This window comes from Diadema antillarum, unplaced genomic scaffold (assembly GCF_040938485.1).
Source record: "Diadema antillarum isolate AM-2024a unplaced genomic scaffold, OU_Dant_1.0 seq00001569_RagTag, whole genome shotgun sequence".
Taxonomy (NCBI): domain Eukaryota; kingdom Metazoa; phylum Echinodermata; class Echinoidea; order Diadematoida; family Diadematidae; genus Diadema; species Diadema antillarum.
Genome location: NW_027272290.1, coordinates 1 through 50,677, shown reverse-complemented (window position 1 = coordinate 50,677; position 50,677 = coordinate 1). Strand labels below are relative to the sequence as shown.

The 50,677-nt window shown below is 39.8% G+C and overlaps 1 protein-coding gene across 1 annotated transcript; it reads left to right on the top strand.

The window, feature by feature from the left end:
• Positions 1–289: 289 nt before the first annotated feature.
• On the top strand, positions 290–42,710 carry LOC139710799 (uncharacterized). Its single transcript, XM_071622707.1, has 14 exons — positions 290–388; positions 3,712–3,806; positions 4,397–4,538; positions 5,908–6,034; positions 6,830–6,939; positions 8,671–8,855; positions 34,815–34,953; positions 36,662–36,714; positions 37,550–37,695; positions 38,342–38,648; positions 40,420–40,502; positions 41,294–41,371; positions 42,001–42,039; positions 42,654–42,710. The coding sequence occupies exons 1-14, from the start codon at positions 321–323 to the stop codon at positions 42,708–42,710; spliced, it is 1,629 nt and encodes a 542-aa protein (XP_071478808.1). The 5' UTR covers positions 290–320.
• Positions 42,711–50,677: the final 7,967 nt, after the last annotated feature.

The following is a 50,677-nucleotide window of genomic DNA, read 5'->3' as shown; positions in this document are numbered from 1 at the left end:
CTCGGAAAAACTGAACATTTTTCCATCTCCCGGCGAGACGTTTTAACATTCCCCGTTGATGTAATTTTTCGAGATTTTTACATTTCCCGGCCATACGTTTTGCACGTATCCAGCGTTCTGCCATTTACTAGTACAGTATCTTACTGCCAGATGAATATTCATGATGAAGCGGGACGGGTGCCCAAATAGTGCTTACCCTTTGGTAAAGGCATATCATGGGGATATAAAATGTGTACGAAAACAACGCGACGAACGACCGAACTTGATATGCCGCGGTGCATGTGCACATACTGAGAGGAGCGAGGGTCGGATCAAGAAGAATGGACTCCTCTAAACGAGCGCTGTACAAGCCAGCACCAATAGAAAATGTCGGAGCCAAGCAAAACAGGTTTGGAACCACCCTTTCGTTTGTTCATCAGTCACCCATGCCAAATATCTTCCCCAATCTTGTAGCAATGCAAGCTTTGTATGTTCCAGGTTCGTCTACTCTGTCGTGCAGTCCCATTCATGTAATTTCATGTTGTGGTGAAATGAACATGAATTACTGAAATCGTAGTCTAAATAGTAAATGTGATTGTGTAGGCACTTCACGTCAAGAATCGAGGTGGCTTCCTTCGATTTCTTGAAGTTCCTTTTCTATCATCACTGTAATTCAGTTCGGGAAACCCACTCACAAGGGGGGCCCCTCCTTATAAGTACCGGTAACCCGTCCCCCTAGCCCCTTAATAGCCTATAACCCCGTCCCCCTTATAAGTAACCCCCGGGGCACCCCTTATAAGGAGTCTCCACGCTTTTTTTGCAATGCAACGCGAAAATGAAAGGACTGCGGCAATTCGCTTGATTATATCCATAAAGCTTCACAAGTTTCCTAGTTACTCACGAAATTTGAGCAAAATCGGTTCGAGGCATCATATCTAAAATCATGGATTTAAATGCGATATCAAACGACCCATGCGAATGCTGAAATGCGAGCGATTACTGGCGTGAGTGTCGCCAGGCGCGGCGGCGCGGCAATGCTTGAGTGCAGACGTGGCGACTGAGTACGGAGACTTTCGTTCATTCAGGTGGCTTTAAATGAAGGAAAAATAACAAAAGTAACGAAATAGTCAACCACCTACCTTTGCAATTGGTATGCATATATACAAAAGGATACGTTCCCATAGGGTTGTTCAGCGAACAACTTGCTGAATGCGGGAGCTGTTGGAAATTTCAAGCTTCATCGGCGAAACTTGCAAGTTTCAACTTAAAATTTTTGTTTAGGGACAACTTCAACTGGACAACCCTATGGGAACGTATCCTTTTGTATAATATGCATACCAATTGCAAAGGTAGGTGGTTGACTATTTCGTTACTTTTGTTATTTTTCCTTCATTTAAAGCCACCTGAACGAACGAAAGTCTCCGTACTCAGTCGCCACGTCTGCACTCAAGCATTGCCGCGCCGCCGCGCCTGGCGACACTCACGCCAGTAATCGCTCGCATTTCAGCATTCGCATGGGTCGTTTGACATCGCATTTAAATCCATGATTTTAGATATGATGCCTCGAACCGATTTTGCTCAAATTTCGTGAGTAACTAGGAAACTTGTGAAGCTTTATGGACATAATCAAGCGAATTGCCGCAGTCCTTTCATTTTCGCATTGCATTGCAAAAAAGCGTGGAGACTCCTTATAAGGGGTGCCCCGGGGGTTACTTATAAGGGGGACGGGGTTACTTATAAGGGGGACGGGTTACTTATAAGGAGGGGCCCCCCTTGTGAGTGGGTTTCCCGAACTGAATTACTGTACTGTACTGTAGATCTAGTTAATAGTTAACGCAGAGATATAAATTTAGTCCTGCTGTACACGATCACATTTACCATTGGAACAACAATCATACTACTGTATACGCTATATATTTCGCGTGGGTTTTATTTTCACGAATTTCGCGAGTCGGGAGCTATTCGCGAAATTAACAACACGCGAAAATATTACCTTCAAAAATGAATCCCTTACCTTGACGATACGAACATTTTTACGGCTTACCGAACAGACCATACTGGCTAAGCTTGTTTACGTACAAAGCTTGTTTACGTACATATAGCATGTCCACGTCTAACTACTAGTATACACAGCCCAGTAGCTGTGGTAGCATTCGTTGCTAGTAAGTTGAAAATTCACACTTTCTTTGCCGCTTCATATTTTCTCTGGTCCCTCAATCGCGAATTTAACCACTCGCGAAAATGTGTGACATCAGCAATTCGCGAAAAATTATGTACGCGAAAATTATAGCGTATACAGTAGCTCATAGCTATAAAGTAGAATAGAGTCTAGACCAAAATTCTAATTTGACACTTTGTACTGGATAAATGCTGGAGAAGATGATAGATCACAGAGAGCTTTTCCCCAATAGTAACTGCTATCTAGAGAGTGTGGAGTACTAGACAGTATGCATACACCCTGTAAATTTACTATTGTTTTGTGAGCACTTTGAAGACGACGAAGCGTTAGGCTCAGCTCACCCCTCATGCTAACACTTGTAACAGTGTTAACATGCTAGCAAACGAGGAGCAGCTTTAGCAGCCAAATCAAGAAGTGACTTAGTGCGTATCGTATCAATCTCGTAAGAACTCAGAAGTGCGTATATGCGCTGCAAAAATGCCACTTCAGTATGCAAAGTTCCCCATTACTAAGTGGGTAATGGCAGCCCCCATGAAATCACTGACACCAATGGCATTGACACATTGTATTGTTCGCCCTCTAGTGGTGGAGAGGAAAACAAATCTCTTTGATAGATCATGATCATATTCATGACTATTAAAAAAATTGACTCATGTTATCACATGATACATCATCAATCATCACTTTCAGTCATCATGACATAAATGAAGGCATGATGATGAATTAATTTAGACCTCAAAATGATATTAACAGGACTAATTGTTAATTCAATAAACTTATAGATTCTAATTCTAGGTACTACTAATGTACTATACCACTAGATTCTAGTTTCTACATTGATCTGAAAAAAAAAAGCACCAAGGTTCGGCTCCTTGCCAAAATTTGACTGCGCGCAGAAAATTATCCATAGCAATAGGTATTGCATGATAACAGCCAGTGGTCAAATTTTGGATGGTGTTAAATTTATGGTCGAATTATGGGCTGCTTGCTTTATATTGACCTAAATTGATCTCTTTATAAAGAAGAGCCGCCGGACCAACACAGCCGGTGAATGAACTTGCACAAAGGTGCACATTGACTAAGACTAGAGTAAGAGAGAAAAAGTGTTATTTTTTTTTCTATTTTTTTTTTTCAGTGCTCCTGATAATTTAGGTGATGCAATACCATCAAGGCACATGACCAGGAAGTTGCATCAAGATCACATTTAACTCAAAGTCATGACAAATATGAAGCCCCTCCCCCTGTTTCATCTTTTTATAGTTCCTTCCCACTGTAACAACTACAAAAATGTGAAGTATATAGCTCACAAAACAACTCGTCCTTCTTGATGCTTAATGACAATGCTTTGTAATTTGCTGTGTTCTATTGATACATGACCGTGAGTGCTCATGTACATTTATGGTTACATATCCTTGGCACAAGGTCGCCTGTTGAACGATGCTTTCATTCCAGACAGTCTCACTGTCTAGTCCTTCTTGATGCTTATAATGACAGTGCTTTGTAATTGGCTGTGTTCTATTGATACGTGACCGTGAGTGCTCCTATGTTTACAGATCCCTGGCACAAGGTCGCCTGGTAAACGATGCTTTCATTCCAGACAGTCTCACTGTTTATGCCGTCCCACCATCAGTTGAGACGACCAGTATCGGTGAGTTCAGCTTTATCTGGCTTTACAGGACAAGAATAACCAAGGGCAATGCTATATATATATAGACTGTGATGTAATAAATTTGGATGGGCAAACTTCCTAATTTTGTTTCTCTTGAAAATGGATGGTTGTAATGTAAATGGAAATCGAGTTCTCTACCATTGATCTGACTACACCAACAAAATGGAAACAATTTTTTTGAAAGAAAATCGGTGTGATCATATCACGTGAGACAAGTTAGTATATCTTAATAAGGGACAAATTTATGATTTTTAATCTTGGTAGATTTATCAGATAGATTATGTGATAGATAGTCTATGTTTGCTTTCATATATTTACTGAATGAAAACAAATCTTTGTCTGCATTCCTATGTTTAGGGCACAGTCTCAACTTTAATTACATGAAAAAAGAAATGTGATTATGAAATGTGTGCAAGCACCAAAATAATGCACAGATATCTACCCATGCAACACACGCTTTCATTAAAAGATATTCTCGGGGTTTTAGTTGGTATAATCCATGCAGCAAAGCCTTGTGACACTCCGATAGCCTCACTGTTTTTATTCCTTCCACTAAAACATACGTGTAGATACCCTGACCACCATATCACATAGTGCATCACAGTTCAACAGTGGATCCCTAAGCCCGGCTCGCCAGTCCTTGGCTAGTCTTAATCTCAGCCACCAGACACCATCCCTTTCAAGTGACCTATCCTCTCCATTGCCAAGGAGGTAAGCTATATAATACTATTTTCATTATGATTTTGCACAAAGAAGGAAACATAATAATTGTTTGATTTCTTTTCTGTCCATTGAACTGTGTTTGGGTTCAGTAAGAAATGAGTGTGAACTGAAGCATACTGCTGTCCTTATCTCATGATGTCATACCAGACACTCTTGCTTGCATTTTTCTTACAGCACTATAAAGAACTAAAAAACAACAACAACAAAACCCAAATATCTTTAATGACATGCTAATAACACATCCCCAGCGAAATACTGTATGTAGATAAGATGTATTCATATGCGTATCATCTGTTCAATTCCTGCAAACTGTATTTGCTTGAAGTCTGTGTAGTTACAGTTATTGTGCACTTGCTGAATGTACTTTGATATGTGATACATCATACATGTGCTAATCCACAATAGATCTCATTCTATGTTCCCCAATGACATACGGAGAGCCATCCATCACATATCGCCTTACCTCTCTCAATGCCTGCTCAATTCTTCTCTGTATCGCATTGCAAGATATCCAGGGGGGCTGGCGTAAACAATGGCGCTGTCGAGGGAGAAGGGGCGTTATCGTTGTAACCTTACACTGATATGGGTGGGCCCGTATATGCAGCAGTGGGAGATGGATCCCCTCTGTCAATTGGAAACTTTTCAAAGGGAAACTTTGTTCCAGTAGACCTGAATACTTGATGGTTACTTTAACCCCATCAAAGATCTATCCATTATACATGTATCTTGCTAAGTTTTGTTTTTGTTTTTGTTTTTGTTTTTAATTCAGTTTTTAATATAGCTTCACCCATGCACAGCTTTACCAGCACAGAAAATTCAGTCAGTATATATGAGATGATGCAATAGATAAAATTTGGGGTTTCCAATTTGTTATATTGCAGTATTTTTGTGTATGTGTGAGTGTGATCTGAGAACTTACAAGGGAGCTCTTCAGACCAGCAATGTCTCACAAAATGTACACTGTACAATCTGTGGAAATTACACATTTGTTCCCACTTTTACTTAAATGCATATATAAACAGGTTAGAAACAACTTTGTATGCAGTAGCAAGTTGGTCAATATCTTGCAATGTTGTATTACATGGTAATCAATATGTTTTTTGTTTGTTTGTTTGTTTGTTTTTTGTTTGTTTGGTTTTTTCATCACTGTTTTCCCATAAAATTACTATAAGTGCAACACGAACTGCAGTATTTGTAAATAAATTCCTGTAACCACTCTCTCTCTCTCTTGTTTTCTTCCTCTTTTCTCCCCACTCTCTTCACGACCCCATTTTTACTCTCACCCCCCCCCCATCTTCATCTCTTTTTCTCCCACCTCTTTCTCTTTTTAAATATTTTTCTTGACTTGTTCTGACAGGGACTCACCCTCTCATCAGTACCTAGCTGAGAGGAATTCTTCCCCACCACACTCTCCCTTGAAACCGTCACCCACCAACATCCTGGAACTCTCCGATTCAGACAGGGAGTATGTCGGCCATCATAGGGTGAGTACTCGCAGGGATGCTACAAAACTTTTTTTGTACCACTTGCCCGGTTTGGCAAGCAGATTTTTAAATTGTTGCAAAACACTTACCCAAACATGACTTTTTACTTGCCCAAAATAAAGTTATAAAATAAAAGAAACTGATTTAGAAATTCACTTGTAAAGTAATTAAAACACAATCATTTGAATAAACAGCACACCTTGATTCGCAAGCAAGTGTTGAAAATTTGCTGAAATAAAGTTAGTAAGTCGAGTTGCATCACTAAACAATCATTATCTATGGGCTTTTGCATGGTTGACTTTGTAGGCGGGGGGGGGGGGGGGGGAGTTGAAAAGGTGGCTTTAAAATTTTTAGCTTGCCCAATTTGGGCAAGCATTTTCTTCTTCTTACTGTTCCAAAACACTTGCCCGATGTTGATTTTCACTTGCCCCAGACAATTGGGCAAGTGCTTATGTAGCATCTTGGATCTTAGGGGGTTGAAGAAGGGGGGGGGGGGTGGGGGAGAAAAGAATATCCTGATTGATTTGTTGGATATTTATATGGGTGGGACCATGGATTGGCCTTTGAATAATCATGGCACACTCTAAGCCGAAATCTGATGGTGTCATTGCCTGGGAGGAAAAACCCAGGATGTGGTTGTGGACATGCCCAAGTGAACTCCAAGTCACGTTCAAGAAAAATGTGTGTAGAAATGCTGAAAAGGCAGAGAATAGATGCATAATCACAGAACATTATTTGCTATTCTTCTCCTCAAACGACATACATATAATTTTATTTTCTCTCCCCCTTTTTTAGACACCAATCAGACACATTCCTGCAGCCACAGGATCTCCTGTCCTCCTCGTTGATGCGAGTGGTCAGCACTTGGACAGTGGTCAAGCGGAGGTTGAAGTCAGGACAAAAGTGTGAAGTCTCCCGCAAAGATTGTGTGCCATGCACCAACTGTCGTCGACAATGAACTGAGGTACCAGCACTTTCAAACATTCATCACCATGAAAATTGTGACAATGAACTGAGGTACCAGCACTTTCAAACATTCATCACCATGAAAATTGTGACAAGGCAACGTGCAGCTCTTTTGTGAAATGACTTTAACATAGCTTTTCAATATTTCAAAGTAACACATCCATTCTTTTCTATAATGAAGTTATCTTTCTTCTAGCCATGAGCCATGCATTGTCCACCCAGCAGCACCAGTTGTGCATTTTGCTGTTTTATTCATTCAACTGTTATGATGCCTCTTCGCAAGTTCAATCTTTTCAGATCAGAAACAACCAAGTCTGTTGAGTCCAAAGATGGTCAATCTTAGCTTTCAAGTACAATTCTACTCCATGCTTGAGTTAGCTGTATAGATCAAAGATTAAAGATATAGTTTATAGATTATGGATCTAGAGTGAAATGAGATGAACAGAATGATAGTCATCAGTTGCAACCACACACACAACTCTGCAGAGATCACATCATAACCTCACAAGTTTACCCATAAAAGGGAAGAAAATGCTAAGTCAACATATTTTCATGTTTTTAGCATAATAAGATAACACAAACTTTCCTTCTTCAGAAGGCATAGGGAATAATATGGTTTTCCAACTGTGACTTCTCAAATTTCTAATATTTCTGCATTCACACAGTCCACATATATATTTGGGTGGAATTCCCCTTTAAACTGTATACAAATTTTCATTCATTTGCTTTACAGCACTTGTACCACAGCATTATGCTGAAAACTAAAATAACCAACTGCACTAAAAATGATGATACCAGTAATTGTGGCTTTGTGAGCATTACATGTAATTGATCTCAACCAAGGCCACAATAAATTGTATGTTGCATGCTAGATTTTCCTCTAACAGGAATCTCCATATGATTAGACCTTATATTTCTCTTTCTTTGGTGGAAGATACCCAAACTAGCTTATTGGTTCCTTCTTTCTTGTATTAATCTTATCTGGCATCATTAAAAACTGAGTAACAGTCATTACATTGCTGAAGAATAGGAAATCCGAGCCATATCTGTTTTACATTTTTTGATGGGAAAAAAACCCCTGAGGCTGTCCATTTTTTTGTTTTATCCGAGTACTTACCAGACCGTAAGAAATGTATGCATGCCCGTCAGTCGTGTTTATATTTTGCTGCTTGCTTTGTCGGATAATGCTTGCACCCTCTCAACTGCTGTGGTGTACATTAAAGAAGCAGGCAATTAATCCCTTTTCTGTTGTACGATAACAAGGAATGTGTGAACACAGCAGATCAATTGCCAACAAGCCTGTTGTCCAAACGTCAGGAGCACGCTTTGCCAATTAAGCCAGCTAATATCCAAATCTTAAATCTGGCACAAGGTCAGAATACCACAAGACGTGTCGACTCTGACCATGTTCCCACAAAACCTAATCCAAGTCGTCTGAGTCCAGGTCCACGTTGGTATGCGTTATGTTCTCAACTCGGAGGGGACGTTTTTGCAATGCAGAGCGTTTGTGCCAGTGGATAGAAGTGCTCCCGATCTATTCGTGCATGCATGTGGGTGTGTGTGCATATCTGTGCATGGTTGGTTCATGTGTGTGCATGTGTGTATGGACTGAAATACATACTCCAGCGTCCTGTACTGTCGCATTCAATTTGACCCCCCCATCTTGCTAGGAATAGGGGCTACACAGAGGAAGCAGCCAGGGTGCGTGTAGACTCCGTTCCCTCGGTAACCGTGCTCGGTGACGTCGATCTGCGGAGAGGGACTTCCGCTGATCGCAGTGAGCCGCCACAGACCGGGGACCCCACGCATACCGGCAGAGAATCGACCGTGGTCCCACAGGAATTGACGGCGTCATGTAAGCTTCCTTAAATAAATGTATTAATCCCATTCGTTCCACTGTTACTACCCATTGTTTCCCTCTCTGCTCTATCTTTATGGGCCTGCTCCTTCCATCAATGAGAGAAGGATAGTCGAGTGGAAAGACAAATGTGCCCCTCATTTCCTTTTGTCATGTCTTGCTTTGTCTTTTAGTCTCATATTGTTTTAGTCTATCTTTTCTTTTACAGATCTCAGCCCTTTCTTGCTTATTATCATTTAGTTAGTGGTAGTTTTTTTAGACTTTCTGTGTTCACACTGACAATTTTTTTTTTTCGCCTATACGTAGCCTTTGTTGACAGTTGTTTCCTGGGTTATTTTTTTTTTCTCTTTCAGTATTTTATCTTAGATTCATCATTTTTCTACTTTTTTTTTTTTTTCACAGCTCCCTTTCTTCCCTGTCCTATTATGCTTCTCTCTTTTCTTTATTCTGTGTGTTTTTTGTAACTTTCTTATCCATCTGATTATTTCTTTCCTTCCTTATTTCTTTTACTTTGTCGTATTGTTCACTTTTGTTTGCACCTTAGAAACAAAGTAATGAACTTGAGTGTGTAACTGCCTTTAAAGGTATGTTCATGCTAGAATTGTTCTTGTTTTTATGTTTATTCACTTTGATGTGTGTTTGTTTGAATGTCTGTTTAATCATTTGTTGCCATCTTTCTGTGTGTCAATTCTTCGAAGCACTCTGTTGTTGCTGTCCGTCTTCGTCGTGCCGACTTTCCCCTCAAGTTTCCCCCCATGGCCTTTGGCGTCATTATCAATGTGCTTTCTGTGCCGGAAGCTTAGGCTATATTTAACCCCAGTCTGTTTTGGGGTGCCAGGATCAGTGCTCTCAAAATTATGGATGTAAACCAGCTGTAGTCTTGTGTTTTGTTGTACAGGAGAATCCTCTGATTTCAGAGTTTGTTAGGAGTTTGATACCAGAATTCACCTCCCAGTCCTGCTTAAGTGAGGTTTCAAATAGAGTAGTCTTAAACTTGATGAGGGAAAAGAAAGAGAAGAAGAAACCTCCAGAAAATAGAAAATCACATCACAGTTTTTCTGGGAAGCAGCCATTACTGAACTTTGCATCGGAAACGTCTCAGAATTTTTAGTAGGACCCAATGCGATCGGGTTTTCCTGTATTCCCAGCTATTTATATTTATGTGTGCGAGGGTACCTAGTTTTCATAACATGATCATGCACACACACACACACACACACACACACACACACACACACACACACACACACACACACACACACACACACACATACACACATACTTTAAGCAGCCAGTCCTGGCCCCTTGCTGTTGAGGAAATAGCCTGTCACATGGCAGAATGAACTGATATGGCACATGAGGAGCAGTGGGATTTAAAAGAAAAAAAATGTAAACATGCCATAGCCTGAAGTAGGCATTAGTCTAATGAAAGTGAATGATGTAAACAGTGACATCTTATATATTTACAATACTTCAAAGCAATCATCAGTATTCTGTTTTTCTATTTTATTTACTGAGTTTAACTTGCATTTTACTTACATGCATGCCTTTGTCATGGACTTTTCTTAGCCAAACCCAGTAGGATTTATCTACTAGTATTTGGAAAGAGGATCTTAAAGTGTCTGAATTGATTCATACTTTTATGTCTCTAGACCCAACACAATGATGGTCACAGTTTAATGCAGTTCCCAACATTAATGCCTTAATGGGTGAAAATCAAAGTTTCTTATACCTTTGTGATCATTGTGGTTGCAAGAGAGATTAGCAAATGTCTTGAAGTATGGATACCGATCATCAAACATAAACTCTTTGGGGTTGGAGTGCTTGAAAAGAAAATTGTTTGCCAAAGCTAATCTGTGAGACCCTGAACTGTGAACAAAAATACCGTGAGAGTATAATCTGAGAAATTAGTGATACTGAAGCGAATTTTACTGAAAGTGACTCAAGGTAAAATATTGATTGCCAGAATGTTTGAGCTTTTAAACTACTGGGAGAAAAGCATGGGGGAGTTGAAGTGTTTAATTTTGCCAAATGGTTTACCACCTGAAGTCTGAAGATCTGTTGTCCTCATAGTTTAGATATGTGCTTAAGTGCAGGTATTATATATGATAAAATGCAGGTATTGTAGTCAGCAACCACATGCAAAGGAAGTTTGAAAGGTCAAGTTAAGGAGAAAGAAGTCAAAGATGTCTCTGAGGTTGTGGCACTTTCTTTTCATGGTTGTTAATATGTCCTTCCCCGTATCCTAAGACTAGGCATTTGCCATCACTGGTGGAACAGAATAGGTGTGTGCCGATGATAGTGCCCTATTTTCAAAGGTTGTCATTGTGATGATCTCATCCGGCCTGACCTTACGGTGACCAGTAAGAGTGACGTGGCTTGGCAACCGTTCGAGCGCCGACTCTGGTGGTGCATGCCTGCACCGACAGGGCACTGTTCTTGTGGCCTGTTGGCTGCACATCTGCTCGATTACGTCATCTTAAATTTGAGAGTTACGATTGTGGATGCCCCTTGTGGGGAATGCCTGAAGCATTTGCAATGTGGGTTCTACTGGACATTACCACCTCATCGAGCGTTTAGGAACAGTTGCATTGATCGCATCACTATCTTATGTAGCAGAGATGTTGAATGATCCAAAGTCATAACTTTGGTTCAAGCTAGTCCATTATTTGATCAAGCAAAAAATCATTGCCCTATAGAATTAAGGAAGCATGTGCATAAACACAAGAACATTGGACAATGATCCACTAGGTGCATGTAAAACAGCAGATTACTCTTCATTTCTTGATTAGAAAAAAAAAAGAGAAGGAATTTTGACTTTAAGGTTTGATATTTTAGATGAACCCCCCTCCCTGCAATGTTTCTATTTTGATCGCTGGCCGACTTGTAGCTGCCAAAAATAATGGGATGCGATTTAGGCGTGCTGCGTCTGGTGAGAAGGGACAGAGAGATGAGTGGGCGGAACCCCTCCGACGAGAGGACAGATGCTTCCGTTCTCTGCCAGCAATTCTTGGCAGAAACCGAAGAGGATCCCTCTCTCTCCCTATCTTTCTCTCTGACCATTAGAAGTCACTGGGCTTGCTGTGATATTGTAAGGTTCCCTCTAACTCTTTCACAAACATGGGCGACAGTCATGCGTGCAGATGTGACTGATATTTGGAAGCAGCGAATTGAAAGGGGTAAATGCAGAGAGGTGGTCTGTGGCCCCCATAGCAGTAGTGTTTGCATGTGGGGTATACTTTCCAGCCGTTACGAGGGAAGTTTCCCCCAACATATATTCGTTTATGGATTCAGTGAATACAGAGTGATTAGTAAAAAAAAAAAAAAAACCAAACAAACTCTATTTAAAGTTTGATGAAAATGAGACTACCCATTCAAAAGGCATAAGCACCTAAAGTTTTGTTAAATTTCATGTTCTGCCCTTTCTATATGGGAACCAAATAGTAGAACAGTATACAGAAAGAATGTAAGGAATTTCATGAATTAGAATTTGTTATCAAAAGCACAAATTCCCTCAACTTTTGACTAGGATATATGTCAAGGCAAATATCCATGCCTTCTGGAGGAGCTAGATTACTTTAAAACACAATATTTTCATGGCATGAAATTTTCTCAAATTAGGAGGCGACGGCCTTTTTCCGGGCATGAATTTTTTTGTGAGTTCCCTCTAACATCCAATGCATATAGTGTAGACAAGAACTTTCACTTGCATTTTAATTTCGCGAATCTTGGCTCTCGCGAAATTAGCGAAATTAAAATGCACGTGAACATTCCTTGTATTACAGTAAGTAATGGCTTTGATGTCCTTGATTATAGGGAAAAAATGAAAACACATTAACTGCTACAACTACATGTAGTTGTCTTTTTTTTTGGGGGGGGGAGGGGGTGTTACAATTTTGATATAGACTATGATGTATGCTGAGGAAGGGTGAGGAAGGACTGAAGAAGCCACCTGTTCTCCCATGTGTGATATGAAGGGAAGTATCGCTTCTGTTAGCATGATTGGTCCCTGGGTGCCTACATACCTGGCAATGAATGTGTCAGGCTTATTATCAGCTTATGTAATGAGGGCCCCAATTGCATGGCAAAGAGAGGATGGGATTTGGGGGAGGGGGTTGGGGGGAGGGGGGATTGGGGAATCTCAGAGAGCTCCATTGGCATTTCCTGAATTGTTTCCATTCCCTCACTGCCTTCTGTACAGAGGCCTTTCCTGGTTAATTAGCCCCTTAATTGATTCAGTATTCCGGAAGGTGTGAAGTGAACGGCTGGATTAGGCAAGGGGCTGCCTGCGTGTTGGAATGTATGGTTTCGTACATCGTTCGAAGCTCCACGGGCTCATCTGCAAAGCTGTCAAAGAGATTTGTGCCCTTTTGCGTCAAAAGCTGGCAATGAATTTGTGCCATCAGAGCTGACACAAATTAAAGACTTGATTGTAGGTGTCGCACATTGTCAACTTGTGCATGTTTGTTTTGCTCTTTTTGTAGTGACGCTTTAGCAATGACAACATCTGATCAGACAGCTTAAAGTGAAAACTAAGTTTCGGTAAGTGCTTGAGAACCCGTCTAGCACCATTTTATTTTTGCTTGCAATATATCGAAAGAGTCCACTAAGAAACTTACCTGGCTGACGCGGTTTGCCGGAATGATGAGTCGGTTTGGAGTATTTTGAGAAAAATAATAATAGTAGGAAAACCGACTTTTATTCCAGAAGGCTCCAGACTAACTCGGTCTCGGGAAAAATTCGACCCTACTTCAGACAATAATTCACACGCAGTTCGTGATCGCCACATTCTACTGGCCACTACATAATACCAAATGAGGCCTAACTGAATGGACAGGAAAGTGCGTGCTAACGTAATCCTGTACAAAACAAAACAAAAATGACAGCGCGCGGTCCTCAGTTGCTGAGACGCGCGGTCTTTGGAGTTTTTGTTGTTGTTTATCAAGCGCCTTTGATTGTTTTAGAGGTGCTTGATAGGCGCACACTAATTTTGCATGCGCGCAAAAGAGGTTTTTGATGCGCGCGTTGTAACAACTCGGACCATACTGCGAGTAGCCAGAACACGAAGCGCTAGTTTATACAGGCCGCTCCCATAGGACAACACTGTACAATCAGAGGGACAACCATTACAACTCATCCCGCCGTCAAAGCGAAGCCGAGTTCTCCCCGAGTTCGAGTTTGGCCTGACCCCGTTCGGGTAAGTTCTGAGACTGAACCTTTTTGGTTAATATTTCGCATTTTCGTCGTTACCCATCGAATATCTTGTAATAACATCGTTATCCTGCACATTTCCTAAGCATACGTTCACATTTGGGAGCGAAATTTGACAACTTTTGCAGGCGTACCAGAACTTTGTTTGGGCTTTAATCATCTTGCATGTGACGTAATTATCATTGCTGTATTTTTGCAGTTGCAGTTATTATATGTAGCAAAATTGTTTTGACAGACTCTTGTAGCTTTTTATGTTACTACCTGCTAAAAGTATTGAGAGCTCTTTCATTAATTCTTCTAAACAGAAAAAAGTGAAGAATCAGCAATGATTTAGACCCCATCATGTCTACTGCAATATATGGACTGTGTGGAATACATGCCTGTATTTTGTGATCACTCTTTGAATTATTGATGTAAGCATGAAATTGATTATGGAACCTATATCAGTTTTGTTACCCTGCCTAAGTTTATGTTTCTGCCTTTATGTAGGCAGTAATCAATACTTTCTTCATAAAACAACAGCCCTAAGATACACAAGCTAGTGAAAATTATGCCTTTTTGGTAGAGTGGTTTACTTACAACTGTATGTGTAAGTCTGCTATGTCTTACATACATTAAGAACAATGCTCATAGTGCAACTGTACTACATATATTGCTGATTTCAGAATTTGTGGAATAGATTTTGGAAATTATACATACCATATGAATTCATTGATTAAATACTGAAGAATGAGAGATCAAATGAACAGTGTGCCCTGGTTGTAGACTTTTCAAGGGGAGGTTAAATGAAATCATGATGATGATGAAGATATCATTTCATTTACCCGGGGTAGCCTCCCAGGGTCTCACTTCTGCTCTTCCCGTGGTCGCGACTTGTACATTGATACTGATTAGTACCCCCAGCATTGTAGGATTTGATGGATTAGTATACCCCAGATCATGAGCTTGCTCTGGATGTGAGCAGATTATGTTCAGTCTGAGCAGGAGAGGAACACGTAGTGATGTCATGTTTTTGAACCCTCTCCTCCTCCCCCCCCCCCCCCCCCTCCCCCCACACACACACACACAGATACCAGAGTTGTCAAGTTTCTGTGATTCTGCTAAAGGCTCCATGTAAAATACAAACAAACAAACAAACAAAACAAAGCAAACAAAAAATATGGACATTTCTGTTCATGTCCTAAGCAATAGGATACAAAAGCGTCCCTAAAGTTAGACATTATTTTGGCCTATGGATTTGCATTAATGTGGCCGCCCAGCTCAAAACCTATAAAAAGTAGGCAAAAATGAATTTTACTTTTCTCCATTGTATAGTTTAAAAGAGGACGCTCTAAGCTTTGATATGGTATAAAACTTGTTAAAATTGGACCGTCCAAACTCTCTCAGAAAGTGAGTGAAATAAGAAAGAGTTAGGTGGTGCAATTTCAAAGACAAGGGAGGAAAGAGGTTTAAAGACTAGGGTCACCTAGGTGTGCTGTGCAGAAGTATCAGTGAAAATTTGTGTTCTATTTCACAGTGAAAGCCGTGCCTGTCTATTAAAAAAACAAAACAAAAACAAAAACAAAACAAAACAAAACCATGGTCCAGAAAGACTGCTCATATTTTGTTTTGGTTTTGTTTTAAGCCACCAATTTTGACAGTAGGTAGAGTAAAGCTTACTCTCCAAGGTAAGATAAACTTTACAAATTTGAGTCTATCAATCCAAACGACGCATTTTGGTCCATAACAGAGAATCCTAATCTGTGACTTTCTGCGGGTTTCGAGCTGGGCGGTCACACAATGACACTCAAGAGTCTCCCTTATTGCTCTTTGAAATCTCCCTGATTTTGACAAGGGAACATTGGCAGCCTCGCTAATTTGCACACGAATTATCCCATGTACCGCTCGACAAACTCATTTACGTGATGACAAGTCAGGTGCAACTGTAAAGTGCAATTAGTCATGCCATGTAGCAATGACTCCAGAGGTAGACACCACTGCCAACATCTTTGTTTTCTCCGGTTTTTGATTCCCTCAAGGCTAACTCGGGGAAGAGCAAACATCATTGAATTGCTTTTATTACTGTCCTGGTCCATGGTAGGATAATCCTGCGATTTGCCATATCTCAGACAAATCGTCAGCGTGAGACTTTTCCAATGAATCTCTGCCATACTATCAAAACGTTATGACGGCAGTACACTCCAAGATTTGATTTTCATTTGGGGAGGTTTTTTTTTTTCAGAGCAGCACTAACTTTCTAAATTGTGTCACTCAAATGAACATCTCAAGCATGTGAAGTCCTTGTCTATTTATCTTTGTGAAATGATAGACTGTAAATTTTGTACTTATTTTTTTTTTGCTTTTGACTCTTAAACTATGATTGAAAATTCAGCTATGAAGGTAGCTTCAAACTGCCTTGATTGTGGTGAAAATTCCCCACAGATTACCATGAATAATTTACACTAGTTTACCCTCAAACACCTAGTGAACCAGTATTCCATTCAGTGTCTTATTCACCTCCGTTTGTTGTACACAAAATTGTCTGCCCCCTCCCCCCCCCCCAAAAAAAAAAAAAAAAAAAAGATGTGTGTACACAAAATGATACTGCGTGAGGGGACTGGGCCTTCCTATGCCACAGAGAAATAGCTTTATATGGGCCACTATAGCCAGACATATGGTCGTGTGACCCTACATGATCCTACATATCCACAAGAAGTCCACAAGCCCTCAGCCACTAAAACATCTGGCTGGTTTGAAAACATGGGACAGTTGCTCAAATGCCCTGCCCTCACAAAAACTCAGTTACAAAGGTAGAGAATACCACAGTGGGGAAAAAAAGAGCTCAACCCCCATTAAAGTGTCTGTGAGAGGTTGAAAAGCTGCCAGGAAAATGTTGATTCATGCTCTCTAAATGATTATCGCACACTAGGTGACTCATTCATGACAAATCAACCTTCCACATGTTCATGTCACACACTCGTACACACACACACACACACACACACACACACACACACACACACACACGCACACACACACACACATGCATAGAAGGTGATGTCAAAGACCTTATACTGATTTTAGGACTCTTTTTTTTTTCCTTCTTTGTTGTCTTTTTCGTATAGTCTCCATTCTCAGTTTTCCACTTACTGGGAAAGGAAACTTTCCCAATTTCCTGTTTTTGAGTTCCCCTCCTCTTTATGGTACTGCCTCAACTCTCATTACGTCAAGGGGACCCCACCCCCTCCTATCAAAATGCCCAGAGGATGTGTCTAGATCTATGTATGACTAAAATTGAAAGGTATGCACTTGCTGGGGGCATCCTTAAAATATCATTTTATAGCAGGATGTGCTTTTTACTTTTTGGTTGTTGTTGTTGTGGCTTTTGTGCTCTTTTTATGTATATATATATTTTTTCAGCCAATGACATTTTGCATCACTTTAAAAGCACTCAAGAAATCCTAGTTTTTAATCTGCTGTCTCATTTGCAATGGGGAATGCCAATTTTCTCTGACTTTATGCTATATTTGTCTCATAGTTGTACTTATAGAATCCCTGTGGGTTTCTCATTTTCTTTATGGATATCTACATTGTGATATGATCATGTATACAAGTAATAAAGTCTGAAGAATTTTTTTCTCGATATTCAGAAAAGAGACAGTATTTCAAGTGCTGATTTTATGCCAGCCTCTTTCTATGGCCATCTTTACCTCGTCAGCTGATATTCTTTTGAGGTTATGACCACCCTCAGATTTATGAACATGTTTGAAACTTTTGATATCTACATCATTTATGATATATTGCTTTTGTTCTAATCCTTTTACAACTGTCACTTTTCTGTTTGTTTGAGTTTACCCTGTTTATTTAATGAAATTTCATCTGGAAGAATTGTGTCCCTGTAAATGTTAAAAGCCAGTGAAACTGGTGAAGCTTGCATGGGTTGGGGATACGTAGTGTGGGTATGGGACAGACTGATTGAGATGCCCAGCTACATGTGGTCTTAAGGGGTGTGAGCTTCCCTCGTTTCATGGAAAATTCCTTTACACTAAGTTAACATCGATCACTCGTCATTCTGACGTACTGCTCCCCACTACCCCTCCCCTCCCAAGTGATTTCCTTCTATGCCTTCCAAGGGTGTTCATGGGATGAGCTGAGGCACCAGTAGTGGCTATACAGAAAATGAATTGTTAGTTACCAAGTGACAGTCATTGGTAGGTCGTATTGAAATGTCATCTAAGGGCAGATCATGTAGCATCATCACTCATAATGCAGCTTTATCTGGATTGAGGTCTAACTGAATGTTTCTTGGTAATTCCACTGACTTTGTCCCTGCTTCAAGCATGCCACTTAGATTCAGTGTAACTATTGGAAGCAGGGCAAAATCAGACAAAGTATATAAGTACCAGATACATCAAGTATTATTGTGTAAATGAAGAGACCCCCCCCCCCCCCCCACACACACAGACACATACCACACACAAGCATGATCCATATGCTGCTGCTGTGTTTCATTCGCACTACTGTATTTGCCTTCCAATTAAAGTGCCATTTTATTGGTTGGTGTTAACATCCATTATCCAGAAACAGGCATCTTATAACAATTTTATGTGTGACATTCATTTTCTAAATTGGATTTATATGTTCCTCCAAATCATTCCAGATTAAATGAGAAAAAATGTGTGTCTTGATAAGGTTATTACATTGTATGCATACTTGTATTATTTCACTGTAACAGGAAAAGACCAAAATGTGTAAAATTTCTTGAATCCATGAGAATAAAAAGACTTCATTTTATGATAATGCAATGTCCTTGAGATCAATTGAAGTAAATGCCCTTTTTTTCTTGAGTCCAAGAAATATTCTATACAAGTTATAAGGAGTTTTACTCAAATGACATAGTCACAAGTTAAGAACAGCTACTTTTACTGGTCCATTATTCATGTGAGGTTATTTAAAGCAATGGGAGTGATCACAACAACATGAAAATCACTTGGGAACTTGCTCACAGTGTTACTGGTCTCTTAAAGTGATACATCAGTGATTATTTTGTATCCTGAATTCTATTCTTGCCAAAAGGTGATTCCATTTCAGAACAATTCAGTGCTAGCATAGCAATATGTACACAGAAACATAGATGCACATTAGAAATAGAAATGATGTATTAGAACATCTCAGATACGCATACACACACACGCACACACACACACACACACACACACAAATATACTGTAAAAGTGGAAATTTTGGCAGTGTTGAAATTTTCGCATATTTCGCGCAACCAGAAACTAGTGTGAAAAAAGGTACACGCGAAGCTCATCTTACCGGGCTGAACGCGATAGATTACTCACGCAAAAAATATCCACTTTTACAGTATGCAGTTTGAGCAAATATTGTCTCCTTTCAGATACACTGATATATAATATCCTACCTTGGGTAATGTTGGGTTCCAGCTGTACCGCTTGCAATGCAAGAATCCACAAGAAAAGTCAATGACAGGTAAAACACAGACATATATGGTACAAGCTTGGTGTATCGATTGATTGTGGGATTGTGTGCACAGTTACACAAGTGGTCCCACGGTCTGGCAACCAGTAGATCCAACTGAGATTCCAGGGATCGATTGTAATATAAGCAGTTGGACTCACTCGCGCTGGATGTACGTCACTTTGCTGCGACTGAAGTGAGAGTGAGAAGTGAGGTGGCGACAATCTCCCTCGAATTCCAGGCTCGTCCGAGACGTTCTCGCGACTGTGACAGAAGCTGAGAGAAACAAATCTAATTAGGGCCCTGCCACGACTGCGAGGCGCACGCTCAAAAGGAAGGTATCGATTATCACGTAATGCAGCGCGATAATCTGGAGCTGTGTGGTGCGTTTGGCCCCCTATTAGCGGTACGTCAGTTATGCCTGTGCTGTTTGCATGGACTCGGCTCACTTGCCTTTTTGAAATGCAAGTAATGGTCAGAGCTCGCTAGTGATGTCAATAATTTCATCCCTCAACTGCCTCCTCCCCCCCCCCCCCCCACACGTTCCTCACAGGTCTGTCCACACCTCCAGCTAAGTGGTATAGCCCACCCCCTCTCACTATCTCCACTAGTACGTACTGCCAACTGTTCCCATTTTATGAGAATATTCCATTATTTTTTACCAGGAAGGGAGAAGCGTTATCAAATGTTGTATTTCTGTTTGTAATGACCATCTGTTAGTTAATATTGATGTAGGGAAGTTTGAACAGAATTCCCATTATTGCAAAGTTTACTCCACTTTGCATGTACTTGTCAAGCTGCAGGGTTGGCAGGTACATGTACGCTAGTGCGGCCTGTATTGTTGCTCATGTGTTAATGAGATTATGTGTACCCCTTGTCATGTATGTTACCCCTGTCTTTTGCAATGACATCATTGCATTATTTGCATAAACATATGCCACTATGACCACCTGTCAGGGTTTCTTGAAAGCATGCTCGCCACCGTACATTTTCGGAATCCTGTACTCAAATTTAATTACACTCAATGTCTCGTTGTTTGATTTTTTTGATGAGAAACATCGATAGAGTATATATTTTTCTTTTAAGGGGCGAGGGGAGGGGCTATCCTTGATCTTGATTCCCCCCCCCCCCTCCCTCCTTTCCTGGTCCCTGTTTATAATGGTTAATTTAATGTGAATGGGACAGGATTGGGAGTTGTGAAGATGGCACGAGAGCATAACAACATTGTCTCATTTGTTTGATTTTTCTCCTCTAATAAAAGTGATGAGGAACATGGAGAATAGTTTTCTTTTAAAGGGAGAGGGGAGGGGTGACCCTTGATTTTGACCCCCCCCCCCCCCCATTCCTGGTCCCAGTTTATAATGGTTGATTTAATGTGATTGGGACACCATTGGGAGTTGAGAAGATGACACAAAAGGATAACAACAGGAAGCAGTTTTCAAAATGTTCAAATCTCAACTCCAGATTTTGGCTTTGATAATCTTCTGGTCGGAACCATGAGCAGGCCTGTTGAAATTTGCTCCCCGTTTCCGAGGTCTGCTGCTCTACGTCGGTCGGTCCATCGTACCGGAACCAGTTTGAATGCGTGTGTGGTGTCAGCAGATGTATCAAGCAGGTGGTGGTTACCTTACCGCGGTATACGATCAGGTACTGGAGGCTGTTTTACCATTAGACTACAATGTGAGGGTAGGGCCTAGCTGTCCTTCACCTGTGACAAGGACACTTTTTGCTGAACTGCTGCTTGACTGGCTGAAATTTGCTCAGAGGTCTGACACACACACATGCTTGCAACACACACATACACACACACACACACACACACACACACACACACACACACACACACACACACGCAACTACCAACTACTAACATTTGTGTTTTAAAAAAAAAGGTTGTATGGAGTCAAAACCTCATGACTGGCAGAAAGAGTCATCAGCTGCAGAGGTGACTAACTATGTGGCAATGAAAGTGACGTCACACTTTCAGTTGCCGAGTAACGCGACCCTGAAACTGAACGGCGATAATGAAATGGGGGAAAGGGGCTGTAACTGTGTGCTTGTGACTTATCTCATTCTCATGCATCTTCTGTGACCGCATAGAGGAAACGATTTAGCTCCCAGACGGCGAACAGCATGTGGTGTCAATAAGCAAAGCACAACTTTAAAAGAACCAGTCATTACTTATTTCTCAGAATTCTCCTTGAGAATTTAGTAGCAATAAGTGTCAATTTTAGTATAAAGAAAAATTAATTTAGTGTCAATAAGCACAGCACACCTTTAAAAGAACCTGTCGTTGATTCTTCTTCAGAATTCTCCTTCAGAATTTAGTAGCAACAAGTGTTAATTTCACTGCGATTTTCAGTTTAAAAAAAGTGAATTTAGTGTCAGTGAGCACAGCACACTAAAAGAGCCAGTTGTTAATTCTTCTTTAGAATTCTCCTTCAGAATTAAGTACCTAGCTGATTATTCTTTCAATCTGCTAGAAATTAGACCTCTGTTAAAAGTGATACAAATTTTGATGAGTCTGTAATTATTTTGAAAATCACCATTTACACAGAATAGCAGTATTAAATGTGTGTATTTTGTTTATTTTGAATTGCACAATTTTACAGTTGATTCTCAAGGTTCTATTATTTTTGTATTTGTTTTTTCTGTTTTTTGGGAGAGGGAGTTTCATGTAACAGGTTATCAAGGTGGCTCTAAAATGCTAACATCAAACAATGGTATGTTACACAAATTTGCAAGATTCCTGGGATAAGAAAAATGTATTTTAGATCTGAAAATATGGTTCATCAGATAACGGTAACACAGCACTTGAGTCATCATTGTGATGTAATCGTCGACCTGAGAATTTCACTGCCTTTTGTCTCGGGGCAGTTGGAAGACTATTTTCAGGGCTGCCTTGGCGGGAATCCAAGCCCCGCCAAGTTTACGTTCTGCGTTTGAGCGTCGTCAAAAGGCTGTGAAAGGCGCGATCAAAGCATGAACGACACGTAACCAGGAATTTAATCACGGCTTAGCCCACTTTTGTCCTCCTGGTGCAGTGGTTCTAACATGTGACTCTCCTTTTAAATTTTCTGATTGATCCTCCGGAAGATGAGGTGAAATGGGCTTATATCAGACTTAATTGTTGCATAAGATGTCGCCTGGTGATTATACAATTCTGTGACTTACATTTACTCATATGTAATAACCTGCATTACAGCCTAATCAACTTGGGCTGTAATGCCTAATGATAGCATGCAAGCTTCCACAAAGAGAAATATTGACCTACAAAATGAGAGCGGTTACAGCTTTTCATGAATTAGATGTGGTAGGACAGAGAGAAAGCAATACAGATATTGCTTCTTTCCAATTCCCAGCATTTGTGTTTGTGTTGAAAGCTGAGATTATAACCTAGCCGAACATGAAATCCCTTACACGCTGGCAGTTATTAGAGATGGAAGTCTGCAGACACCTCAGTGTATTCTGGAGGAACTCGTTCGGATGCCAGAAGAAATTTCCTCTTCCTACGAGGTGCAAACAAATTGGATGTATGGCGGAGAGCATTTGACATTTATGACTTTGGCAATCCGCAATGTTTCCATATGAGGAGATGAAAGTAATGACTTGGAAATTGTAGATTTGGCATTGATAATCATGTCACATGCATGATTTTTTTCTTTTCTTTTCAGAAGTTTGTAAACTTGTATTTTTGGCCACATTCTTCTGTTTTGTTTTGTTTTTAGAGCATCTTTAAATCTAAATGTTCTTCCCCATTTTGGTCTTGTTTTGGAATGCGATGAGCATTTTTCAACTCAGAATCACCTTCAGCAAGAAAGAGTAAGAGCTTCAGTCGGGGCGACAGCTGCGATGATTAAAGTCACCCTGGCATTGCTCCTCATCACAATATTTGGTGATCTTCACCCAAAACTCGCACGACTGGCCTCATGCCGTTGTCGTGGCATATCAGGTTGACATAGGAGCACATGTCACCAACTGCTACAGGTGCCTTGATTCCTGGACATGATTTATGATTATCTGTCAACTTCCACTGATTGGGGGGTACTCAGCTATCACAACTTGAGGAAAACTGTGTTCTTATACCCATGGGTTCCTCAAATTAGAGTGTGCAGTACTTACTTTGATAGTGCATTTAAAATGGAGGTCCTCTCCTCTGCATTTAAGTTCATACAAATTAGCAGAGTCCAACTCCATTGTGAAAGATTTGTTGATTAGAATAAATTTATGAAAGGAGTAGATGTTTAAAAGTTGTTCTCATATTTTCATTATAGCAATGATATGGGCAATGATGACATGCAAATACAGAAGAGATCAGTATACCCAACAATACTCAATGTAGATCTCTGGAGTTGGATGTTTTGACAATAATTGTTGGTCACTCGTTAGGCACGTTCGGTCACACTACACGACACTACACATAGTTACACTACCCAGTATTTGCATACATATAGTAAGGGGAGTCGTAGTGTGACTGCAAACTTCTCGAGAAGTTACCAGCGAAACTTTCGGTAAATTTCCCTGCATGCACCTGGGAGGTTTTTCACTTCTTGCCATACTACTCATAGTTTTGTGCAGTATAACCGTGCATGGCTGAAAATATCACTAAATCATTGCAGCTGTAATAGTAATGCATCTGGAATACATCAAATTCTTCTATTGGAATTATTTCCCTCAAAGGGAAATTCACAGAACATTTACGGGGGAACTCATTGAACAACAACATAATCACCTCATCACTGTCATCTGCATGTACCGCTCCATAAATCTTCACTCAATTTCCTTGTTTTTGATCTGCAATCAAAAAGAATAAATTGAATCCTGTGGATTCCATTCATTTTAAATTTAATTCAGTTTTGGTTGTCCTGTTATTAGTGCTACCTAGCAACAGTGACTCTCAGGGGAAAGGGTGTGTAGTAGGTCAATTATCAACAAAACTTTTGAGTATTCATGTTTCATTGTACTAGCCAATGAGAGAGTTGAGACTTAATGATGTCGTCGTCCATTTTTATTTGTGTGTGTGACTGTGAGCAATATTACTGTTTGGTGAAAACATGAATGGAATTTCATAAAGTTCTTTCTTTTATACTCCAATTTTGATTAAACATAGTGCCATTCTGTTTATCTGAATTCTCTTGATTAAAGTCAAAATTGAAGTTCAATGGTGTTGAATTGTAGTTACCTTGATCCTATGAGCACAGTGTTACTTGTAAGCCTGGAAATTACCCAATTTTTTTTTTTAATGGAAAGTGTGCATTGAATTTATCCCCTAAAAATTTTTATCTAGATATCACTTTCCAACATGCCAAAGGCTGTTTGACCCTTAAGGGGGAAATCCAGTCCAAATATAAGTTTATCTGAAAAAAAATGAGTAAAATCTTATGAGTTCAATGATAAAAATTTGACTGAAATCGGATGAAAAAGAAGGAAGTTATGACATTTTGAAGTTTTGCTAACTTCTGCAAAACAGTTCTTGTACAGTGGATATGAATATGCAAATGAGTGAGCTAACCATGTCATGTATGCCCTCACAATTTTCCATTGATTATGTACAAGAAGTGACGAAAATTCAATGTTTTTGTTATTGAAATCTGAAACATGACGTTATTCCTGGTTGAATAACTTCAGAATAGTGATCAGTTCGATATATATGAACGAGGATTTGAACCTCTGGCATAATTGCATTTGAATGAAAAACTGGAAATTACAAAATTTTATGTTCAAACTATATGGTAAGTTGTGAGGGGATGACATGCTCACTTTGCTATTTGCATATTCATATTGACTGTTCAAGAACTGTTTCCCCAAAAGTAGCGAAACTTCAAAATGTCATAACTTCCTTATTTTTCATCCGATTTCGATCAAAATTATACTGTTGAACTCATAATGTTTTACCTTTTTTTTTATCAGACTAACTTATATTTGGAGTGGATTTCACCTTTAATATGGTTTGTTCACTGAATGGCACATAGGCTGGAGTGCTTTCTATTGCCAATTGGCACAGATGTGTGGAAACTGATTGTTGAGGAATAGAGATAACATAATCCCCCTAATCCCTATTGTATCGCCATGGCTTTCCGATTAGACTGTGTCCATTGCTACACTTGACGGGGTTTGCTAACTTTGTAACTAGATCAAGTTTGGATGGATTACTAACTGTGCTGATGAAAATGTTTAGCGAGTTTTAAGGCTAAAAGCTTAAAGGCGCATAAAGGGTTAAGGAAGTTCATGTGACATTCTATTCGATCAAAACCCTTTGAAATCAACCCTGGATCTACCCTGTGCTGTTTATCCCAATCATTTTTGATCCATCAACAACTGCCCTTGGCATGCTGTGGGTGTACCTGCGTGTGTATGTGTGTGTGTATGTGTGTATGTGTGTACCATATGTGTGTGGGTGTGATGTGTTAAAATTTGTGTGTCTGTTTGCCTGGGCTATATCATCTCTATATGAAATTCCCCTTCAATTTTAATCTTCATAAATACTTGGATCAATTTGGAACAATCCATGTAATTAAAAATTGTCCTTCTCTTTGTAAGTATCATCAACACTGTAAGAAAGCTGTGTATGTTAACTCAATCTGAGCGACAACAACAACAACAAAAATGTCTGACTTTGTTGTCAGAGCTAGCTGAGCAATGATGTGTGCAATGAAGAAACACTTTAAAGCATTACATGAAAATTTCCAAAATTAAGCTGTACGTCTCTGTGAGTGTAGATAAATGCACATATCACAGTTTATTTCAGCAATCATTTGTGCTTCCAAGGCTGTCTGTGGATAACTTTGATTATACAATTTATTCTGGTCACCTCACAGAGTTGAACTTTTTTGAAGCGTTTGAAGATTGGTTTAATGGAGGTTCATTTTATCGAGCTTCATCTTTACATAATATCATACTGTAGAACTTGTTATCATGTAGAGTCATACAGCTCAGACTTCTTGAACAGAAAACATTGTTCCTACTCTGCTCAATAACCTTGACACATGTTGAACTTACTTTAATACAAAGAAGGTGCTCCCCTGAAAAAACGAAATCGGCAGCCCTGTCAGATGAAACAAGGGAGGAATATAATCGCACATAAGTGCTATTTCACAGTCATAAGACCATGACCAGGTTAATCATTTTAAGATTCCCACTCAGTGACCTTTTGATGACTTTACTGACATTCAAACAGTCATGTCTCAACATTTGTCAAATTTTGCCCAGATTTCACTGGTGTGCAACATTTGCTCTTTTGCACGTAGCATATTTCATGTGATGTCATTCTTAATTGTGTAAGGTGCAGCCTCTGGTGATAGGTAGAAGCACTCGTATGCGGAGTATCATGTGACACTGGCAACAGAAATTGATCCACTGCACTTTTGATCAGTTTCTTTAAATTGTATTGCAATCATTTCACATTATTTTATCCCCCATACATAATATGTCAACAGAGGCAAAAGTTTCAACGATTGAATTGTCCAAAGACTTGGGAGGTGTTGTGGCTTAGTGGATCTGACCACAGACTATCAATCATAGGGTCCTAGATCCAAGTCCCCTGGCTGCAATGGTTGTGCCCCGAGGCAAGGCACTTTATTCTCATTACCTTCCTTTGGTGGAGACTTAAGGGTATTCATGTAATGGTTGCTGTGCTTTCAAACATTCAGTGCTTGCTTGGCTGCCATATTAAGCAAGCCATGTCAATTCAAATCAAAGATTCACTTTACATATAGATTAAAAAATGATGACACCTCATACTGAAAAGTCTGCCATTACTTGTAGCCAAATATTTATGTAAGATATGATTATATGATTATATATTGATCTTATATCCTTCGTAAAACAGCATTTCTCACCCCAAAATTAGAACTTTCCAACAACTCCTGCGTCAAAAATTGTTGCCTGTGTTATGGCATTGGTCAGTGAAGTACTTTGAGAGCAATGCATACTTTCAACTTGAATTTGCAATACCTGTTTGCAACTTCTCCAACAAACACAACGCATACAGAGCACAGCCTGTGCCCATTATGTGTAAAGGGTGCACTCAGCGCCATATGTTATTGTTATGTTGAATACATGTACGATGTACGTTTGTATGTACACATGATTAACGCCCTCTGTTGTTAACAAGTTAGAGTCCTCTCGGGCTCGGTGAATAAAGTCTCTCCACATCGTATCTGAGGTCGTCCGGCTTTTCCTTTCTAATACTGGCGCAGTTATAGTTTGTGCTGCTTCAGTAAGTCATACTTCTGTTTGCATTCCAAATTATCAAATTTTCAGGGTTTTAGCATCATAGAGCACAAAAACCTATGCCATCACGTTTAAATACATTGTTCTGCCAGCTGATTATATAATCCGTAATTTTTTTTTTATATGATTGTCATTCCATGGGAGAACACCGCAAAATGTTCTGCCCATTGGGGAATATTAAATATGCCTCACTATAATGTCATCATCTTCATCCAATCACTTGGTGGCAGGTATTTTACTCACCCAGATATTGGCATCGGTTCGACAAAAAACAAGTCATACCCTCTTCTATTTCAACACTGCATTATGGATTATAATCCCATTGACCTTGCTCGACAGGGTAGGAGGAGTAGATCTACATTAACTTCCTGAAAGACTTGTTCAACACTGACCCCTGTTTTTAAAAAGAAAAGAAAAGAAGAAGAAGTCTTTGCAAATATGTTATATTGCACTTTGCAATGTCCCCTCACTTTCCTCACTTGTCAGTAAAAAGATTAACACCTTGATAATCTTGTGGGTCACAATCTTTCTTTTTTGTAGTCGTGAACAGCTGAAAAAAAGAGTAACCACTGTAGACATTTTGTGTGTGTGTGTGTGTGTGTGTGTGTGTGCGTGTGTGTGTGTGTGTGTGTGTGTGTGTGTGCAACAGTACACAGTGCATATATACAGCTGCACTTCTTCAATGTTGCCCTAATTATGTGGAGAGGTCAAGGAAGTCCAAGGTTGTGTTGTTTGAGACCATGGGGCCCCAGGTTGTAGGGGACCCTTGTCTGACAACACATCTCTGGTTTCCTTTTCTCATTCGTGGGCTTTTATTTATAGCTTGGTCTTCTCTTTGTCTCTCCCCAGAGTCTGTTTTGTAAGATTCTCTCATTACTCCAATCCATATTCTTCCTTGACAGTTTTCTTTCTCTCTCCGATTTGCTCCACAGATGGTAATGTCATAGTTTCTGCAATTTAAAGGCGGTAGCTAAATTATCTGTTCCTATGTACGTATGTGGCATTATTATGATGCTTTAAATCTGTGATTAAGATGGCTCAGGCCAATGACCTAGACGTATCAGTGAAATGAACTTGACTGAACCATTATTAAACTAGAGATTGTAATTTGTCATCACTGACAAATTAAGGTGATCCGACTTTTTTTTTAATCAATTATTTGAGTCCTGATCGCAATAGGCATTTCCATACAGGTTTCATCTGCGTTTAGAGACATTGGCCGTGTGATGTTTGGATTCTCATTTAGAAAATTGAGTCATATCTGCCTTCTTTGGTACCAAATTCCGTATACACTATAGCGAAGATACAGAAAGAAGTACATATGACCATTGACCCACATTTACACTCCCAAGATGGCATCTGAGGAAATAGTGGTTATTTTGTGAATCCATGATTCTTGTGACATCGTCTATGCGTATGCAAAATATGGGAAAGATAGTACAGGTATTCACCAAGATACAGGATGAAACATATATGACCTTTGACCCATATTTACATACCCAAGATGGCGTCTGATCAAGAAGTCATTATTATATGAAATAATGTAGGTGACATGAACTAAACATGTGCAAAATGTGGTGGTGATAGAGCATGTTTTTCTTGAGTTTTTGCAAAGAAAGTTGCGCAAAGAAAGAAATATTTCAATACATAGTTGATGAGCTTTAATTTCAACCAAGTATTTTGACGTGATACCGACATCGTGTGAAAAAAGAAAGGGCACTTATATGATAGCATAAAGTCTCAGCTACAACATATTAAAATCTAGGAGAAATTCACTGAAGCATAAGTGAGATAGTGCTTGATAAAGATAGGATGTCAATTTTCACATCTAGAAAAACTCCCTCCCATAGAGATAACACGTAATAGCGAAGATTGAGAAAGAAGTACATATGACCTTTGACCCCACTTTGCACACCCAAGATGGCATCTGAGCAATTAGTGGTTATTTTGTGAAATGATCCTTGTAACATGGTCTTTACGTGTGCAAAATATGAGAAAGATAGGACATATATTTACCAAGATACAGGATGAAACATTTATGACCTTTGACCCTAATTTACATACCCAAGATGGCGTCTGATCAAGTAGTTGTTATTTTGTGAAATAATGTTCGTGACATGAACTAAACATATGCAAAATATGGTGGTGATAGGGTATGTTTTTCTTGAGTTATTGCACAGAAAGTTGCAGAAAGAAAGAAATATTTCAATACATCGAAGATAAGCTTTAATTTCAACCAAGTTTTTTCACTTGATCCCGACATCGTATCAAAAAACGAAAGGCACACTCACGATAGCCCAAAGTCTCAGCTACAACATATTAAAATCTGGGAGAAATTCACCAAAGCATAAGTGAGCTAGTGCTCGATAGAAATAGTCATGTCAATTTTCATATCCAGAAAAACTGCACTCCCATAGAGATAACACGTAAACTGGTCAAATTCGACAAGGTTACTTTCAACCCATTTTTACGAGGTCATGCTGTCATTCAATCAAAATTGTATTACAGTATTCATCGCATAATCGGGACAGGTTGGGAGTAGCAAACACGGCCCCTTTAAGCGAGGTGCCCGATTTCGCGATGAGTACTCACCACACACTAACGGCATACGACATGTGTCATGTAGTGCACACACACACACACACACACACACATGCATACATGTACTGACGTACTGTACATGTACATGATCGAATACACAACACGCTACCCCTCGGCGCGACCCTCCAGCTCTCCCTGCATTCTCGCAATGATGTAGAGTAATCGCAACCGGGTTTGATTCTTCTGTCAAACACGCGTGTACACGTAATCAATGTCAGCTCATAGTCAAGATTCATAAAACGTTACGTATTCGCACATACATTGAACCCTTCTCATCTTTCACGCTCTCCCTCCCACTCTCTCCCCCATTTCACTGAATACGTAACTGTTCATAGCCCTCATTTCAATCACGTAACTTTTGCCCAGTCACAACTGAGGAAGATTGTGACGTACACAGAGATCACAGTGTACAGCTGTATTGAAAGTTGAAACCAAAGACAGTAGATAACAAGATACGAAGGCGCGCGATAACAATGGACTTTGCCCTCAGAGTGTATGACTGAGATTAAACAACGCACACAGCCTGGGCTGTATGAGCGAGGCATGTTTTTTATTGGATGTGAGTCGAGTAGGAATTGCAAGCGAGCACATGGCTTTGCTTATGTAGGGGAGAAGAATGTTCGCGAAGGCATGTGCTTTGCAATGGCATGGATACTTATACACGGCGCTTTCGTGGCTATGCATGTACATGTACTGGATGGACGGAGGTCAAAACACACCAATCCGAAGCTTGCTTTGTAAGTTTGTTGTAAACGACAACTGATACGGAATCTTTGAAATATTGTTGTGGTATTTTGGTAGATTTTTTGTGTAAAATATTAACAAAATCAAAGATCGCTTGAAGAAAAATTGTCCCGTTTATCAGAGGTCCCCGCCCGATTATCCAGTGAAAATAACGTGCGTTGGAAATGTTTCTGGGAAGCGTATATCATTTAAGCGAGGATCCCGATTATCAGACGCCCGATTATGCGATGAATACTGTATTACATTAATGAAAGAGCATTAAGTAAGCTACAACATACTGAAATCTGGGTGAAAATTGGCCAAGGATAAGTGAGATACGCTCGAGTAAACTTGAAATTTGATGACGTCATTTTGAAAATTTACTTTTTTAATTCTATTAAGAAATTTGATATCTTTTCATCATTTTTCCAGCATCGCCAACCCATGGAATGACATGTACAACTCATCAGCTTTCAAAATATGTAAAGAAAATGGGGGGTCACCGTCCATCCTGGTGAGTAAATTCGGATTTAAAATTGGCGGTTTTTTGGCATTGTTGCACTGTATATCACCATTGACGCACGCGCGGAATTTCAACTTTGACGGGCCCGTATGACGTCATATTGAGTTGGATTGACTTGAAACTTGGTAGAAATATTTCTTGACATTTCATGCATCCGATAAGTGTAAAAAAAACGGGAAATTTCTATTGCATATGAGCTGTGCGTGCGTATATGTGCGCGCGCGTACGCGTCCGTCCAATTTTTTCAATTTTTCAACAAATGCTCCAAATGGTCTGAAACGTGTGCAAAAAAAAAATTTGAGCTCGATTGGAGCATAAAATATTTCAATGCGCGCATACGCGCACGTTTTAAGAGAAAATATGAATTTTGAGAACATGAGTAGAATGCGCATAACTTGAAATGTATGTGACGTAAATTTCATTGAAAAATTGCATTCCATTAATGAGATATGATTGAGAATGTGTTTTCATATAATGACGTCATAGTGACGTCACGGTCAACTGATCACAATGATGCATTAGATTTGTTGTCTTTAGGACATGATGCATACATGGTATAATTTTGAAATTGATAGGCAGAGGACTTTCTGAGCTAACCTCTGCACAACTTTTGAGGAGAAATAAAGAAAGAAACAAAGAAAGGAGAAGAAAGAATCCGTACAGATACAGAAGGTGATCCGAGAGGATACTCGGATCACCTAACAAATCATTTTCCTCATGCTGTTGACCTCAAGAATTTTATCAAACCGATTCCTTAAATTGTATTGCTCTGTTGAGGACGAGCTGATTCTGCTGTAACATGCATTTCCTATAGACACCTGCCTTAGTATACTCAGGAGTAGTCTTCAATGGGTTAATTGTCAAATTAAACTTTTCTTTTTCCTTGACGCTGTTTTGCATTCCTACGTTTCTGCACAGATTCTTATACCAGCGTGAAGAAAAATCAAGTTTTGCACCCCCCCCCCTTTGTCACAGAGAATTCATCAGCAATGTTAGATAGTGTATAGGGCATTTTAAAATTCTTTCTTTATGGTGCCCTATGCTTCTTAGAGCATGTAGATTCAACTTATAGCTCTTACTGTGGCCTATCATGTCTACTGTAAAACAAGTGATGTTCGCGTGCATTTTAATTTCGCGGATTTCGCAAGTGCCAAAATTCACAAAATTAAAATGCACGCGAAAGTTCTTGTCTACACTGTATGCATTGAACGCCATTGGCAATTCGCGAAAATTTAATGCCACGAAAAAGACCAGCGGCTCCAATTCGCGAAAATTTAATGCCGCGAATATATCGTGTTTTACAGTATCTATAGTGCTTTGTGTGCATGTGTACAAATGTGGAGGGCATCGGAGGAATGGATGGAAGGTAGAATGCCTCCCACTCTGTGAAATAAGAACTTAAATATTCTGTGGTTCTACCATCATTTTCTTCCCTGTCAAATGCAAATCTTCCAGATGCCTTAAGATGAAATGAAAACATTTTCAAGTCATATGTCCTTGACTGAAGTGTTACATGATGCATCTACTACTAGTTGCCCTTGTGTGGTGAAATTGGCCCTTTTTTATGACACCTCACCCATTTTCTAGTCATAGTGTCTGGAATTAGGACATCAGCTATCAATGCACCAACAACAGTTTACCACAAAGGATATTTTGTGCAAGATAAGGGTAATGAGGTCTTTTTTTTTCCCCATCCCCCTCCTCCCCCTCCATCCATTTTCTGACGATAGTATTCGGATTGATCATTGTGACTGTGTACCTAATCTCCCCAATCACTGACGCCAATGCCAGACTTCTGAATATCCTCATCAGTGCAGCGTTGGTGCTCACCTCAACCCCCTGACCCCCCCCCCCCCTTAACCATTGGCTATGTCACCAGAGACACACCCCTCCTGCACTGATGTGTCTCCATTAACTTGTTACCGAGATATAAGGGAGAAAAGAGGGGTTTGCGATTAACTTGTTGTTTTCCCCCATGACTGGTATGAACAGATTTATCGTGTCAGATGTAAATGAGGACAGATTTTTAGTTTGTTTTGTGTTAGCAGAGATCTAGGAAGGAGGATGATGATGGGGGTGGGGGTCTAAAGATTTGCGGCGTAATCCTCGCTCGGGGGCCGTCCCTCATTAATGAGAGTCTTCAGAGTAATGAGGGATGTTGCTGTTTTCTTGACATGGCACCATGCTGCAGTGATGTGTGTAGGTTGTTTCATTAATTTCTTCCCATGACCTAATGGACGACTTCCAGATCAGAGGTAATCCACACCCAAAGCATCCATCCAATCTTTTCTTCTCTTCTTTTCTCCAGCAGTCGTTCTCCCCCCCCCCCCCACTCTTTTATGTTTCTTTAGTTCCCTTTTCCTCCTTCCCTCTTTCATTCTCTATCTCTCTTCCGTGTCTGTTCTCATTGAGCTGTCTCTTTCAACAGACGTTCTCTATGAATTAAAATTTGCACCTCCCCATCTCTTGGCCTGTTAAAGGGACTGTACAGTACTGGTTGAGGTGGGGATTCATGTTTTGAACATTCCTAGATGAGATTATGAGAAACCTGTAATGAAATATGAAAGAGCATGTAATTTTTAGAAGGATTCAACGTTTATTTGTGTTTGATGAAAATTGGTTTTCAAATGGCTGAGATATCAAAAAAAAAAAGTGATAATGATAAAAGACGACAGGCCACGCCTTTTATTAGGATCTCTTTGTTTCACCTTGTTTTTGGATATCTCAGCCATTTCAAAACCGATATTCCTCAAATAAACTTTTGATACCCCTTAGAATTGCATGCTTTTTGACATCTCATAGAGTGGTTTCTGAATATGTCGCAAAACGTTAAAAGCTAAATCCTCACCTCAACCAGAACTGTACACACCCTTTAACTGCCTGACTCCAGTGATTGGTCAGCAATCCTCCCTCCCCCCCCCCCCCACTTATGATCTCATCATCATTGTCTGTAGCAACAAAGAGTTTGTCCTTGTGCCAACCACAAGGTCACACCAAGATTTGAATACTTTACACACCATGTCCTTTGCTGTGAAGTTTGTGCGTCAACTGATTTTGATAGATTTGCAACATGCCAATTTGATGTCTCCTGTTTACACAACACATGCCATACATACATCATCTTCAAGGTGGAAAACTGCAAACCAACTTTGCTTTCACTCTCTCCCCCCCCCCCCCCCCCCATCCTTGTTTAACTCTTGCAGCTAAATTATCATCAAACACTGAATCCACCCTGACGGGCACTCTGAAAGCAAACGAGACATCCCCACAAGAAGGACCAAGTGATGCGGGGCACGAAGGCAATGCCAGCCTGGAATCAGAACGTCCCAGCTCCTCTCTCAGGTCAGACCTTCAAGTGATCCTAAATCCTCACCAAACATTTACTAGCATCATATGAATAGGCCTGGCACAGTATCCTATAAAATCAGAAATTTCATGAGGATGAAACTTAGAAGGAACCAAGAATATCAAAAGTGAAATGCACATGAAAGTGTTTGTCTACATAAGGCATGGAATGCCAGTGGCGATTCACTAAAGTTTCATGATAGAATCACATAAACTACATGAACCCACTCCATAAACACAAACAATTATTTCTCAAACTGATAGCTTGAGTTTCTGTATTTTCAGGGCAGTGTCTCAATCAGTATAGGTGACAATTACAAATTGTGTACAGTTTGGGCATTTGTGCTACAACTACAAGTAGCTGGAAGGAAGCATTTGATGCAGCTGCATTAAATATTTCTGGTGGTGACATCTTTGTCATACTCTTGCACACTAGTTGAATTCTTTTCTTTAAATCCATGTGAAAATGCATCCCGTACATTAACTGCGACCAGCCCCAACGTGCAGCGTTAGGGCTGTGCCGTTTTCGCATTCAGATCGAGGAGTTGTACCAAACGGTGCCGTTTCGGGGCTGTATATCCTTAATTTTTCAACAAAAACTACTTGGAATACTTACATGGGTCGATTAAACCTAAATGATTAATTTCAGCGACTGTTTGATGCATTTCATTGCTTATGATGCAGAAAATGTTGTCTTATAACGCGAATATCTTCAGCTCACCGATGCTCACTGAAACTCACAATCACTTGCACAGGCGCACAGCATGCATGCAGTGCAGTGCATTGACAGCATGCGTAATGCGTAACCCCTAATGGATATAGCAGCAAGTCTCTCCACTGTTGCACTAGGGCAGGCCGCTTATTACTCCTAAAAAATGTAGAAAATTTTGCAGTTTCTAGATAAATGGGTGAGAAAAACCAAATCGAAAAGGTAATGTATATTTCATTTTTTATTGTCACTGTGTTTATGATAGAAATTTAGCTGTGCTTTATTTGTGAAGTCGCCGTGAATGTGGCTTCGTGATTTTTGCTCCCACTCAGCTGCGAGGTAGCCACCAGGACCGCGCATTGCGGCGCGGTCTCCGGGGCTACCCGTACATGTATGCTGTATATGCTATATATTTTGTGGGGTTTCTCTTTTTGCAAATTTTGTTAGTCAGATCTTTGTTCTAATTCAACAACCAGCACAAATATCAAATATGATCCGGACATGATGCCACGTACACATGTACATTTCTCTGTTAGTTACTCTACCCCACGATTTCAAATGTAACCACTCACAAAGTTGTGGGGAAGTCCCCATTCACAAAATATTAGACTCACTAAATATATGGCTTGCACAGTAGTTATCATGCCTGCAACTATATTCATTATTTTATGTGCTGATGAGCTTCTAATATGCACATCAAGTAGAAAGGGAAAGACTGGAAGCTGCTTTGAAAAACAAAATTCATTTTGTCTGGAAATCTTGTGGCGAGTGATGTAATTTTACTGGAGATACACAGGAATGTTTGCTGCACTTTTCAACATATTTTTGCTCAGGGGCAACCTCAAACATTGCCCTTAGACAAAGCTGTACTTGATTATTTTGGAATTTTAAGAGAAATAAGTTCTTGGACATTGAATGCCTAACAGTACTTTGTATCCATTTTTTGGTGTTGTTTTTTGTTAATGTTAGTGTTCTTGTTGTTAATCGATCTTGCAGTGTGGCAGATGACAGCAGGCCAGGATCAACAAAGAAGAAGAAGAAAGTGAAAGGTAATGTGTTGAATGCACTTTAGATTCGTGATTGGTCTGCCTGCATCCAGACCACTTCTTTGTTTTGGTGTCTAAGCGCGACGTATTTCCATTAGCAACACTTTGGATGATTAGGAAAGGAGGGCAATGACCTTTGGTAATTTCAAAAAGAGCAGGAAAAAGATTATAATATGTATCCAACTTATTTTGACACTACCCACCTCTCTCTCACCCCACTCCTCTCCACACGCCCCTCTGTGGCATGGTCTGCCTCCTTTTATCATGCTTCCGTCAACTCTCTCCCCCCCCCCCCCATTCACACCCCTCCCCATCCCTCTCCCTGTCCACTCTCCCCCTCCCCCATCCTTCTATCCTGTACTTTTCTCACACTTTCAGCCCACCTTCCTCATTCCACCCCTACTAAATTTACCTTGATCCCTCTGTCCTCGTCCCCCTCCTCCGCCTTCTTTAATTCCTTTCTTATACCCACTTCCACTACTCCGACTAACCTTCTCCTCCTCCTCCCCCCCCCCCCCCCACCTTCATTTGACATGCCTTTTTCTATCCTACCCTTTTGCCCAATTCCATGATCCTGCTCCGTCCACCTCCTTTAATCTCCTATGCCCACCTTCCCTCCTCCAATTGCCCTCCACATCCGGCCGCCAAGCCTTCTACATTTGACATGCCTTCTTTCGCTATATACTGTTCATCCCATCTTCCTTACACCCCCTCCCCCCCCCCCCCCCCCCCCCCCAACCACATGTGCATGCCTCTATGGCATGACCTGCCTCTTGTAATTTTACTGATATATTTTTTTTTTTTTTTTTTTGCTTTTATTATTGATTTAACTCTTCAGGCAAGTTTGTGCAGTCCAGGTACATGCAGAGCCTGTCCAAGCCCGCCCCAACGCAGGCCTCGAACATCAGCACCACCAGCCGCACCAACAGGAGCGTTAGCAGACCAACCAGCAGCACAGCAGTGTCACGGACAGACAGGAAAAAGGTATGAATAAGTTCCAGGGCTCTCGTCAAAAGACACAGCCCCTGTAGTGTGCCTCAGGATAGGACATTTCATGAAATTATGGTGGGGAGCTATTCTTTTACCACACAATTGCCTGAGAAGCCTTATAATATACTTATTTACTTTCTAGAGAAAGGTTTGCTTGTCCGCACTTTTTGAGATACACAAATGTTGGCAGGCAAAGTGGGAGAAAAGGTGAGAAGGGAAGAGGTGGAAACTAATATCCAATGAGGGTCGTTTTGTTTCCTGTGATGTTTTTATTCAAGTGATGGCATATGGATATTTTAGAGTGTAAGAAGGATAATCATTTGTACTCACTTCTTCATAAAAGAAACAACTTCAGTTAAGATTCTTATGCTCCCTCATGTTCCGTGTATGAAACATTGATTTTGAGGGAATTACCATGTTTGCTAGTCATTGATTTTTTCACGTTTGGTATTACATCATGATCATGAAGGATAAATTGTTTGGTAATTAAATAAAGCTGTGTACCTTTCACTGTGCTCTCATGCAAAACAGAATCTGTCTTAACTTCGAGAAGAAATGTGTTGCTGCAAGCAGAATGCATATTTTCTCAAGAGGTGCTTAATGTTGAGCATGTTAATTCTCCGATGTTCTGTGCCCCCAGACTTCAACAAAACCTGCCCCGATACGAGCCACAGCATCCTTCTCCCAGGCCAGCATCGCCTCCAGCTCTGCCCACCCCAAGGCCAGGTCGTCCTCGCACTCCCGGCCACCTGCAAGCGCCACCGCCACCGGCAGTGGTGCCAGCCAGTTCAACTACACTCCAGTGGCCAAGAGGGGCAAGCGCTTCGCCTCCACACCGGCCGCCAACACCTCAGTGCTACCCAACGCGCCCAGCATCAACGCCTCGGCCATCGCTGCCAGCACCTCCATGATGAATGGTGGTGATATGTCAGCCATAGCTCCGGCAGGTGAGATGGGGATCAGAATGCAGAGCTTCCGGGCCTCCCTGGTTCTGCAGGGGGCTTCTCAAAAACTTCAAAGTTTCACCATCATCATGTTCTGACGAGGAAACATGAAAGTCTCCATGAATTGAGAATTGGTCTTTTTGCCTATTGAATTACATATTACACACAAAGATCTCCCCCATTTTTCCATGAAAACTCCCTGATTTTTTATATGTGAATATTGGCAGCACTGAGAATGTCTTCTTCTTAATACTGTGTGTGCAAAATATTGCAAAGCAAGTCTACACCAGTCATGTTCAAGTTAGCTGTAATAAAAAGAGTGATATCGAGCACAGTGTTGATGGAGGTTTCTTCAAAATCAGACATAGAATATTAAGAAATTGTGGGACATAAAAATTTGATATGTTTTTTTGAAAACGTTTGTATTAATCACAAAAATTGATGATGTAACAGATGTTGTCATGACTTCACAAGCGTCCCACTGGCCTAACCATGAATATTCAGTGCATTTCCCTTGTAGTTATGAAAGAAATGATAATGATGGTCATTCTTCCCATGAAACTTTTGTTTTACTCAGTAATAATACAATGATGATTTCATGAAGGAAAGGATTCTAGTTGCTGAATTATCTTCTAAAAACATTGATTTTTTTTTTTAATGAAATATTTGTGCACAAACCAATGGGACAACTGTGAGTCGATGATGTCATCACATTGGGCTGTGACCAATATCGCAAGTCTGTTAGAAAAAGTGTTGCACTTTTAATTTCTTAATTTTCCTACTTAAGTCTGAGTTCAGTGAGACTTCTCCAACTTCACTTTGTCAAATTATTCTAAATTTCTTTGATATCAACTTGGACACGACATGAGCTTGCACCTTTTGTATGCTTTGCGTACCGATTGTCACAGAAAATCTCATAGCATTGAACACTCAGTCACTGGCATAGAAAGAGTTAAAAATGAAAGGATTTAGGTTCATATACAATAAAGTGGTCAATTAAGGGCTCAAATCCCACTCAATCCGGCTTGCATAACTTCCTACCGAAGTTCCTTTCATGCTTTTCACAGCCAAGAAGTGAGTTGACCTGAATCTATAATAATCACATTCTCAGGAGTACCTTGAGGGTCAGATTTTGTTCCTATTAAATAATCAACGCTTTTGTGCTTCTTGTTTGACATCTGATGCCCCCTTCATCACATTTGTCTAGTTTCTCCTGGCTAAGCACTGTACCAAAGATGTGCATATCTTTTCCAGAGTTAGTGTGCACCCCATGGGCTACGTTTTGAGAAGTGCTCCTAAACTCAAGCCCAGACAACAGATGGCGCTATTCTGCTTCCAATGCAAAGAGGTTCAAATATCATGCAGAGCAGTCAGTTGCAGAAAATCATTACATATTCTAGTAATACACATGTACAATCATGAATTTTCAGCACAATAAACAGCAGAATATTCTATATACAGGTGTGTCCAAATGAGATACAGAAATTGGCTTAGAACAACCCATGAAGGAAACCTTCAACAAAAGTCTTGTTTTGATCACCATTTTTCCTGGTCATAATCCTGAAAATGGATTCGACAGAAATTAGATTGGCATGTTTGTGATAAACAGAGAAATTTTATGCATGATTACATTCAGTGAATTCGTCATGATAGATACGCAGTAATTTGTTTTCCAGGATTGGGAGTTCAGAGTTTCTGTGAATACTGTTGATTTAGGGATATGTTCTACATCATGTCTTGCTTTGTTTTGTGTTGCTTTGTTGTGTTTCTTCAGCTGTGTCTGAGCTAGGTGGACCTCACTCATCTGTGTCATTGTCACCCACTCATGATTCAGCTTACAGCTCACTGGGCAACAAGGTAAGATACTGTCATTGCTTCTAGTTGTGTTGTTTGAAATATCATTTAATTCACTTTAAATGTTTGCTTGTTTCTTTGTGGTTGTTCATTTGTTATCATTATTTCTAAATATCTGATACAAAGCTTTTTTTTAACCATTGTGGAAGTACTTTATACATGTGTGTGTGTGTGTGTTCACTGTATTCTCATGTGGTATTTAGGCATTGCAGGGTCATATAGTCTAGGATGTTTCCTGTTAACTTTACAAAAAGTGTTATCAATTTAGACCCATACAATGTATGGTACTTCATCATCTTCAGTAGATTTGAGCTTCTTTAGTGGATGATTTTTGACTGCATAGTTCCCAGAAGATTCTTCCAATGTCAGCCTTTACTCACTGATGATGCATTAAAACACAATTTCGTAAGGGTTTTAAACAAATTGATCCATGAATTTATAGAGGCTAAATTGCAGAAAAGAGTGAAATGGAGATAATTCAAGCATGGCGCAGAACTACACTTATTTTCACACACAACACCCCATTCACATGCATGCTGAAGGGCAGCAGTTGATGCTTCAGTTAGTTTGTGTGTGTGTGTGTGAAGAGGGGCTGCCTTGAGCAGTTCAGGGATTAGAGCTGTACTTGTCAACTAAAGCCAGTCAAAGTTGAGATTTCTTTAAACTGTTTACAGATTACTGTTTGGCTATGTACAACACACCAAATGCAAGGTGTGAAAGTTTGTGTAATTTTTCCTCGCTTTGATATGCTACTCTAGACTAATGTTGTGTCTTATGCTTTCTTGTGCGAGCAGCCTATCAATGAGCCAACCCAAGAAGACCTCAGTGTCATGTATGCCAGATACGTTCAGGCTGCGTTCCTCGACACAAAGGTGAAGTGTGATGTCATGTCATTCAAATTAGCTTTAATGACATTTGATGATTTGCCGATGTACAATGTAGGCGACTTAATTTTGTGTCAGGTGCTCACCAGTTTGGCTCTAGCTGATCACTCTGTTACAATGTTCTTGCAACTTATTTCATGTTTGTGTGATATCTGCAAGGTAAATACAAAAATTATGCACCAAAGACCCTTCCACCCAGCCCCCCCCCCCCAAAAAAAAAACAAAACAAAACAAAAACCAAAAACAAAGACAAAATAAAGGAAAGTGGAAGACCTGATGATACTGTAAAAGTGGATAATTTCTCACAAGTTATTTTTCATGCCTGGCCGGGTAAGATGAATTTTGCATGTTTCTAATTCCATGGAGTCAGGACATTAACTACTGGAACTTATGGCATGCAAAATATTTGTGTGCTCATATTTTTGTGCTAGCATCTGGTTGTGCAAAATTTGCAAAAATGTCCATGCTGCGAAAATGTCCACTTTTCCAGTATTATTGCTGTTATAGGTTAGAGGGCATGTTGTGTAAATTTCTGCATGTCCAAATCATGTGTCCATTCTACTGAGTAGTGAACATGCCTGCTGACATGTTCAATATTCTTGTCCTTTTGTTCACAGATGAGGAAGGTGATTACTGACAAAGAAAAGGAGGCCAAGGTAAGTATACCCAGTCTGCCTCTTTTATGGAACAAACACGATGGGTGTGGTTTACACAATGCATATGATTCAGTAACAAATATTGGCACATTAAAGCATCTACCTACATTTTAACAGTTTGAAAGCCTGAAGGTCTGCTAACCTGGCATTCCCTAGGCACCATAAGACGTCTGTCCTGTCTCGATGGAGTGTGTGTATTTCTGATTTCAGTAAGATAATGCTCCACATTCAAGTTAGGATTTTATCTATGTATCACTTTCTCCACACAAAGAAAGAAGTAAATTTGTCCTTTTCATTTCTGCTGAAGATTTATGGTAGCATCAATGTTCAGATGCATTCAGCAAGACTTGAAAAATCACTATTTTAGTGGGGCATATAAGAATCAGTAGGTTTACCTGATTGATGATAACAAGGGAGGGATTTTGTTGTGCAGAAATTCTATTGCCAGTACTTAAATTCATCTTCATGTGCACCAAGATGCATTACCAGGCTATTTCTTGTTTGTAAATTACTTTTTAACACCAACACTAATGAGTTCACAAATTTCACTGTGGACAGAATGACGTAGGCATAACAGGAATGTTTAATGTTCTGTTTCCTTCACACACCGACAGAATCAAATGTTTGCGCTGTGGAAGGAGAATCAAAAAAGAGGACACAGCTGGAGCTGAGGCTAACCAGACTGAAGCATGCCAATGAATTGGATCAGCAGCTCTTGGTCCAGGTAAGTCTGAACCATATGCAGAAAACGTATGCTCAGTGGAGAGTTTAATATTGATGTTGTTCTTATTATTCTTATCCTTCTTTTGTTCTTTTTATTGCTCAAAATGCTGCTCTTCTCTTTGAATCTTGTGCTTTGTTTTGTTTTTGTTTTTTGTTGTTTGTTTGTTTGTTTGTTTGTTTGTTTGTTTGTTTTTTAGTCCAACCTATCAGATTTCATTCTCAGGATGGATTTGTAGGGTTGGTGAGATTTGGAATCAGGATCTTAGTTTTAGAGGTGGTGAGATGTTGCATTCATAGTGAATGTAATCTAAAACTCCGTGGTTTGCGTGAATACATTTTCGTGCTTTTTCCTACTTATGTATGTTTGTTGAGACTTTGTAACTCATTGATTAAATTATGAATGAATATATTCATCAAGATTCAGAGATTGAAATGACCCATGGCAATCTGTCTGTCTTAGATTTCTGATGTCTTTGATTCAGATGCATCCAGTCTTTTGAATAGTCCCAAACTTCATAGCATTGCCTTGAAGTTTTTTGTGAAATTCACTCAACAGAAATTTTAGGAATGGATGCCACAGATAGGAATGGATGCCACAGATAAAGTTTCAGACAAAAATCTGATAAGAGACTAGCACAGATTCATCTCTCATTGGACAGACTAGTTACGTGATTCAAACCAAATGAAACCAAGAGTTACTCAATATTTTCTTGGAATTTTCGTGAGCAGTTTGATGAAGTTATCAAGGAGGCTATAAACCAACACCACCCAGGGGAAAATGCAATACTGTAAAAGTGGAAATTTTCACGCATTTCACGCAAACAAAAACTAACATAAAAATTAAAGCACGCAAATATTTTTGCTTCCAATGTGTTCCAGTAGTTGATGTTTTGATTCCGCTGAATTAAAAAATGCGAAACTCTTCTTTTCTCGCCAAGCACAAAAAAAAAAAAAAAAAAAAAAAAAATTAGTTGCATGGAAATATCCACTTTTACAGTATGCCATGATGAGTGCAGTGGAGACTCTGTGCTTTCTGGGTGGTCACAAGTCTTTTCTCTCTCAATCGATATGGTGGTATACAGGAGCAGGGTCTTGGGCCACTGACGTCCCACCTTGCCCAGTTCAAACAGGAGTACAGCACCCTGGCACACGCCCTGGACACCACCAGACACCAGGTGGAGTTGACTGACATCCTGGTCCCAGACGACCAGGATGAATTCAATGGTGAGTGCCATCATCAAGGAAGAAAAACTCCAGATTATGTCAAAGTTGATTGAGCTGATTTTCTAAAGTGTAAAATAACACAAGATGTTGAAACATTCATTAAGATTTAACAAAAAAAGGGGGGTATGAATTTCGAAAGTTTCATGGGTTTCCACTGATAGTAAACAGATATATTGGTAAGAGTCACATATATGCAAACTAGATGAGACAAGGAGGCGTATGGCTGTGAAAAGCAGAGATAATGTGTGACAATCATCTTCAAGATATATTTTTGAATCTAATTAAGACAAGCGAGTAGCAGTCGTTGCAAACTGCTTGGTAGATGTGCTTCTGAGCACCGCTCACATCGCACCTGTGTCCACAATATTAATCTGAAAGTCTGGAGGTTGCAGCATGCAAATTACTGGTAAAATGCCATTTGCACGTTTGAGCTATCAAATCTTCTGATGCAGCGGGAGGATGTCTGAAAACTGAGATATCTTTTAATGTCCTGAGAAGATGGGAAATGCATTTGACACATCACATACATCAGCAGACATCCAGTAATGAACACAAACGGACATGGGCATGTGTAAAGATGCACCTATTTTGTGACTGCATTAGCCCATGGATCAAACAGAGACCATCGACTTGAATAACACCACCTCTGTGGATTCTGGTCTGTGTATTTTGTATCACACAGATCGTCTGGAGAGGGAGCTGGCGGAGAGTGAGGCCCTGCTGGGTGAGATAGCGGCCGTGACGAGGACCAAGCAGCCCAAAGTGGAGGCCCTGTCCCGGGCCATCAGCATGCTGGAGACAAGTGTGGCCCAAGAGAGTGCAGCGCTCCTCAGGTTGGTTGTTTGGGAGTGCAGTAATCCAGGAAGCTTTAATACATCACGTACCTCACCTTAACCATAGTGATATTCGGTCCACCATGCACCGAATTCTTTCATGGAGTGAGGGATAGCCCTGAAAAAAGTCCAACTCAGTCAACATTTGTGAGCTCACTCCAAAAAGAGTTGGCTGCATGGTGGACCAGAAATCACCGAGGCTATGCCTCTTGCCATGAAAACCTTACGAGGATACCTCACTGTGTAACGGAAAGAGAGGGAAATATTTTGCTTTGATTTTTGGCAATTGTCCTAGAAAGTTGAATTTCATTTGTTTTGCAATTTACAGCAGGTCAAGACATGTATGTATGTTTGGTTTTTTTTTCTACTCTCTCACTCACTTTATTATTACTGTCAAAAATGAAATTTTTTGAGGGATAAGTTTTGCAACATTGTACTGAATGAGATGAGTTTCTCCCAGTTTAAGTTTGCTGGCTTGTCAAAGCATGGTGTCAGAATTGAAGCCAACCATATCTTTTTTTAAAATTTTCATTCAGTATTTTGTTAACTGGCATTCTCATCTAATTAGTTTCACATGTTGTCCTGTTATTTAAACCTAATACTTGGCTTTTACTATAAAATTGAAGATTTCCAGGCAACCTAGTTCCCATGTTGAGCTTAGAAGATGAATTCTGCTTGTTTTGAATGTCAAAAATTGTTATGGTATGATTTTCCTGTAAATGAGCCCTAGATCTTGATGGAAAATGCAAACAAAAAAAAGGGGGGGGGGATATGATGCAACATTTAGCCCACGGGTCAGAGGTCATTTCCTTATCAACGATGAAGGAAATGACCTATGACCCACATTCATTGACTCCTGGATGTGTTATAATGATTATCAGAGCAGATATTATTGGCCTTCACTCACTCAATTCAATAGGTCACTGACTCCAGCCTTGTGAAATAAGAGTTGACCATTATTGCTCGTGATTACGATTCTCCAACATATTCTTTCCATCTCCCTTTCTCTTTCTCCCTTTGTCTGTCTGTCTGTCTGTCTCTACTAGATGCCAAGAATTGGTGGCTGCTACGTCCTCCCTCTCAAACCACGAGACGTCGATGAGAATACAGCGGCTGGAGCAGCGCCTGGAGGAGTGAGATTGTCGCTGTCACTCCTTGCCGGGAACCAGCCCTCCTGGAGATTACTTCTATCATTCTCTGACAGAGCACAAGGCTTGTGCTCAATATTTCTCTGCAGTCAAGACTTTCATCAAATGTCGTATATATTCTCTCCTCAGACCATTGGCATACATTTTGTAGCTCTCTGACAGAAAGGAGGTAGATTGGCATCGACATTTTAGAGTTCAGCACGAATGAACCATGCTGCTTGTTTTATATGCTTCTATTTCTTTTTTCTTTTCATGGAAATGAAATAGTTTCTTCAGTCTCTGTTGCATTCATCATCAGTTGTATAGTCGCACAATATTGTACCGTTCATCATTTCCTGCATAGAAGTCCTCTCTTAATAAGACTATGCGTCTATCTAAACGTGCACTGGTATACTCTAGTTCTGACTTTTGGTGCGACTCCCAGTATAGCAAAATCCTGGGGACCGACACTTTTCTTTCGTTCTATCGAAATTTCATTATATTTGAACAGAAAAGTACATACAGATGTGTAGATGATGGATTTTGCGACACAGATTTTTACTTTGTTGTACCGAGTATTTTGTTATAACTGTGTTTAGTTATAATGGGAGTGCACTGTATTTACATCAGCAAGAAAATTATATTCCTGTGAATGTTTACATTTTTTTTTTTTAAATGCTAATTTACTTGAGATGTTGGCAGTGTGATGTAAATGGTTCATGGGAGTTTGTTGGGATTGGAGGTTTGTCCCGTGATATGACAAGCATGAGGTTTAATGGAGATTAATTCATGTGAACAAGAGTTTAAGCATGTGCAATGATTATTAAAATATAAAGCTGTAACATCGTCTCTATCATTAAAACTTCATTATTGTCTTTTTTATTTTTGCGGGGGCATTGTCAATTTGGATTGGTACAAAATAATTTAAAATTCTTATTTATGTGAGAGTTCACATACAGTATGGTACCAGCAGTCCTGGTAATTGAATGGTGATGTTACACTGTACCATCCTAAATACTGCTAGGCTGACATTAATCTCAACCTTTTGCTTGCCTTTTGTAAATAAAAGCTAAAGATGTGGTCTTCCTGATCTGACTGGTTCTTCCAATCAGAAATTAAGTGTACACATGGATTTTCTCGGTCAAGAGTTTGACATGCCATGAGACCAAAATGTGTGAAAGTGCCTGCAAATATATGTTGTGTTTTCATGTTCTTCCACCAGCATTTTGTGCATACCTGTCATGATTTTCAGAGCTGTCTCTACTCTGTGTATAGTAGGTATGCTTTACAAGATGCGCTATTTTTCCCACAGAAATCATGCCCCAGATGTCTTCCAGCAGTACTGTAGACATTTAAGATGTGAAATGGGTACCCATTTCACAATAGGCGTGGTCAGACTGGCAAAAGATCAAGAAGTTTAAGATCGCGATCTTTAAGATTTCGAAGGTTTGCCAGTGTGACCGCAAACTTCCTGCAAAACTTCCCGCAAAACTTCTCACGAAACTTCCCACATCAACTAGGGATTTTTCCCCACCCCTCCAAACTTCTCGATCTTTTGCCAGTGTGACCACGAGAAACTGAAACTTCAGTTGCACAGAACTGAAAAATTGCACAGCCCTGTATGATGACACATGAAAGCTGCTTCCAAGTATGAATGAAATTCTTGATACAGTATGCACCAGATTGCACCATAACTCTCTATCCTGAGGAGGGGGGGGGGGGGGGGGGCGCACCCTCTTCCATCTCGGTCATATGCTCGATTACATCTCTCACTCTGAACTATCATCCCATGTTGGCAGCCCTGGTTAATGAATGACCTTTTACTTGCACCTGTCGTTTGTGGTAAAAGCAGTGGTACGTGCCTCTGTGTCAACTGAGAAAATAAAATGTACACATGCAATGCAAATGCATTTAATTAATGCATTGCCAACTCTGCTTTGCTTGAAGCTACTGGCATTGAGAATTGAATGAGCTTCGACTTACATGACATAAAGAACACAAATCACTTTTTATATTTGGGTCTGATAAGTTACTTCGACTTAGGCAGAAATGTAAATTATGCAACTGCAAGTACTGCAGATTTGACCATAGCTTGTAAATGATGCACATGAAAATCAATAAAGCTGCACTTTATATCTCAGCAATAAATGGCTCCGCTGGTCTTTTCTTGTTATCTAGGACTCTTGTGTCCTTCTACAATCATGAGCTGGATCCATAAACAACAAGAAAAATGCATAATTTTATTTGATATCCAAAAATCCCTCCACTTGGCTTGCTTACATAAATTTGTTGTGTGAATGATGTTTATGGTTGCCTGATTCCTACACTGCCGTCATACATATTTTTTGCCATACTTAATATTGTCATACATATTTTTGCCATACATAATATTGTCATAAACTTTACATTTGTAGGGTGACTCCGTAAGGCGAGGTACATTTACATGTTAAAGAGGCTGGCAGGACAGAACACACCTTTACACCATGATAGCCTGGTATAGACTGCCTGTGGACTTCTACCTGAAACCCATAGGTTTTAATGATCAAGTACATGTATAGATATACATGAACATGATAGAAGGGTCTGGATACATCGAACCTTCCGGTAACACTGAACATGGATAAATGACTGGGAATTATAAAGTTGTGTGTGTGTGTGCATGACCGTGTACGTGCACATGACGGTGTACGGTATATATTAATGATTGATGGAATCAAAAGGGGCCTGAGTTTTCAATCAATTTAATCCATAAATGATTAAATGGATTGTAAACAATTGAATGGATGTGTATGATCCACCTGTATAATGTATACTACAAAAGTATTCCGGTAATGGGTATGCATAATTATTAAAGTATATTGATGGATATCTTCCCAAGAGCACCATAAAAAAAAAAAATAAATATATATATATATATATACAGGGGAAACTCGGTATAACGAACACTGCTATAACGAGATATCGGTTACTACGAGGAAATTTTCCCGGTCCCAAATTTCCTTCCACACAAGTCTATGTAAAATGCTACTCTTATAGCGAGATCGGCTATAACGAAATAACTGCTATAACGAGATAGAATTTGTGACTTCCAAACAACGAAAAACATAGCCAATCAAACCTGTTATAGCGAGGTAAAGCAAAATGTCTTCGGGTAAAGCTTTACTTCGCCTGTGCTATCACCTTCCGAGATAGTAAAGCTCGATGCGCCAAAAACTGTCTTGTACACACATAATACATTTTCTTCAGAGCTCTCCAGCTAGCACCGCATGTTGTACGTGTATGTGTGTGTGTGTGTGTGCACACACTGATACATGCAGAAAATGTGGTGGGACGGCCATATGTATACATGACATCATCATGACGTTTAGAAGGTGTGAGGCAATCTGATGCTGTATTTGGCTTTCTACGTAGGGAATTCCCCATCTTCACACACACTCACACGCAGTCATAATGTACACACAGAAACACAACATTGTGCAGGCCATATTCCACACACAACACACACCCATACCATAACCACATCCCAATCCACAGACGATCTTGACACAATCGCAAGCTATATAAATTTACAAATTCAAACATCTACAATTAATAAGAAACACATTCTTGATATTGGATTTCATTGGCGAAAAGCATCGTCTTACCCATAAAGGTGAGTAATTTCCTCACACACATTATCAAGTTATCAGTATTGATTGAAAGATGATGGGTAGTCCCACATGTGCAAATTAATGTCTTTATGATGCTTTCTTTTATGCCTACTGATATAACGAGATATCGGCTATAACGAGGAAAATGACTCGGTCCCGACCATCTCGTTATATCGAGTTTCCACTGTATATATATATATATATATATATATATATATATATATATATATGATACACATTGTATAACACATGTGTACTTGATAAGTGGATTCTTGGATCCATTGCATTGATACAATTGCACGGACACATCAAATCATGAAATTCATCAAATTCTAAACTGGGATTCTTTAAATGTAAGGCGCAAAAAGCATTTCAATTCCATGGTTTTCAAATGTCTCCATGACTACAGTGCCCCATATCTTAAAGAATCATTTAATTTCATGTCCTGAAATTACTCTCTCCGCTCAAATGGTACCCTTTCACTGCCAAAACCCAAGACCGAATATTGTCGAAGAATGTTTTCGTACAGAGGTGCTTCCAGTTATAATGAATTACCTTCAGAGCCCAAGTGCTGTTCAAGTGTAACCAGTTTTAATAAAATGATTAATGATGTTATTTTGAAATACCTTTGATTTAAAGGGGAAGGCTAGTAACTGATCAGTGGGAATCAGTGGAAATGCTGGGAGATGATTGTTCCAATCCTTATGGGATTCATTCAAGAGTTCATTGTATATCTATTGTTGTGTGAAAATGATTAGCTTCAGAATGGTCTCATATTCAAGTAATGTGCAGTTTAATGCTTCCAGGTTAGCGTCCCTGGTCAGTGACGGAGCATTAATCTGCACATTACTTGAATATGAGACCGTTCTGAAGCAAATCATTTTCACACAACAATAGATATACAATGAACTCTTGAATGAATCCCATCAAGGATTGGAACAATCATCTCCCAGCATTTCCACTGATTCCCACTGATCAGTTACTAGCCTTCCCCTTTAAATGTGGCATAAAATGAATTGTATTTGTTATTTGTATTCTTCTTTTATAATGTTTATATTAAGATACACGTGTAAATATCAAG

Bases quoted from the DNA above. Each gene is read 5' to 3' on its own strand.
- LOC139710799 (XM_071622707.1), top strand. From the start codon at position 321: ATGGACTCCTCTAAACGAGCGCTGTACAAGCCAGCACCAATAGAAAAT. The intron at 38,649-40,419 runs GTGAGATGGGGA...GTGTTTCTTCAG, and splicing joins GTCAGCCATAGCTCCGGCAG to CTGTGTCTGAGCTAGGTGGA. The intron at 42,040-42,653 runs GTAAGTATACCC...ACACACCGACAG, and splicing joins ACAAAGAAAAGGAGGCCAAG to AATCAAATGTTTGCGCTGTG.